The sequence below is a fragment of the Loxodonta africana genome, chromosome 5 (assembly GCF_030014295.1).
Source record: "Loxodonta africana isolate mLoxAfr1 chromosome 5, mLoxAfr1.hap2, whole genome shotgun sequence".
Lineage (NCBI taxonomy): Eukaryota > Metazoa > Chordata > Mammalia > Proboscidea > Elephantidae > Loxodonta > Loxodonta africana.
The window spans coordinates 4,145,030-4,217,118 of NC_087346.1; the positions used below are offsets into that span (position 1 = coordinate 4,145,030).

Genomic DNA, 72,089 nt, shown 5'->3' on the forward strand with positions numbered 1-72,089 from the left:
AACACCAGCAGTGTTTTTGAAGTGCTTATGTCCATATCCTCTGAAGCTATACAAAATGAGCCCTACATAGAAATCACAAGGTCATTGGTGTTTAAAAAGGAAACAAAAGAAGAGAAATCCAGTCAACCTCTTTCTTGCTCCATTCTGAGAAGCAGAAACTATCTAGGAATAGAGTATAGAGGAGGATATGTGTTAGATACATATTTTTGCTATACAAGGGGCAGAAAAACTTGTGGCACAAGAATGTCCACCTTCATTATGTGTCCTGGTGGTACAGTGGTTAAGATCTATGGCTGCTAACCAACAGGTCAGCAGTTCGAATTCACCAGCTGCTTCTTGGAAACCCTGTGAGGCAGTTCTATTCTATAGGGTCGCTATAAGCTGGAATCGACTAGATGGCAACAGGTTATGTATCCTCACTATTTGAGAAAATAACCACTGCCTTGCCCCCAACACACATGTACACACTACCAGTTGTTTTATTTTATTTCTCTTCTTATTGCAAGATTTTTGAGCCAACTACTTTCTGTTTCTGCAAACTGGGCTAGGGTAAATGTTTTGGGAAGCCTTGTTAGCAGAAATGCCTACAGGGCCCAAAGCTTTGGTCAGATGAAAACATGGTTGCTTGTATTCAATATCCCAACTTCCTGCTGCAACTCTAGCTCTAGTTTACTAGCTCTCTCCAAGCAAAGGAAAGCACAAGTTGGAAGAGGGCCAGATTTGGGTCCTAAGCAAAAACAGCTGAAAATAGAGGACCAATTGCATAAAATAATTCTAAGTATCAATGATAAATATGGATAGATGTGAAAATAGCATTGGGTGGTGTCTGACCTGCTCTAACTTCAACTCCCATGGGAAGGAAAATCAAGATTAATAGCCTAAGGCTGATTCCTGTGAGGCAGAGGTCAGGCATTCCTCTTCTCTCCGCCATCTTTACCAATTCTGACACCAACTGGCCCCCCCCTTCTCTACTTCCCTGTTGAGCTCAGTAATTCATTGCAAAGGCCACACAGAAGTTACAGACAATACTTACGATTATGGGGTTTATTAGAGAAGTAGTAGCTTCAGGAACACTCAGAATACAGTTCTTCCATCAGGACAGCCTCTTCTCAGCCGTCCCCACAGGCACACCTCACTCTGGCCCCTCGGCCTCTGCCCAGATTCAGCAAATGTTACAAAATTCTTTTATCTCTCCCAATAAATGCCCAGAGGAACCCTACTCTACCAGTAAGCCTTGTCCAGAAGGTGCTAAGCTCTGGCTCTGTGGGTTGACAAACTTAGCTCCACCAAGTGTCCAAAGGCACCCTACTCTGCCAGCAAGCCTCCTGCCTGAAGTCACTTAGCTTTCTCGCTCAGGGGGCTGGGAAGCCCACCACATTGTCTCCTGCCAGTCTCTCCTGCTGCTGTTTCTCTGCCACTGCTTTTTGCTGTCTTCAGTGTTACAGCTCTCTCTCTCTCTCAGTCCACTACTGGCTCTTCTTCCTTGGTGGTGGTGAAATCCTCTCTCTGCTCTGGAGTTGGATCTCTTTTAAGCCAATGGCAAAACTGACCTATCCCCTTGGTGGGCTGCACATATTTGCACAGTCTCACCCAATCACTTGGGTGGGAGTTATAAGAATGTGGTGAGAAAGACCACACAAAAGCAATCTATTGCACCACAGGTGTGGAGGAGTAGGGTGACTTCAGAGAAGAGGGAAATAAGAAATGAAGGAGAGATGAAGAACTTAAGATTTTAAACAATTCTGGGACTAGCAAAGTGACCTTAACTAGGTGGATTCATCTGTAATTTGGTGTGATTAACCTCAGACTTTTTCAAATAATGGAATCATTTAGGATCCATTGAGATAATGGAGATAATAGATGTAGGACCATTTCATAAATATTCAAGTACTATACGAATGTGAAGTTTTAGTTGTAAGTTATTACAGCTATTTCACCAAGAGAAATGACTAAGGACATAGAAAAGTTTTAAATTAATAGGATGTTAGTTATTCTGTAGCTCAGTTATTTCAAATCCTTTTGTCTGTCATTCAAAAAAAAAGAGAGGAAAATGTCTGAAGTGTAGATGTTGAAAACTCCATTTACCCTAAGATCTCACAAACCTCTTAATCTTTTAGGTGGCTCAGTAGCTGCTTCAGTACCTCATCCATCAAGTCTTACAAACTCTACATTACTGCCGTTGCCTGAAGATTCTGCAGATCAGTGGTAATTGAGTTTTGACATGCAGACTGTAAGATCCACCAAGCTATATTCATCCAGTTAAAAAATCTTTCAGCTTCCTGGCCTGAAGTCAGACAGTTCCTCAGTCTTTTCTCTCTAGTGGGATGTTATGCTGGCCATGGCTGGTTTTATGCTTCACCTCTTCCTACAGGCGTATCCTTTGCCTTGTGACTTTATAGTTCCTCCTACTCTTAAAGCGATAGAGTATATTTCCTTTCCCTTAACTATGGATCTGGCTATGTAACTTGCTTTGCCAAATAAAATGTTGTATAAATAGTGGTGTGCCAGCTCTGATTTCATGCCTCAAGAGAACTTGCAAGTTTCAATTTGCTCCCCTGATCCTCTACCATCTCCATAGCCACCTCGTCCAAGGAAGATGACAGACACGTGGAGCAGAGCTGCCCCAGAGGAGCTCAGCCAACCGCAAGATGTTCCATAGGTGCATGAGCCAAATCAATGCCTATTCTGTGCGCTGCTGAGAATCTGTGGCTGTGTGTTATGCAGGATTATTGCTGTTGTTATTGCTGTTAGGTGCTGCTGAGTCAGTTCCAGCTCATAGAGACCCCTACGCACAACAGGATGAAACACTGCTCCGTCCTGTGCCATCCTCACAACTGTTACTGGGATGGGATGGTATAGGAGTAATTAAACTACACTCTTGGATGAACATGGAGGTATCTTTGATCAGAACTGAGCTAATGAACCTAAATCCAAACCAAACCCACTGCTGTCTAGACGATTCCATCTCAGAGTGACCCTATTGTGAAACTAGTCACCAACTAACTGTGTAAGCTTGGGAAAACTAAGTAAGGTTTCCGAGTGTCTCTGTCTTCCTTTGCAAAAACGGGGATACTATGTGTTTTCTCAGCTTATTAGGAAAGTTAAATGAGAAAAATATTTGAGAGCATTTGACATGTTATTAGTAATCTGTAAATGCCAACTTTTCTTTTTCTTTTTTCTAACCAAAGGTACATATTCCATAGATTCTCCGTCCTTAGTGCTGTTAATTGTTTTCAAGTCAGCGCTACTCATGGTGATCTTACGTATAACGGAATGAAACATTGCCCAGTTCTTTGCCATCTTCATGATTGTAAGTTTGAGTACCTAGTTATAGCTGTTGTGTAAGTTCATCTCATTGCAGGTTTACCTAATTTTCAATTGAGACTTTATATCTGTTTCCATAAGTGACATTGTATTTCATTGTCACTATGACTTCTAAATACTAAAATTTACTATAAATAATAAAGAATTTTTTATTATTTCAGATAAAACTTTGTGAAGTTCAGTGTACGGAGCCTAAGGTGTAAATATAGATATACACGCATTTTTAGGAGCCCTGGTTGTGCGGTGGTTAAGCGCTCGGCTGCTAACCAACATGTCGGTAGTTGGAGCTCACCAGCTGCTCCACAGGAGAAAGATGTGGCCGTCTGCTTCTGTGAAGATTTACAGCCTTGGAACCCCATGGGGCGGTTCTACTCTGTGCTACAGGGTGGCTTCAAGTCGGAATAGACTCTACGGCAGTGGGCTAAAGTTTATATATTTTTCCCTTATGTTCTTCATGTGCGTATTAAAAGAATAAACTTCCTGGGTTTTACTCAGATTTTGAGTTCAAATGAACCTGAAAATTCTAAACAATACTCAGAAGAAAGTGGTGAGTTTAATTTTTCTAGTTGTGACATAATATCCTGATTCTTCCCTAAACTCTTGGAGGATGGCTGAGAAGTTGATACTGTTTTTTTTTTTTTTTGGTCCATCTTCTCTTAAAACGTCATAATCCTCAGTCAGCCTGAGGGCACAAAGATGGACCTTTTTTTCCTATGAAAATTCAAATTGGTGCGATAATTTTGGGTATACATTGTGAGCAAACAAAAATTATGTCAACTTGATTATATAAAAAACTAAAGAAATAAGTAATAAAATATTTTAAAATAATAAAATAATTCTTGTTCTAATAATTTAAGAAGTAAAAGATGCTATGGGTTACTTTTTTTTTTCTATTAGAGCTTATTTTCCAGTAAACTTATAAACCATGAATAACTATATTTCAAGATTTTCTCTTCAACATAATGCTCCCTGAGATGTTTTCAGACACTGAAGAATTTTTCAAAGATTAACCTTTGGAAAAAGTTACCTTTTTTAGAAAACAGCAAACAAAGGGAGAAAGAAAAGTATATGAAATTTCCCAGAGAAGTTCCCTCTAATTTACACTAATGGGTATTCAGGTCATATGGAAGATTAAACACCAAAATCTAAATTTTCAGAACAAGAGAGTTTATGCACACAAATCCTATTACCAGCTAATGGGATTTGTGTGGTTCCCCAGTGACCTGTTTAGAATAATTACCCCTGCTGTTCAAGATGAATATATCTTGTGAACTAAACCAGAATACATAGTCCTACTGTTGGCTTTTCCCAAGGCTGTTAAGTGATCCATCTATGATTTCTAAAAAATGTGGGCAACCATATCAGCTTCCATATCTCGATAACTCAGTGCAAAATGACATCTATATTTTTGTTTGAAGACTTCCAAAGCTTCATTTTTTTTTAAGTTCCTCTCTCTTTCCCTTTTTGTCTCTCTCTCTCTCCCTCAATTTCATATTCTCTCCCTTCCTTTTCTTTCTCCATCCTCCATTTCTCCATCTTTGCCTCCTTCCTTGCTTTTTTCATTCCTTCTTTCCTTCCTCCTCCTCTTCCTCCTTTTATTTCTTGAATAGAAGAAACAAAACAAGCATTAAAACCTTAATGTTCTCTTTTTGTTTGACTCTGCCGAATGGGCGTTGAAGTGTCTCATGACACAGCTGAAGACTACATTACTGCGACAGTTTCCAACCTTCTGTCTGTCATACGCCCACAAATATTTGAAGAATTATTTGTATTTATAAGTCAAGCCTATTAGGCACTGGGACTCCAAATTACAGGGGTAACCAGGAATGTGATCAGGTTTGTTCTGGGAGACTTTGCAGTCCTGTTTGTGCAAGCGTCCTTTTTCTGAGCACCTGTTGTCTCTGGGCCATAAGCATTAACTACTCATTGTGATCACACTCCATTGTGTGAAGTATGTGATTGTGTGAGTGATATCCATGAGACCAAGTGATACTTTACAATCAAATAATATTCTTTATATAAGCTATTCTTCACTTAATGCCCAAATGTTAGATTACTTTTTCTTCAGCAATTGGACCTTTTTTTTTAAATTGTGCTGTAAGTGAAAGTTTACAAGTCAAGTCAGCACCTCATACAAAAATTCATATACACCTTGCTAGGTACTGTTGCTCTCCCCATAATGAGACAGGACACTCCTTCTCTCAACAGTTGGACATTTTAAAGCATACTTACATCACAAATTAGTTTGTGTACATACAGTTGATTATCACCTTTCTAGTTTACATATTTCATGTGGAAATTGATATCTTCTCCAAAATTTCAGGACATCCTTGCAGGTAGCTACACAATCTTTTATAGTTTCACCTCTTTTGGTATATGTATTTAAGAGATCCATTAGCTTCATTCCTTTAATCCTCCATATTATATTAGGGGTAATTGGCCCAATTTTTTTTTTTTAAGCATTTTGTAAGGATTAATATTTCATGAATCTTATTCTTTCTTAAAGTTCTTATGAAGATTCAAGAGAAAGCTTATAGATTTTTAAAAAGAGAATAAAATTCATTTTATCTTGTATGGGTCCATTGGATACTTTCTAAAAAAAGATTTGTTATGAGATCATAATGATATTTTATATACCTTGAAACATTCTCTTATTTTATAACCCTATGAATTATTTCATCTTTACTCTTCATTACTCATCAATTATTCTTAAGTATGCTTAAAAAAAAAACTAAACTATTGAGAATAAAGAATAATGTAATCTCCTAGAAGGACAATGGAAAGGTGGAAGAAATTGTTATCCTTCGGCTTTCTTATTTTGTTATTCGAAGTTTCACATCATCTTCCAAGAAGGTATGAAAGAAATCTGCAAATGCTATCTTTGTAGTTTGCATTTAGGTTTCATTGAACACAGTAAAAGTTATGAATTTTTATTTTTATGTTTGAGAAATGTATGTATGAGAAAATTGACAGAGGAAGGCATTTCATAATTATTTGACAAATTAAAGATGAACGCACAGAGACATGTGACAGTAAAATTCACCAAATATGTAAAGTCTCAGTTGGGTCTTTGGACTGAGGATATTTTATAGGAATTTTCTCAAAGTCAAAATTGATATGCAGATAATATGTTTCTAAGAACAAAAAGGTAATATGATTTTCTCATTCATCTGATCAACAGGAACAGAGATGTCATATCATATTATTTTGCAAGAAAAACATAGATGATCCCATTTTTCTAGAAGGATTATGATAATATCCTTTTATATTTTATGATGTTTTGTGCCAAAATTTACATGATACAAAGAAGTTTGATATGATTACATTTTTAATAAATAATTAGCTAAATTTTTAAATTAAACTTTCTTATAAAAAAGACATAAAAATATTTAAAATACTAAACAAAAAGTGCACATTAGGCCCAGATGATCAATGGTTATGACTTATTTTCCTGGCAAATTGAGGGTTAAGCTACATATATTCAAATGAGAGAGTTTATGTGTTCTTATGAATTAAAATATTCTGGCAAATCTAATAAAAATACACCTCCTCTTTTTGCATTCTAATGTTGGCTAAGGGAGGAAAAGACTCACAGGTTTATCACTACTGTCCGTGGACCTGTAGAATACAAAAAAGGTAGGGCAAACAGCCAAAAGAATTTGACAAAGATCTTGGAACAACCTAAATTTTTCTCTAAATGTATTTGTGTTTCATTACAACTTTACATATTTATTTCATATGGAACATGTAACTGTTGAGTTTGGCATTTGAAAGATGAAAACAAACTGTCGATCATATTACCAGCTATGTTGGTTTCAGAACTGTCCACCAAAACTCTTCAGGCTTAATCCCCAGTTCATCCCAGGGCAGCAACATCAGCACTCATGACAGCAAGAGAGTAATATACAAGAATCATCTGTTGTTCCACGAGTACGCGCCAAGCCAAAATTCCCGTTGTGCACCTACATAACCAGTTATCAAAACCACCATGTCAGTTCAAATACTGTGCACATATATTTTCCCTTATTTGTAGAGTTGTAATTACTTGCATTGAGATCATGCTTTTATCTTAGAAAACATCCGTAAAAACTCTTATTGGTTGTACACTCAAGAGTAGGCCTCGTTTAAGCTGTTGAACAAGATGTATCAATCCAACTAAATTAACTCTAAAGCCGTAGTGAGTGGCAGGGGTCTAGATGCACTAGTTCTTTTGATTACGTGGTGGCTAAACACATCCACCAGGTCCCCAATCCTACTCAAGCATATCAAGGAGATTCAGACAGCTCAGTTAAATCTCATCTACTTGCTCACTGTTCATTAAGCTCTCCCCACTTCTGAACCATTAGTAGCAGGAATCCAAATTCAAAGTTGTTGTCCTATACTGCCTCTAGCTTAGCCCAATCTCTTTCTTCCTGTTGTAAAATTCTAACCTTACCCTTCATGTGTCCCATGATATTTACAGCTATTAGTTTCCTGTTGCTTTCTTAAGGAAGGAAAACTAAGAGCCTAGCCCTAAAGCCGTGCTCTTTACTTCTCTCCAGTTTGTTTAGTTAGGTGTTAAAATTGTAATTTGATTTTTAAGTTTATTATCCAGTGATTCTTCTATAGAAGAAAGGATATACGGAATAAAACACATTATATAGGTAGCTGCGCTATAGCAAATAATACAGATATAACATGATTTTTGTAATTTAAGAAATATTTTAGATTACTATGCATTTGGGCATTGGTGGTTCAAGGGTAGAATTCTCGCCTTCCATGAGGAAGACCTGGTTTGATTCCTGCCAGTGCATCTCATGGACAACCAGCAGCTATCTGCTAGTGGAGGTTCGAGTGTTGTTATGATGCTGAACGGGTTTCAGTGGAACTTTCAGACTAAGGTAGATTGGGAAGAAAGGCCTGGAAATTTATTTCTAAAAATCAGCCAGTGGAAATCCTATGGATCACAACAGTCCAGTATGTAACTGATCATGGGGATGGCACAGGACTGGAGAGCATTTGTTCCATTTTGTATAGAGTCGCCATGAGTCAGGGGTCAACAGGACAGCAGCTAACAACAGTAACACTCTGTACTAGGTTCTATGCTAGCCTCCTGTGAAAGAGAAAAAAAAAATAATAAAATAAATAATCAAAATAATGTCATAAATGTCACGATAGAAATTTATAGCAGGCGTTAGCATTCAAAGAGGTCAAGAAGGAGGAAGTATCGAGCTTTCATGGGCAGTTCACAAGGTAAGTAAGGTACTACTGTTCCTGTATCTATCGAGTTGGTCAATTTGCTCTTTCTCCCAGTCATAAGAGATAATCCTTTCTTTCTAGGCTCCTGATATTTCTCTTTGTTTTCAGACCAGAGCTTTCCTCTGTGAAATCACTCTAATAATTATGTCATTCCTTGGTACAATATTATTATTTCTTTGCAGGTCTCCTCTACTGAGTCTCATACTTCCTTTCTTGGGAGGAGAAAAAAAAAAGTATCTGTAATTTTGGAACCTTTCCTGACTAATTTGTTCTTGTTCAGTAATTGATACTCACTGCAACCCCTCTGTCCCTTGAAGAAATCCACATGTCATTTCATTCTCACTTCCTGTCAATCGTCTCTTTCCTATTCATATGAGGCCCTGTTCCATGCAACAACATAAGGTGGCTGACAATTTATCAGTATCTAAACATTTTAAACCCATTTTTACATTTGATAACTTTTACAGCACAAAAGCATAATCCTCAATAAACTCATATGGGAGACAATTGCTACTCCTGTATGTTTTAGGGTTTATTCAAAAAATTCTAGTACATATTTTTTTAAACTTTTATATCCTTGATAGGCAAGCTGAATGCATGTTAAATGCACAATCATTTATGTTTGTATGTGTGTGTGGTGTATGTATTTCAGTTTTCAATGAACCATGAGTGTTATAGGTAGAAAAGAAATCTACAAAAGCCAATGTAGTTAGTAAGAAACAACCCAGAGGGAAAAAATACCCTAGTGGTAGATGTCAACCTAAAGAAGCAATATCATTTTACTTTAAAATCCCAGAGCATTCCTTCCTTTTTCTGAGGATCTCAGAATATTTATATCAGGGTCAAGAGGGGCAAATACTCTGAAGGTGTATAGAAATCCATGTAGCCAAAGAAAAGTGTTCTTTGGGAAGACCAAACCCAAACAACCACATTGGCATGAGACTTGCACTTTTTAATGAGACCAACTGTGCCCAACAAAAAGATGTCTTAGTGAGACAGAACCACAGAAGGAAAGATACATTAACAGAAAGTTTGCTTTTGAGTCTGCTGAAGTTTATTATTTTCATAGAAAGGGTTCCCTGTTATATTTTCTACTGGTATCATGGAAGGGGATTGGTGGTTCAATGGCAGAATTCTCACCTTCATTGAGAGACTTGGGTTCAATTTCTAGCCAATACAGCTCAAGTACAGCCACCACTGGTCTGTCAGTAGAGGCCTGAATGTTGCCATGATGTTGAAGAGATTTCAGCAGAGCTTTTAGACTAATCTGGACTAGGAAGAAAGGCCTGGCAATATACTTCTGAAAACTAGCTGGTGAAAACACTGTGAATCACAAATGTCTGATTCACAACTGATTATGCGAATGGCGCAGAACTAGACAGTGATTCATCCTGTTGTGCATGGGTTTGCCATCAGTCAAGCGCCAACACAATGGCAGCTAACAACAATGACAACACTAGTATCAGTTGAATGCTGAGTAATTAAAAAGTAATTACAAATAGAAAAGTAAAAATAATTTGAACTGTTAACAGTGGATAGTTGCCTTTTGAATACTTTATCAAAAAAATCAAACAAAAACATACATGTAAGTATGGACAATGTGTACTTTTTTTAGCACATATTTTTTTTTTACTTTGTCATACTGTGGTGGCTTGCATGCTGCTGTGATGCTGAAAACTATGCCACCAGTTATTTCAAATACCAACAGAGTCACCTATGGTGGACAGTTTTCAGCAGAACTTCCCGACTAAGGCAGACAAGGAGGAAGGACCTTGTGATCCACTTCTAAAAGAACCTGGCCAGCGAAAACCTTATGAATAGCAGTGGATCGCTGCCTGATGTAGTGCTGGAAAATGAGCCCCTCAGGTTGGAAGTCACTGAAAATACAACTAGAGAAGACCTTTCTCCTCAAAGTAGAGCTGACCTTAAAAATGTGGACAGAGTCAAACTTTTGGGATATTTACTTGCTGATGTGCCCCAACTCAAAATGAGAAGAAATAGGTACAACCATCCATTAATAATCAGAAAGTGGAAAATACAAAGTATGAATGGAACACATAACGATTTATATCCTAGGCATTAGTGAACTGAAATGGACTGGTATCAACCATTTTGAATCAAACAATTATATGGTCTACTATGCTGGCAATGACAAATTGAAAAGAAATGGCATTGCATTCATTGACCAAAAGAACATTTCAAAATCTATCCTGAAGTACAATGCTATCAATGATAGGATAATATCCATGCACCTATAAGGAAGACCAGTTAATAGGACTATTATTCAAACTTACATGCCAACCACTAACTCCAAAGATGAAGAAATTGAAGATTTTTACCAGTATCCACAGTCTGAAATCAATTATATATGTAATCAAGATGCATCCATAATTACAGGCTATTGGAATGAAAAAGTTGGAAACCAGAAGGATTGAACCCATTGCTGTCAAGTGGATTCCAGCTGATAACGACCCTATAGGACAGAACAGAACTGCCTCATAGGGTTTCCAAGGAGTGCCTGGTGAATCATGAACTGCCCACCTTTGGATTAGCAGCCATAGCTGTTAACCACTACACTACTGGGGTTTCCAAAGAAGGATCAGTAGTTGAAAAATATGGCCTTGGTGATAGACACGATGCCAGAGATCTCATGACAGAATTCTGCAAGACCAATGACTTATTTGTGGCAAATACCTTTTTTCAACAACTTAAACAGTGATTATACACATGGACTTTGCCAGATGGAATACACAGGATTCAAATCGACTACATCTGCAGAAGGACACAATGGAGAATCTCAGTATCATCAGTCAGAACAAGGCCAGGGGTGGGCTATGAAACAGATCACCAATTGCTTACATGGAAGTTCAAGGTGAAGCTGAAGCAAATTCAAACAAATGCTCAAGACCCAAATTATGGCCTTGAGTATACTCCACCTGAATTTAGAGATCATCTCGAGAATAGATTTGATGCACTGAACATGAGTGGCAGAAGACCAGACGAGTTGTGGGATATATCAAGGACATCAGGTATGAAGAAAGAAAATAGTCATTAAAAAGACATGAAAGAAAGAAAAGACCAAAGTGTATGTCAGTAGATACCCTGAAACTTGCCCTTGAACATACAGTAGCTAAAGCGAATGGAAGAAATGAGGAAACAAAAGAGCTGAACAGAAAATTTCACATGGTGGCTGGAGAAGAAAATTATAACGAAATGTGCAAAGACGTGGAGTTAGAAAATCAAAAGGAAAGAACACGCTTGGCATTTCCCAAGCTGAAAGAACTGAAGAAAAAATTCAATCCTAGAGTTGCAATACTAAAGGATCCTATGGGCAAAATATTAAATGATACAGGAAGCATCAAAAGAAGATGGGAAGAATACACAAAGTCACTGTACCAAAAAGAATTGGTTGACGTCCAGCCATTTCAGGAGGCAGCATTGGATCAAGAACCAATAGTACTGATGGAAGAAGTCCAAGCTACACTGAAAACATGGGCAAAAAACAAGGCTCAGGAATTAACAGAATACCAATTGAGATGTATCAACAAACAGATTCTAGGCTGGAAGCTCTTATTCCTCTATGCCAAGAAATTTGGCCAACCAACTGAAAGAGATTCATATTTGTGCCCATTCCAAAGAAAGTGATCCAACAGCATGATGAAATCATCAAACGTTATCATTAACATCGCTAGCAAGTAAAATTTTGCTGAAGATAATTGAAAAACAATTGCAGAAGTATGTATATCTACATCAAACTGCCAGTAATTCAAACTGGATTCAGAAGAAGACATGGAGTTTTCTGGATATGTATGTAGCGCAGTGGTTAAGACCTTGGCTGCTAACCAAGAGGCCGACAGTTCAAATCCTCCAGCTGCTCCTTGGAAACCCTATGGGGCAGTTCTACTCCGTCCTATAGGTTGCTGTGAGTCGGAATTGACTCGACAGCAATGGTATATATATATAATTTTTTATAGTATATATATATATTGCTCTTGTAAAATCTGCTTTTGAATGGGATCAAAATAACAATTCTCCTGTTCTACTTTTTAAGTATGATTTAACTGTTTGAAGTTATGTACTTAGCAAAATTAAAAATTTCCTCTTGTTTTCCATGTACTTCTACTATATAACACTAAGTACATTCTGTTGTAAGAATTTTAAATGTCAATTTGACATAACTGCCATACCAAATGGATCATTGTAGTTGAAAGACATGATGTTATATACATATTCGTATATTCGACCTAACATAATTCCTTGTGATGTTTGTGTAGGTGTTTAAGGAATGAGCTGACATGGCTCTGGATTTAAAAGTCATGTTAGGGTTGTATATAGGCTGTCTAATAAAAAAGAAAACTAATACTGCCCCCAAAACACCACTTCCCTTGACAAATTTTGAAGTTTTACTTTGCTTAGTTGTTTGGATGCATCACAGAGGCAACACTGACTTGATTTATATGATGCCACAACTTCCTGACTACATTAGCAATGAAATACATCAAAGAAGATTTGTAATGCTTTCAACATTATAATATATAAAGTATAAATAGTTTTAAAACAATTTGAAATGTGTATCAGACAGTGGAGTTTTTAAATGCTTTAGTATTTTCCCCTACTTGTAACTATTTTTTTCAAAGATTGATTTAATTTACAATGTAAAAATGTGAAGAGGAAAAGATAAGCTAAAATCAAGATCAGCTGAACCAAAAACCAACCCTGGTTTAATTAGTTAGCTTCCCCACTCCCTTAAAAAAAGATGCCTACAGAAATAGTAGCATTTCCATAAGAAACTATAGACCTCAAAATGAAACCATGTGTCCTGCTGAGGTCAGTCCTTAAGCTCAGGAAATACCAATTATCTTTGTTGTTGTTTTTATCTTTTAACTTCTAAAAATTTACACATGGTTTTGAATTCCAGTTTGGCAACTATATACATTCCCCCCCACACGTCTCCCTTTTTCTGCCTTTTATCTTTTTTTAACATTATGTTTGACGTTTCCTGAAATAATTTTTTATTTTTCGGAATGAAAGAAAAAATGTCTATTTAGCTTACAGTTAAGTTTTGTATCTTTTTTCACACACTCCAGCTGACCATGAGGCAAGATTGGAAATATCTTCTATATTATGGCTGCTGAAGACTGACCTTCCATTTTCAATTTTACCAGCATATTCTGCAGGAGAGTGTGCTATCTCTTGAATATCAATTCACCACAAATGATTTATATTTTGTGAGATCTGATTAATAATAAAAATAATTCAAAATAAAGAAATATATCACATAGCTGCTTTCGACTGGGAGACATCTCTAAAGTTCTTTTCTTTGATAAAATTTCCTACCTGTGATTTCTAAAGTTATTAAGTTCTGACTTCTCCCTGGCTTTTTTTATTTCCTAGGCCATAGCTGTTCATTCAGAGAATACTTGTTGGCTAAAACACGGCATGAGGAGTATGCTGGCGCAGCATCTATATAAACAGGCTTCCTTGACTGTGTGCTAGTGTTACCGGGAGTAAAGGGAGTTTTTTTTGTTTTTTTTTTAAGTTTTGTCTAAACCAAGAGGAGACAAGCGGCATACTTTCAGAATTTCTTTGATAAGCTCTCTTCTCCTGTTGCTATTACTGGATTTCAGAGTTTAGTTTTCAAACATTTCAAAGTTGGATTTGTCCATTTGAAATCAGCTGCTTAACCATTTAGAAACAATCAAAGGTAATGGCAGAGACAGATATTGGCAGAGTGCTATATAATTTACCATTTGGTCTTCACAGGTAGTAGCTGATTTAAATATCACTGCACTTGTGGTCGACGGTTAACTAGAGTATCTCCTTGCCACACCTGAGTTAATACACATACACAAGTTAGCACATACAAGACAAGGTCACCTAGTTAGAAAGCGGTAGAATCGGGAATAAACCCGGTACCTCTGACTTGTGACTCTATTACCTAAGTGTCTTGTCTTGATTTTCTTTTTGCCTTTTTTTTTTTTTATTGTTCTTTAGATGAAGGTTTAGAGAACAAACTAGCTTTTTATTGAACTCTTAGTACACATATTGTTTTATGACATTGGTTAACAACCCCACAGCATGTCAACACTCTCCCTTCTCAACCTTGGGTTCCCTTGTCTTGATTTTCTTCTCTGTTTCTGCAATTACTTATTACATTGAAACAATCCAGTAAAATTTAAAAGAGCAGGGAAAAGTAAATTTGATGTCTATCTTTATATAAGTATGTTTAAAAGGTAAATCATTTAGACTTCAATTGTTTTAACATTTAAATGAGTGCAATAATTTTCAACATAATGTCTTTCATACCTCATTCAGCATGGATCTGATCATGAATCATAGAATTTTAAAAACAAAGAAGATTGGAGTTTATCCGACCCATAACTAATTCTTAAAATAAAAGTGTATAAAGCAATATATACACAATTCAGAAGGTGGTAATCTGGCTTTTAAGTCAATACAAAAACAAACTACGTTTTGATGGTGTGGAGGGGCTCCATTGCTTTTTCTGTGGACTTAGTTTTTCTTTTATTAAATAGTGATAGTAATACCTGTCCTACCCTCCTTAGGGTTTTTCTGGTTTTTGTTTTTTTTGGAGATCTGATGAGATAACATGTGTAAAACCACTTTACAAAATGTAAAGTATATTGAAAATGTAATATGTTATAAAGTATTCATATAGTGAGTTCTCTGCAATATTTTATCTCAGATAGCAAGTTCATTTCTTAAAATTTCACTAGCAGGGGATTTTTTTAAATACGATTTTTGTGTCATACCAAAGGTGGCAAACCAACATTTAGTAATGAGCAGAACTAGGAAAATAGCATAGTTTGCTAGCCTCCAAAAGAAACAGATCGTGTTTGTTAAGTTTACTTTAAAAATAAATGAGAGGACTGGAGTTTATAGTCATCCCCTCATTAGAACCCCAACTGGATAGACTATAAAATAGGACCAACTGCTATCTCTAAGCCTGTTTTTCAGATTTTTGTTTCACAAAACAGATTTGAATCCCTAGCTCTTCAGGGGGAAAAAAAAAAGTCTTCCAAGCAGCCAGCCGCTCAGAGCTGTGTATAATAAAATGGAGGTGGGAGGACAAAACCTTTCAAGACCAGGCAGAGGCCATGTAAACAGATGTGGGTGCAGTGAATAGAAAAGGCTGAATAGTTGCTTTGTTTCTTACTTTCTGTTTGTACCACAGAGGGTCCTCTCTATATAAGTATTTCTGGCAGATGATGGTGTACCACATAACTCTTACTGCCTGTAGAAACATACAGAGCCTGATATTTGCTAAATGTAGGCACCATCAGCTCTTGGCTCTGTATTTATTTTAGTTCTTTAATGAGTGTTTCATGTCAGACCAAGTATTTACGTTCATTTCAAAAGAGAATTTACAAAGAACTTAACCGAAAAGCCAGTGCCATTTTTTTTTTTTAATCTTTTGACAGATAACCATCCCTTTCAGACTGCATAGTCCAACGAGAGGTGCTATATATGGATTTTTTGAAAGTTGTATGCATTATTCACAGATATTAAATGACGTTATTGCTGAAAAAAGAGAAGGAAGGGTTCTTTGTTGTAAAAGATGTTTCTGAAAAGAAGTTCTGTGATGAATGCAGATAAGGTGTTGAATTGAGCTACATAACCTCCACTCTATTCTTCAAGATTTAGGTAGAAAAGTACACGGCATTGTTGAAGTGTTCTACACATGTTCATTGATTTATTGCACAAGGAACTGTAATTGTTGCTTACTTGTGAAAGGTCAGAGACATCAGAATTTGGAAGCCTGCCCAGGTTTCTTTAAATAACCTCAGGGGCCTGGTGTTTTGTGATCCAGAATGCCTCGATGGGTGGGTGAGTGGGTGGGTGGGTGGTAGGTGGATGGGTGGTTGAGAGAGGTGGAGGATACCTGCTCTACCATTTATTATACTCTTATTTTGAGTCAAACAAAATCAACATCAGCCTCTAAGGCCAGTAATAGCCTACAGCAATAAAGTAGAAAATGTTCCTTCATAAATGTAGATAGTTATATTCAACTCTTTCCCTGTAGTAGATGTTTATTTCATATGGAACAGAAAAAATGAGTCTCCTGAAAGCCGGTGGATTCACAGCTTGAATTTACTATTCTTCTAGCATGGTGTTAACTTCACTAATAAAAATGGTGTGTCTGATTTGCAGAATTTCTTCACTGAACAAAATTATGCATGCCCAGGCACAGGAGAGGAACACAATTAAAAAAAAAAAAAGGAAAAACAAGAACTAGGAAAGATGGAAAACAGTGAGAATGTACCCTCCTTATGTGATACAATAAATAATGAAAGGCATAATCTTAAGAACTACAGTTAACTCGTTGTAATCAGAGAGAATTCTCATTGCAATGCCTGCATCCTCCTGTGTTATCCAGGTGCCTTTTTATTCGTGAGTTACCTAAATTTCATGTGATATTATGTTGAACTAAAAAAAAAAAAAGTGGTACAGCTTGCTTGGAAATAAATGTCTAATCCACAAGACAATATGAATTTGTTGATCTTAATTTGTGGCATAGTGGTTAAGCGCTACTGCCGCTAATCAAGAGGTCAGCAATTTGAATCCACCAGGCGCTCCTTGGAAACTCTATGGGGCAGTTCTACTCTGTCCTATAGGGTTGCTATGAGTTGGATTTGACTCTACAGCAGTGGGTTTGTTTTTGTTTTTTTTATACATTAATTCTTCAGAAGAAAAGGAGAAAAGGGGGTACTGTCTTCTTGAAATGGATCTGTTTTCCCCTTCCGTATTTCAATACTGTAATTCTTGATATGCTGTTTGGGGCTAATTAAACGTGTCTGAATAAGGTAGCCTGCTTTAATTTCTTGTGGTGCCACATACTGACTCTGTCATTAATAAGCTAATAAGATTTGGGCACAGAACCAAAAGAAAAGAAAACTGGAGGAAAAGCAAAACCCTGAGAGGAAGAGTTTACATATGAGGCCCAGGCACTCTCTCTTTTCTCTGTCTCTACAGAGTCAGCACTGTCAGCCTTCTCTTTGGTCAGTGACAGGGCTGGAGGCCCTTCTATACATGACTGTGTCTCATGCATTCATGGGCCGCTTCGACACCACAGCCCCTTTTGTTCAGAGCCAGATCATTGCTCTCCCCTTCTCTCAGCTGCCATATGGTGCAGGAGAGACCAACTTACAAAGGCAGAGAGGGAAAGGGAAAGCTTGAAAGAGGAAGAGAAGAAAGAAAATCTAGAGAGAGCAGATGAAACTGATTTACGTTCAGTGTTAAAGGGGCAAGGGAGTAAGGTGGGGCTAAGAAGTGACAGGGTACAAGACGGGGGCAGCAAGGAAGGAATCTGGGGAGCCGGATGTTCTTGGAATATGAAACTTTTCACAGACAGGCAACCAGACCAATTCCTGTGAGAGAAAGGCTCTCCTTATTCTCCAAATATGGTGCTAAGAACTGAAAACGTACACTACAGTTATTTATCTTTAGAACTGAAAATTTACACTACAGCTATTTATCTTTTGTCACCAGTTTTAAAATTAGTCCTATTATTCCTAATGGCCAACGGACTACATTATTTTATTTTGTCACAATGAGTCATAATACAGTCAAATAAACTTGTGTTCCTACATGTATTCTCACGTATCCACACCATGATAATTGTTAGTAATTTATTGAAACTCTCATCGTAAAAAAGCTCATAATGTGATTGTGTTTTTCTCTCTTTAGTAAAGTAGATATAGTTCTATGCACCCATGTTCTATTTTAAGGACGTTTGAGGAGCCTACCTTCTAAGGAGCTTATGTCAAATTCTGTCATGATGCAATTCATACTTTTTTGAGAAAGCACATCAACGTTCCTAACTTACATGTTTGTATATAAGGAATTTCAGGCTATGCCTAAAGACATAATATAAACACGCTTCGGCACATTCAAAAAAGTTTCTGTTAATTATGGTAAAATGTTTGACTTTCCCTTCATTTATGTTCTATACAATACAACATACTGTCATGCTGATCATGTTCCATGAGACAAAGGGGGCAGAGTCTGGCATTTCTGTTTTAAGAATAGGTGGATAATTTTGGTCACTTATTTCACAAACAGCAAGTGGTACAGCTATTGACCAATATTATATATTTAATCCTGATCTGCTAAGCTGTGTTAATAATGGTGTGTCAAAATATTAAACATGAATCACAGACATACAAGGCATATTTAAAAGTCTTTAAGATTACAGGATGAGCTAAGTTACCAAGTGTTTACTTCAGACAGAATGAATTGTCCAACCTATTCTGAAATACACAGACTTGCCTCCTTGAAATTCTGCTTTTCCCTTGGCATCCAAAAAACACACTCTGCTGCTCGCACTGCTGCTCGTTGACAGCTCCTTCTCGGACTACATCGCTGACTTTTCCAAAAGTCCCTATCACCTAAAGTTGGGAGCCCCAGAGCTCCATCTTTGGAACTCACAATTTTCTTGTGTTTTTATCTAATAGGTATCTCAATCTTCACATGGTCAAAACGAAATTACTGATCTTCACCCACTAAATCTGCTTCCCCCACAAACTTGCCCATCTGCATTAACAACAAGTCTCTTCTTCTACTCTCTCAGGCCCAAAATCTTGAACTCATCATTCACCTTTCTCTGTTTCTCACACCACACATCTAAGGCACCAGCAATTTTTGTTGATTTTACTTTTGAAATACGTCCAGTGTCTAACCAATTCCATTGCTACCATTTTACTCCAAGCCACCATTGTTTCTATATTGTATTATTATGATAATCTCATTTGTCTCCCTGGTTCCATTCTTGCCCTTAAGTTATATTCTTAACATAGCATCCACAGTAACACTGTAATACACTTTATGTCATATCTTTTCCTTCAGTACGCAAAAACTTGTGAAAAACCTAGTCACCCACTGCATCTTTAACTTTGTCTTAGCCACGCTGGCTCCCTTCCCATTCTGCAAATACATTAATCACGCTCCTGCCTCAGGACCTTTTTACCAGCTGTTCTGTCAGTCTGGAATGTTTTTTCCTCAGGTTTTCTCACACCCTTCCACCTTCTGCTCATATAACGTCTTCTTGGTGAAATCGTTTATGACTCCACGTCAACCCTCCCCCACCATGCTTTCCTCCTTTCCTTGCTATATATTTCCCACAGGATTTTTCACATTCTAACTTTCAAGTTACAGAAAAAAAAAAAAAATCATTCCTTTGAGAATAGTAACAAGATTTCTGAAGTCTTTGAAAATATATATGTTTTCCTATGAAGCCTAAAGCATAGTTATCATGTCTAGTTACTGTCAGAAATAGATCACCTAGAATGAAATAAGTGGTTTTAATTTCTTTCTGCCTAAATATACAAAGTCTCAGGAGTGGCATATGATCAGGAACTGACGGTACTGAAGGTAGCGGTCCAAGCTGCTCTGAAGGCACCGCCAACACGCGGCTCCAGGGACTGATAGAATACCAGCTGAGGTGTTTCAACGAGGAGATGCAGTGCTGGGAGCGCTCACTAGTCTATGCCACACAAATTTGGAAGAGAATTACCTGCCAACTGATTGGAAGAGATCCATATTTGTGTCCACGCCAAAGAAAGGTGATCCAGTAGAAAGTAGATATCATCAAACAATATCATTAATATCACACACAAATAAAATTTTGCTGAAGATAATTCAAAAACAGTTGCAGCAGTGCAATGACAGGGAACTGCCAGAAACTCAAGCTGGGTTCAGAAGAGGACGTGGAGCGAAGGAAATCATTGCTGATGTCAGACGGATCTGGGCTGAAACGGAGAATACCAGAAAGATGTCTGCCTGCATTTTATTGACCACACAAACCATTTAACTGTGTGGATCAAAACAAATTATAGATAACAGTGCGAAGAACAAGAATTCCAGAATGCTTAATTGCGCTCATGCAGAAACTGTACGTAGACCAAGAGGCAGTCATTCCAACAGAACAAGGGGATACTGTGTAGTTCAAAATAAAGAATGGCATGTGTCAGAGTTGTACCCTTTCACCATATTTATACCATATTTACTCAATGAGTATGCTGAGCATATAATCCAAGAAGCAGGACTATATGAAGAAGAATGCAGTATCAGGATTGGAGGAATACTCACTAACAACTTGCAATATGCAGATGACACAACACTGCTTGTTGAAAGTGAAGAGGATTGGAAGCACTTACTGATGAAGATCAAAGGTGACAGCATTCAGTATGTATTACACCTCAACAAAAATCCTCACAACTGGACCAATAAGCAACATCATGATCAATGGAGAAAAGATTGAAGTGTCAAGGATTTCATTTTACTTGGATCCACAATCAATGCCCGTGAAAGGAGCGGTCAAGAAATCAAACAACATATTGCATTTGGCAAATCTGCTGCAAAAGACCTCTTTAAAGTGTTGAAAAGAAAGATGTCACTTGGAGGACTGTCTTAGTTATCTAGTGCTGCTATTACAGAAATACCATAAGTGGATGACTTTAACAAGCAGAAGTTTGTTCTCTCACAGTTTAAGAAGCTAGAAGTCTGAAATCAGGGTGCCAACTTCAGGGGAAGGCTTTCTTTCTCTGTCAGCTCTGGGGAAAGTCCTTGCCATCAATCTTCTCTTGGTCTAGGAGCTTCTCAGTGCAAGACCCCAGGTCCAAAGGACGTGCTATGCTCCTGACGCTTCTTTCTTGGCGGTATGAGGTCCCCTGTCTCTCTGTTCGCTTCTCTCTTTTGAGGAGATTGGCTCAAGAAAAAACCTAATTATATAGAGTGAATCCTGCCTCATTAACATAACTGCCTCTAATTCTGCCTCATTGACCTAATAGAGGTAGGATTTACAACACATAGAAAAATCATGTCAGATGACAAAATGGTGGACAATCACACAATACTGGGAATCACGGGCTAGCGAAGCTGACACACATTTCAGGGGGACATAATTCAACCCTTAACAAGAACTAAGGTGCCTGACCCAAGCCATGATATTTTCAATCACCGTATATGCATGTGAAAGCTGGACAATGAATAAGAACAAAGAATTGATGCAGTTGAATTGTGGTGTTGGCAAAGAATATTGAATATACCATGGACTGCCAGAAGAATGAACAAGTCTGTTTTGGAGGAAGTACAGCCAGAATGCTCCCTAGAAGCAGGGGTGGTGAGGCTTTGTTTCATATATTTTGGACATGGGATGAGGAGTCCCTTGAAAAGGAAATCATGCTTGATAAAGTAGCTGTCATTGTGGTTAGGTGCCTTCAAGTCTGTTCTGACTCACAGCAACTTTACGAACAAAACAAAACACTGCCCGGCCCTGTGCCATCCTCATAATAATTGTTATGTTTGGTTCCATCGGTGCAGCCACTGTGTCAATCCATCCCATAGAGGCTCTTCCTCTTTTCTGCTGACTCTCTACTTTACCAAGCATGACGAGGGTCAGCGAAAAAGAAGAAGACCCTCAATGAGGTAGACTGATACAGTGACTGCAACAATGGGCTGAAACATGGCGACAATTGCGAGGATGGTACAGGACCAGCAGTATTTCCTTCTGTTGTGCTTAGGGTCCTTATGAGTCAGAGCTGACTCCATGGCACCTAACAACAACAATTATGTTATTCACCAAAATATATTGTACATTTACTACTCTTGTTTTTTCTTATCTCTTTCCAAAAAAGTGAAAAATCAGAAATGCATTAGATGCTCCCCAAGATTACCCAGTGCCATCGAGTCCCCAAGATTACCTAACCTTATTCTCTACAGAGAAAGGAACTGATTATTAGAAAAATAAAAGTAATCTAAATTGGCCTAAATGTTACACCTCAAAATAGGTAACTTAAATAAAAAAACTTAGAAATAAAACACAGGCATCATAATTATAACAAAAGCACTTAGTATATTCTGTTCATTTAGTACGTGGTGATGAAATAATATCTCTCTGTTCAGAAATAATTCAGTGTTCTAACTCGCCTGCTTCTCGTCCCTACCTCTTTTCTTTTTAACAACAGGTTTTGCAAAAACTTATTGGATATATAAGTTCCTCAACTTAGAAAATATTCAAAGCATGCAAAGAAGATCATTTTACACGAACAGAACCCTGGAAAATAATCAGAAGTTACTTTTTTTTACAAACTAAAGTGCTCGGGTCCCAGCATTAGTAGCAGCGGTTCATGTCTATGTTCAGCTGCTTACTTGTATCAAACCCTTAGAGGATACACTTACTCTGAGCCTCCGGTTCCACACCTTTCACACAAGAGTATCTACCTCAGAACATTGTGGTCCTGCTGATTATTAAACGCCTCTAAGACACATTCTGGCACACATAACGTGCTCATAGATAATGCACATATTATCAATAGTAATCTAATAAATATTGAATAATATTTAAAGATAGGAATGTAGGTAGTAGACAGGTGATAGGTAGATAGAGATAGATGATAGACAAATAGACAGACAGACAGACAAATAGACAGATAGGCAGACAGACAGATAGAGGGATAGCTGCTGATGAGTCTACTCCTACTCATGGAGACTCTTTGTACAACAGAGTGAAATGTGGCCTGGTCCTGTGTCGTCCTCATGATTGCTGGCATGTTCAAGCCCACCCTCTTGGGTACTGTGCTAATCCTTCTCCTCAAGGGTCTCCCCTGCTTTCATTGGCCCTCCACTTCACCAAAGAAAGCATTCTCCTGTAGCGGTAGCTCCCTCCTGATGTGTCCAAAGCAAGTGAAGCAGACAATGTTCTATTGTGACTTATAAGGTTGGCACTGGCTAATTTTCAGGAGTAGATTGCCAGGCCTTTCTTTGCCTTAGTCTGGAAGCTCTGCGGAAACTCGATCATCGGGGGTGACCCTGCTGGTATTTAAACAGTGGTGCCATAGCTTCCAGCATCACAGTAACATGGAAGCCACCACTGTTCTACAAATTGACAGACAGGTGGTAGCAGGTAAAATTAGAGAAGTGGAAATCAGTTTAGTCACATTCCTCCTTTTAAAATTTAGAATTTCATGATATTTCAGCTTAGTTTTTATGTATTCTGTTCTTTAGAGTTTTAACTGTTGTTGTTATTGGCTGCTGTCGAGTCTATTGCAAATGGTACAGACCTCATGTGAAAAAGCAGAACTCCCCCATTGGGTTTCCTAGGACTGGGCAGAGGTTTGTTCTGTTGTACATAGGGTTGCTGTGAGTTGGAACAGACTCGACAGCACATAACCATAACAAATCTTTACAAGAGCAGACAGCCAGGTTTTCCTCCCACAGAGATGCTGGGTGGGTTCGAACCATCAGTGTTAAAGTTAGAGCCAAGTGCATAACCGTTGTGCTCCCAGGGCTCCTTAGAGTTTTAACTGGAGCAAAAAAAAAAGAGAGAGAAATCTTGATTAATAGTGTGATACCATGGCACCTTGACCAACACTATATTACATTTCTTTTCAAATGAAAGTGAAAATACAGCGAATCTCTGTTTGGCAGCACATACAGAAGGCAGTGCCTGATAGCAACTTAAGCCTTGTCTAATATCCCCAACTTGGCATCTCTCATTTTTCAAAGATGAGGATAACTATTTCAAAGAAACCAGAATTGGCTTTAGTTGAACTCAGAGACTTGCAGGAGCTTCAGCGCATGTGATGTTGACGGAGAGGCACAGGGATATGGTTATAGATGAGCTCTTTCATTGCTATGTAGCCAAAACCCTGAAATGAATTTAGGAATTGATGTGATTAATACTGGTAAGAACGGTGATGCTGATTTCAGGTTACAGACACCATACTTAGATGGTACATTTCTTTGTATTGCTGTTTATGGTTGTAGCAGTAATCTAGATTTTGTCTAACATGCCTGTGTCTTTTATCTGCTTGTCAAATTACTCTAAGTGCTGCTGATACTCGTCAGCACCCTGAAGCCTCATCACACTGTTTAAAGTAATACAATGCTGGTTTATATGCGGTCCTTCTCTCTCCCTTTATGTCTTAGTTTCAGTTTTGCTCACTGTGTATAAACTGTCTAAGCAGCCAAGATCTATCCTAGGAAAATGACCAGTAATATATGGCAAAGATGGCAGATGGACTAAGTTTAAAGTTGTTGGTGAAGAAACTATCTTCAATGTCAAGTAACATTCACTAAGCTAAGTGCAAAGTATTGTTTGTCGTTGTTGTTGGGTGCCTTTGAGTCGATTTTGACTCATAGCAGCCCAGTATGACAGAACAGAACTACCCCACAGGGTTTTCTTGGCTGTAATCTTATGGAAGCAGATCATCAGGTCTATCTCCTGAGGAGCTGCTGGACAGCTTTGAACTGATAACCTGTAGTTAGCAGCCAAGCACATAACTGTGCCACCAGGGCTGACCTTGTCTCATCAAATATTGTGACAGCTTACAAGATATATATATGTATATATATATATATGTATATATTGCTGCTCCCATTTTGCAGCCAGTGGCACATAGGTCAATAGTGAGTACAACAAATTTTCCCAAATCACACAACTGATATACAAAGGGCGTGAAAGGAACGCAGATATTGTGACTTCAAGTCCAGTTAATTCCATTAGAATGAGCTTAATATGAAATAGGACAAATAGGTGATAAAAACACTAACTTGTCTTGGCAATATCAGATCTCTCAGTCATTTAGATGTTACCAGTAGTTTACAGAACTTAAATATGAAGCTCTTGCTTTCTTTTTGTACACTATCTTCCCAGAGAGCATGGTAGCTTTCTTACTGTATGTTCATTTCAGTTAGTATATTCTTAGACAATGTGTTGTTTAAATAACAAAATGCAACAATAAGCTAATATATAAAATTTTGGTTTAAGAATCTCTGACCGTCTTTAATTTCACTTGATCATCTTTAAATATAATATTTAAAAAAGGCCAGTTAAGCTAAGTCTTAAAAAATACAAGAGATTTTCCAGTGCGGAGGTGATGGTATTATACAACTTATCTGAGGGAAGTGCCCTCTCAATTTCCTCTAGACTCATAGAGAATCTACCTCTGTCTGTTTTGTGCTTGTGTGAAAAATTGGCTTCTATTATTCCTCTGCTGTTATGGATTGAACTGTGCCTCCCAAAAATGTGTATCAATTTGGCTAGGCCATGATTCCCAGCATTGTTTGATTGTCTACCATTTTGTCATTCGATGTGGTTTTTCTATGTGTTGTAAATCCTGCCTTTTGTTAATGAAGTGGGATTATCAGCAGTTATGTTAATGAGGAAGGACTCAATCTACAAGATTAAATTTTGTCTTAAATCAATCTCTTTTGAGACATAAGAGAAGCAAACGGAGAGACAGGGGGACCTCATACTGCCGAGAAACTAGTGCCAGAAGCAGAGAGCATCCTCTTAACCCAGAGTCCCTGTGCTGAGAAGCTCCTAGATTCAGGGGAAGATTGATGATGACGACTTTCCTCCAGAGCTAACACAGAAAGTCTTCCCCTGGAGCTGATGCCCTGAATTTGGACTTCGCCTACTAGACTGTGAGAGAATAAATTTCTCTTTGTTAAAGCCATCCACTTGTGGTATTTCTGTTATAGCAGTACTGGATAACTAAGACAACTGGGGACATATTGCCATATTACCTTTTTGAGCATATACCTCCTTAAGGAATCAAAGGTAGACGGTGAAAAAAGTAGCAAAAAAAATGGGTAAAGAAAAGAGTAGCAGAGCAGAGGAGAGGAGCTTGGTATAAAACAAAGAACTCTGGCTTCGAGGTACAATCTTGATGTTCAAAACCTAGGTCTGACATTTGTTAGTAGTGACCTAGGGCTTCTTGGAATTTTAGAGTCATTGTATTCAGAACAGTATCTTAATAACCTTTACCTCAAAGGATGTTTAGAATGTTCTATTCACATAGTTCATGTGAAAATATGAGTGAAATATATATAATAAGCTCTCAATACACTTTAGTTTCTTTTTTTAATATGAATTTTTTTTTCCCAATGAGAGTGTAAATTTCTTTATATCAAGGACTCTGTTTTTACCTTCTTTATTAAAAAGGGCCTACCATTTTTTTTCCCCCATAGGATTTCCAAGGAGCAGCTGGTGGATTCGAACTGCTGACCTTTTGGTTAGTAGCCAAGCTCTTAACCACTGTGCCATTGGGGGTCCTATAGCTACTTGGTCAGTGATAATTTGAAGACAATTTAGAGAAAGGGTGAAACAACATCGAAGGAGGAGACAAACAGATGGTTAGAGATGGCAAGGGGTTGACTTTCTGGGATACCTTCTGTAACTGGCTCTGAAAATTCTTTCCCTCAGTGCAGACTTGCCTTTGTTAAGTTTTTCATTCAGCAAAATTGTGTAATTTTTTTCTCAGCCTTCCACATAATGAGTCCAGTTCTAAGTTTTTTTTTTCTTTTTTAATTGTATATTTTATTTTTTGATTTAGCTAAAGCCAGCGCTGGGATCATTTGTGCTATTTACTGAGAGTCAAAATTCCCATAAGAAATCATGAGTCAACGCACACACGCACACGCACACACACACACACACACACACTTCAAATTCTCAACATGTTGGTAAATTTATTAAATATATATATATAATTTGAAACCGAAACCTTATTGAGAAAACTCACAAATTAACTGAGGTGAAATAATTGCTTTCATTTCACTCTGTTTTTCTAAGAGGGCTGACACATGCTGAGATGAGGAAATATGACCTCCTACATGTGTTTTCCATGAGGAATATGGCTGTCCCATAGCCACTGAGTTAAAAGCAAGCTGCATTCCCTTGTGCTCAAAGGTAATTTAAAAAATGAGTCAGAGGAATCGGGACTGCAATTTCTCAGTCTGCTTTAACCATTGACAGACTATTTTTATACCGACTCTAGAGCTGTCCAGGTGAGGCTGACTCCCCAGAGAATACTGGGAAAACACTTACTTTCACATGGGTATTATGTTATGCTCACTCACGTATTCTAATAACATAATTCCTGTTTTAAATTTAAACAAACATTTTTTTCTTCAGCTTCCCCTAAGGTACTTGGTTCTACCAAGGAAGCTAAGGCCACGTTGGGGTGAGGTCCTCACTTTGTCTAGAAACTAGTGTTGTGCCCGGCTCCTGCCAGCCCAGCACTCTGGCACCATGGCCTCCATCTCTGAGCTAACCCGTATCTACTCCGCCCTCATCCTCCACAACGATGAGGTAACTATCATGGAGCTTAAGATCAATGCCCTCATTAAAGCAGCCGTTGAAAATGTTAACCTTTCTGGCATGGCTGGTTTGCAAAGGCCCTAGCCAAGGCAGCCTCATCTGCAGTGGGCAGCCACACTGCACCAGTGGGAAGACCTGCCCCCTCTGCTGTTGCCCAAGCTGAGGAGAAAAGTAGAAGCAAAGAAAGAAGTATCTTTAAGAGTCAGATGATGACATGGACTTTGGTCTTTTTGACTCAACTCCTTTTGTAACACGTTCAATAAAAAGCTGAACCACTTAATTTCAATTAAGATGACACTATCTCTATTTTGGAAACCCTGGTGATGTAATGGTAAAGTGCTACCGCAGCTAACCAAAAACTGAGCAGTTGGAATCCACCAGGTGCTTCCTGGAAACTCTATGGGCCAGTTCTGCCCTGTCCTACAGGGTGGCTAGGAATTGAAATCGACTCAACGGCAACAGGTTTGGTTTGGTTTTTTGGTATCTCTATTTTGTGTTCTGATGAACTCACTTAGGCATCACTTTCTCTGAAAAATACCAAGGTATCTAAATGAGGTCAACATCATTACTTGTTTAATTATTTTTCTTGTCTAGAATTCACATACTTGGATGTTTTTTGATATGGAGTAAAGATTATCTTTGTATAACTCCACAATTGAAGAAGTTAAAGATTTTATTTTCTTTTTTTCATGAATTCATTGTAAAATCATAGCTAATGATCAAAACTGAGAATGAGTAATGTTATCTTTATGTTTTGAAAGAATACATTTACTTTTTTTTACTATAACTCACCTTTCCTTTTTTCAGATATTCTAATAGTTTGATCCAAAGACCAGGTGGGATGTAATTTATTAGCCATAATAGCTCTTTGAGCTTTGCTTTACTAAAAGCTGTTCCTAAAATTACTGAGCATTTAGTGTTTGGGAAAGAGACCTTTAGATTTAAAGATATTACCACTGAATGTGAGAATATAGACTTTATTACGAATAGAAGAGAAAAAGTCTTCTGGTACTTATTTTATTTTTTTCCTTTTTTAAAAATTTTTATTGTGCTTTAATTTTTTAAGTGAAAGTTTACAAATCAAGTCAGTCTCTCATACAAAAATTTATATCAGCCTTGCTATATACTCCTAATTGCTCTCCCCCGAATAAGACAGCCCGCTCCTTCCCTCCACTCTTTCTTTTCCTGTCTATTCCGCCAGCCTCTAACCCCCTCTGCCCTCTCATCTTCCCTCCAGATAGGAGATGCCAACATAGTCTCATGCGTCAACTTGATCCAAGAAGCTCATTCTTCACCAGCATCTTATTCTATTTCATTATCCAGTCCAATCCCTGTCTGAAGAGTTGGCTTTGGGAATGGTTCCTGTCCTGGGCCAACAGAAGCTCTGGGGGCCATGACCACCGGGGTCATTCTAGTCTCAGTCAGACCATTAAGTCTGGTCTTTTTACAAGTATTTGGAGTCTGCATCCCACTGCTCTCCTGCTCCCTCAGGGGTTCTCTCTTGTGTCCCGTCAGGGCAGTCATCAGTTGTAGCTGGGGACCATCTAGTTCTTCTGGTCTAAGTCTGATGTAGTCTCTGCTTTATGTGGCCCTTTCTGTCTCTTGGGCTCATAATTACCTTGTGTCCTTGGTGTTCTTCATTCTCCTTTGCTCCAGGTGGGTTGAGACCAATTGATGCATCTTAGATGGCCGCTTGCTAGCGTTTAAGACCCCAGACACTGTTCTCTAAAGTGGGATGCAGAATGTTCTCTTAATAGATTTTATTATTACAGTTGACTTAGATGTCCCCTGAAACCACGGTCCTAAACCCCCGCCCCTGCTATGCTTGCCTTCGAAGCATTCAGTTTATTCAGGAAACTTCTTTGCTTTTGCTTTAGTCCAGTTGTGCTGACCTCGCCTGTACTGTGTATTGCCTTTCCCTTCACCTAAAATAGTTCTTATCTACTACTGAATTAGTGAATACCGCTCTCTCTCCCTCCCTCCCTCCCTGCCTCATAACCATCAAATTATATTTTCTTCTCAGTTTTAACTATTTCTGAAGTTCTTATAATAGTGGTCTTATACAATATTTCTCCTTTTGCAACTAATTTCACTCAGCATACTGCCTTCCAGATTCCTCCATGTTATGAAATGTTTCACAGATTCATCACTGTTCTTTACCTACGCTTAGTTTTGCATCCTGTGAATATACCATAATTTATTTATCCATTCATTCACTGATGGGCACCTTGGTTGCTTCCACCTTTTTGCTATTGTAAGCAGTGCTGCAATAAACATGGGTGTGCATATATCTGTTCGTGTAAAGGCTCTTACTTCTCTAGGAAATATTCCAAGGAGTGGGATTGCTGAATCGTATGATAGTTCTATTTCTACTTTTTTAAGGAAGTGCCAAACCGATTTTCAAAGTGATTGTACCATTTTACATTCCCACCAGCAGTCTATAAGTGTTCCAGTCTCTCCACAACCTTTCCAACATTTCTTAGTGTTTTTTGGATTAATGCCAGCCTTGTTGGATGGAGATGGCATCTCATTGTAGTTTTGATTTGCATGATCTTGAGCATTTCCTCATGTATCTGTTAGCTACCTGAATCTTCTTTTAAGTGAAGTGACTGTTCATATCTTTTGCCGATTTTTTGATTGGGTTACTTGTCTTTTTGTAGTTGAGTTTTTGCAGTAAGATGTAGATTTTAGAGATCAGGTGCTGATCAGAAATGTCACAGCTAAAAACTTTTTCCCAGTCTGTAGGTAATCTTTTTACTCTTTTGGTAAAGTCTTTGCATGAGCATAGGTGTTTGATTTTTAGGAGCTCCCAGTTATCTAATTTTTCTTCTGCACTGTTAGTAATGTTTTGTATACTGTTCATGGCATGTATTAGGGCTCCTAACGTTGTCCCTATTTTTTCTTCCAAGGTCTTTATCGTTTTAGATTTTATGTTTTGGTCTTTGATCCATTTTGAGTTAGTTTTTGTGCATGGTGTGAGGTATGGGTCCTGTTTCATTTTTTTTACTAATGGATATCCAGTTATGCCAGCAATATTTGTTAAAAAGACTGTCTTTTCCCCCATTTACCTGATTTGGGTTCTTTGTCAAATATGGATTTATGTCTGGATTCTCAATTCTGTTCCATTTGTCTATGTATCTGTTGTTGTACCAGTACCAGGCTGTTTTAACTACTATGGCAGTATAATAGGTTCTAAAATCAGATAGAGTGAGGCCTCGCACATTGTTCTTCTTTTTCAGTAATGCTTTACTTCTCCGGGGCCTCTTTCCTTTCCATATGAAGTTGGGGATTTGTTTCTCCATCTCATTAAAAAAATGTCATTGGAATTTGGATCGGAATTGCATGAAATCTATGGATGACTTTTGGTAGAATAGGCATTTTTACAATGTTAAGTCTTCCTATCCATGAGCAAAGTATGTTTTTCCCCTTATGTAGGTCTCTTTTGGTTTCTTGCAGAAGTGTATTGTAGTTTTCTTTGTATAAGTCTTTTACATCTCTGGTAAGATTTATTCCTAAGTATTTTATCTTCTTTCCACCCCATTTTATCTTCTTGGGGGCTACTGTAAATGGTATTGATTTGGGGGTTTCCTCTTTGATGTGCTTTTTTGTTGGTGTAGAGGAATCTAACTGATTTTTGTATGTTTAGCTTGTACCCTGATCTCTGCCGAACTCTTCTATTAGTTTCAGTAGTTTTCTTGAGGATTCCTTAGGGTTTTCTGTGTATAAGATCATGTCATCTGAAAACACAGATACTTTTGTTTCTTCCTTGCCAATCTGGATGCCCTTTGTTTCTTTATCTAGCCTAATTGCTCTGGCTAGGACCTCCAGCACAGTGTTGAATAAGAGCAGTGATAAAGGGCATCCTTGTCTCGTTCCCAATCTTGAGGGGAGTACTTTCAGATTCTCTCCATTTAGGATGATGTTGGCTATTGGCTTTGTATATGCCCTTTATTACGTTGAGGAATTTTCCTTCTATTCCTATTTTGCTGAGAGTTTTTTTTATCATGAATGGGTGTTGAACTTTGTCAAATGCCTTTTCTGCAGCAATTGATAAGATCATGTGATTCTTGTTTTTTATTTATATGATGGCTTACATAAATTATTTTTCTAATGTTGAACCATCCCTGCATACATGATATGAATCCCACTTGGTCATGGTAAATTACTTTTTTGATATGCTGTTGAATTCTATTGGCTAGAATTTTGTTGAGGATTTTTGCATCTAAGTTCATGAGGGATATAGGTCTGTAATTCTCTTGTTTTGTGGTGTCTTTACCTGGCACTGGTTTTTTTTTTTTTTTAACCTGGTTTTGGTATCAGGGATGTGTTGGCTTCATAGAATGAGTTTGGGAGTATTCTGTCCTTTTCTATGCTCTGAAATACCTTTAGTAGTAACGGTGTTAACTCTTCTCTGAAAGTTTGGTAGAACTCTGCAGTGAAGCCGTCTGGGCCAGGGCTTTTTTTTTTTTTTTTTGGTTGGGAGTTTTTTGATTACCTTTTCAATCTCTTCTTTTGTTATGGGTCTATTTACTTGTTCTACCTTGGTTTGGGTTAGTTTGGATAGGTAGTGTGTTTCTAGGAATTCATCCATTTCTTCTAGATTTTCAAAATTGTTACAGTATAATTTTTCATAGTAATCTGATATGATTCTTTTAATTTCAGTTGGGTCTGTTGCAATATCACCCATCTCATTTCTTATTTGGGTTATTTGCTTCCTCTCCTGTTTTTCTTTTGCCACTTTGGCCAGTGGTTTATCAATTTTGTTGATTTTTTTCAAAGAACCAGCTTTTGGTCTTGCTAATTCTTTCCATTGTTTTTCTGTTTTCTATTTCATTTAGTTCAGCTCTAATTTTTATTATTTGTTTTCTTCTGGCACCTGAGGGTTTCTTTTGTTGCTCTCTTTCTATTTGTTCAAGTTGTAGGGATAATTCTTTGATTTTGGCTCTTTCTTCTTTTTGGATGTGTGCATTTATTGATATAAATTGACCTCTGAACACTGCTTTCGCTATGTCCCAAATGTTCTGATAGGAAGTGTTTTTAATTCTCATTGGATTCTATGACTTTCTTAATTCCATCCTTAATGTCTTCTATACTCCAGTCTTTTTTTGAGCAGGGTATTGTTCAGTTTCCAAGTGTTCGATTTCTTTTCCCTGCTTTTTCTGTTACTGATTCGTACTTTTATGGCCTTATGGTCAGAGAAGATGCTTTGTAATATTTCAGTGTTTTGGATTCTGCTAAGGCTTGCTTTATGACCTAATATGTGGTCTCTTCTAGAGAACGTTCCATGTGCACTAGAAAGGAAAGTATACTTGGCTGCCGTTGGGTGGAGTGTTCTGTATATGTCTGTGAGGTCAAGTTGGTTGATTGTGGGATTTAGATCTTCCGTGTCTTTACTGAGCCTCTTTCTGAATGTCCTGTCCTTCACCAAAAGTGGTGTGTTGAAGTCTCCTACTATTATTGTGGAGCTGCCTATCTCACTTTTCAATGCTGATAGAGTTTATGTATGTTGAAGCCTTGCCATTGGGTGCGTAAATATTTAATATGGTTATATCCTCCTATATGTTGTCCTTTTAATCATTATTTAGTTTCCTTTCTTATCCTTTTTGATGGTTTTAACTTTAAAATCTATTTTGTCAGAAATTAATATTGCCACACCTGTTCTTTTTTGAATGTTTTCTTGATGTATTTTTTTCCATCCTTTGAGTTTTAGTTTGTTTGTGTCTCTAAGTTATGTCTCTTGTAGGCAGCATATAGACGGATCGTGTTTTTTAATCCATTCTGCCACTCTCTGTCTCTTTATTGGTGCATTTAGTCCATTTACATTCAGCATAATTAAGGATAGGTATGAATTTCGTGCTGTAATTTTGATGTATTTTTTTGTGTGTCGTTGACAATTTCTTTTTCCCACTAAATTTTTTTGTGCTGAGTAGATTATCTTTATAAATTGTCTTTTCCTCATATTTGTTGTTTTTGATTTTGTTTCTGCTGAGTCTCTATTTTTTTCTTGTATTTTCTCATGATGTGTAGGATAGTTTGTCTCCTTTGTGTTTACCTTATTATTTACTCCTATTTTTCTAAATTTAAACCTATCTTTAGTTTCTTTGTATCATCTTGTCTTCCTCTCCATATGGAAGGTGTATTGTTACATTTCTTAGTCCCTCTTTATTGTTGTCTTCTTTTACGTAATAACATCGCTGTTTCCCTGTTTTGAGCGTTTTTTTTCTTGATTTATTTTTGTGATCTCCCTGTCTGGTTTGACATCTGATTGCTCTGCCCAGTGTTCCAGTCTTGGGTTGATACCTGATATTATTGATTTTATAAACAAAGAACTCCCTTTAGTATTTCTTGTAGTTTTGGTTTGGTTTTTACGAGTTTCCTAAACTTCTGTTTATCTGGAAACGTCCTAATTTCACCGTCATATTTGAGAGACAATTTTGCTGGATATACGATTCTTGGTCACCAATTTTTTCATTCAATTTTTTATATAAGTCATCCCATTGCCTTCTTGCTGGCATGGTTTTTGCCATGTAGTCCGAGCTTATTCTTACTGACTTTCCTTTGTAGGTGACTTTTCATTTATCCCTAGCTGCTTTTAAAATTCTCTCTTTATCTTTGGTTTGGTAAGTTTGATTATAATATGTCTTGGTGACTTTTGATGGAGTTTGATGAGCATCTTGGATAGATATCTTCTCATCTTTCACGATATCAGGGAGTTTTCTGCCAACAAATCTTCAACAATTCTCTCTGTATTTTCTGTTTTCCTTTCCTGTTCTGGTACTCCAATCATTCGTAGGTTATTTCTCTTGATAGAGTCCCACGTGATTCTTAAGGTTTCTTTCTTTTTTTTTTTTAATTCTTTTATCTGATTTTTCTTCAAATATATTGGTGCCAAGTTCCTTATCTTCAGGTTCACAAATTCTGCCTTCCACTTGCTCAATTCAGCTCCTCTGACTTTCTATCGAGTTGCCTAATTCTGGATTTTTGTTAATCTTCTGAATTTTTGATTGCTGTTTATGGATTTCTCCAGCTTATTCAATTTTTCATTGTGTTCCTGAATAATCTTTCTAATTTCTTCAATTGCTTTATCTGTGCGTCACTTGGCTTGTTCTGCGTATTGCCTCATTTCCTTCCTGATGTTTTGAGGGGTTTGGTATATTAATCTTTTGTGTTCTGCCTCTGGTAATTCCAGGAAGGCACTTTCACCTAGAAGATTTGAGAGCTTGTTGAGGCGACCACAGCCTGTTTCTTTGTGTGACTTGATATTGACTGGTTTCCCTGAGCCGTCTATAAGTTATTGTATTAGTTTATTTTTTGTTTGCTTACTCTGTCATAGCTTCTTGCTTTGTTTTGTTTTGATAAGCCCAAATGGGTTGCTTGAGTGAGCTAGCCTGATCATTTTCACCTTTGGAGCTCTGATGTCCTGTCCCCAGATGGCTAGAGCTGTTTTCAGGTATATCAGTCTAGGAGTCCATTCACTTTTCTTATATGAATTCAGCTCAGGTGTCCAGGTAGCTGATCATCAAGTGTGTGGTACAGGCTCTGTCCTACAGTCTTAGAGGGCAGGGGTGATTGGTGTAGGTACTGGTATCTGGTTGCAGCAGGAGTCATGCTCTGAACAAGGCAGAGGGCTGAGATTCTTCCCCCAAATATCTCTGAAGAAAACATGTCCCTGTTCCCTAGAGCATACAGGTGGTTGGTTTCTGCAGATGGACCATGGGCACCCAATATCTTTGGTTGTAAAAACTGGGAGGCACCGGTTGTCCTTGGATCCCTGTCATGGGTGACTGTGTGACCTGAGTGGAGCTACCAGCCCTTAGGCCCCTGATGTTGGTAGGTGAGGACTCTGTTTCATAAGCAAATCAATGTTAAACACCAAACACCCACCTCTCCACCACACAGCTGAAACAGGTGTAGTTTGCCAACAAGGGCCTATTTTCCTGAAATAGGCCCACACAGGTCCATGCAGAAGGGAAAGGTACTCAAAGTCCATGGACTGTTTATGCCTGGACAGGAGCTGCTTCTGTCCTGAGCTCCCCCAGTTAGTGGAGCTGGCAAATTACCTTTTCCCTGAGTTGCAAATTTACTCCATCTCCAGGGCCTGGAGGTTGGCTCTAGGTGCTCAACAGGGCCTATCTTAGGCTCAGGGATATCAACAGCCACTGAAGTCAGCTTGTGGGTGGGGGGCACAGTAAAATACATGCAAGTACTTAGGTTTTGCTGAGAGCACCATTCTTCTCTGGTTCTGGTGGTGTGAGTAGGCTGTGTGCCTGTCTGTTTCTCCCTGAGGAAACTGTGGCCGAACGCTAGTAGCAACCCACCGCAGCTGCTCCTGGGAATGGTGCCTGTGGGCTCCCGGCAATAGGGGTCTGGTAATTCCTCTCAGCTTCTTAACCATTTTTTCCTTCCCTTGTCCCTTGTCCCTCAGTTTGTTTTCTAACCTTGTGTTTGATGTTTAGGGCTCCTAGATTGTCATAAATATACTCATTTCTCTTGTTTTTTGGGTGTCTTTGTTGTAAGAGGGCTCGCTGGAAGCATCTATCCTGCCATCTTGGCCCTGCCTCCTGGCTTCTGGTATTTAAATGGAAGCCCCGGGGGTGTAGTGGTTAACCGCTGTAGCTGCTCCCCAAATGGTCAGCAGATCAAATCCAGTAGGTGCTCCTTGGAAACCCTACAGGGCAATTCTACTCAGTCCCGTGGGATTGCTGTGAGTCAGAATAGACTCGATGGCAGTGGGGCGGGGGGTGTTCAAATACCTTTATTTATCTACCCTTTATCCTCTTTGGTTATGTATTTTTCAAGAAGATTTTAAATAGCTTAAATACAAAGGGAAGAACAAACATTTTCTTTAAAAAGGATGTTAATGCTTCCTTGAGTAGGTACTTTCCCTTATGAACACACGGATAGACATTTAGGCAGCTCTGTGTCAACTCTCTGAAATTTAAACTCTATTTTATTGAACGGGTAACATCAGTTCTGTTAAGTGTAAAAATAAAGGTACTTTTCATGATAAAAGTCACAGTGAGTTTGTGCAACTTTTACAAGTACACATTTCCACTCTTAACTAACGTTCATAGTGTGAGATGCATTTGAGGATAAAATAAAAGAGATATTTTTCCTCCCTCTCCCTTTTTTTCTAAGACTGTCCACCCTTTGGGATATTTCTAATATAATTCAACTTAATTTGCTTAGCAATAGCAGTTGCTGCCTAGGTCTCATGCTAGTGACTTGTTGGTTTATGTCATTGCAAATACTACTACTAGAAATAAAACACCTACTTCGTTGATTCTTAACACCAAAGCCTCTTGTATCTATGTATGCCTTAAAGATGATTCTCATTAATGAAAGAGAGATCAGTAGTATGTGTCTGAGTATGTGTATTATCTGTATGAACATGTATAGTTCAATCTCGTCTTTAATCCATTAGTGCTAACCTAAACTCTGCACTGACATACGTTTAATGTGTCAGTAACTGAAAGATCATTATGCCTACTAGCCAAAAATTATTGTTTTCTGTTATTGAGATAAGAAATAGACCAACTTCTTCAGAGAACTGAAATTATCGGATCATTTAGATTCATCCAAATTCTACCCAAGCAGCAGCCATTCTTGGCTAATAACTTCCTCCCCACTCTGCAGCCCCTTCCCAGCAACTCTTAACTAAAAACAGATTTTAAAATATAAGACAATGCATTAGAATGAGATTCATTTCTCATACAATGCAAATCCTCTAGAAATGCTGGCTTATGAGAAGTAGAATTGTTTTTCATTGGCTTATAACTTTTAATGTTGGGACTGAAACAGCAATTACATTCCTCATAAAACTACAATTTAGTGACTTCTGACCTTTTCCTCATCCGGTCCCCAAGTATTTCTCATTCCAATGGTAATAGCGTACAGAGAGAGAGAGGGAAAAAAAAAGATCCACATTTACAAGAATTTAGCTTCTGGCAAGCATCGTTTTAAAGAATTCACTTCCTGGCTCACGGTTTACATGACCTGTCTTCTCTTGCTTTTTTCTTTCCCTCCACCCTTCCCCCTCTTCTCTTCATGGCAAGCTACATGTTAACTATTACACTCACTGCTGCTTCCTGCCTCCTTTGCTTTCTATTTTCATATCCATGGGAATGGAATCCGCCCAAAGCTATCGGGTCAATCAACACCAGGCCCCTCACTGTTGCTCCTCTACCAGCCATCCTTGACTTAGGGCAGAGTTAACGTAATTAAAAAAAACCAAACCTGGTGCTGTCGAGTCAATTCCGACTCGTAGCGACCCTACAGGACAGAGTAGAACTGCCCCATAGAGTTTCCAAAGAGCACCTGGTGGATTCGGACTGCCAACCCTTTGGTTGACAGCCGTAGCACTTAACCACTACGCCACCACATTATTAAATATTAGCTGAGTTAGCCCCTATATTGTACCATTCGACATGCCTTGTTTTTTTTAAGCTATTATTAAAAAAAAAAAAAAAAAAAAAGATACATGTTAAGGCCTTATTTTCCTTTTGGGATGAAAAACATTTGGCCCTATTCTTCATTGAGGAAATATCTTATTATTTGTGATACTAGTTTGTGTATCTTGTACTCTATTATTTTAATGACCTAAAAAATTCTCACTTGGAGGTCATATGTATAAAGAACTAAAACCAAATCTGTTGCCCTCGAGTCGATTCCGACTCATAGCGACCACATAGAACAGAGTAGAACTGCCCCATAGGGTTTCTAAGGAGCGCCTGGTGGATTCGAACTGCCGACCTTTTTGGTTAGCAGCTGTAGTTCTTAACCACTAAGCCACCAGGGTTTCCATAAAAAACTAGATTTCCATTATTTGCTCCATTAGGACGTAGAAGAATGAATTTTGTAGTAAAAATTAAGGAGAAAATTTAATTTAGTTCAAGTAAACTTCAGTTTATAAAACCAAAGCATCCTTGAAAATTTAGAGACAAAACACAAGAGAATCAATCATGCTGGTAAAAATGGAGTACATTTTCAGTTGTTTTATTTTTAGGTCAATAGGAATCCTAAGTAATTTCTCCAGTTTGAGAAGATTTCTATTTAAATTTAAAATTACATATCTTCTCCTTAAAAAATATTTATCTTGAAAAGAAAAGAACAACAATTTAACCCTACAATTCTATTCATTATATTTTTTATATATCAACATCAATTTTTTTCAAACAAAAATTAAGTTTAGAAACATCTGTTTTCAACACGATCAGTGAGTAGAATTAACTCTTAATTTTTTGAAACTAGGTGAAAGGAAATTAACTCCTTCATACTAACTTTCAGTTGATAACTTGGCCATCCTATTCTCTTGGTCTCTGCTTCTTAGTATTTTTTTTTTCTATTATGGCTACTCTGTGGTTAGTTATTTCCACATTTTTCCATTCAAATTCTGGAGAAGAGAATATACAATTAACTCAGCATATTACCATTTTCCCTATTTGGCAGTTTTCTGTGCAAGTCATTACCAGATTTGCAGACCTAGGTTCTTCTCACTGGTAAAATCAGTGGTCACTCTTTGTTCAAGGAATCCCCTCGGTTCTTCAGTAGATGTTTTGAGCAGGGTAGTTTCCCTTAGAAAAGTTGGATGGACAGAGTGAGCACTGAAATCAAAATACAGTGAAACTTGTGAGAGCCAGAACTCGAGGTGATTGCCTTGTTTTTCTGGGTCTAGCAAGTTTTCTGTCTTTGACAGGGTGCAGTCTTAACACTTTCCTATCTCTCTCTATTAGTGGAAAATATTTCTGTTAATTTTTCTGCTCTGACAGATTTTCTCCTTACACAGGTTCCAGCTTTTGCAGGTTTTACTGTATATTGAACAGTGGGGAAGGCTGTGGAATAAACTGCACAAATTTTTCTGAGCTGAAGAAAAAATTGCCACAGAGAAGGTATATGGCAGACGTGAAGCCACAAGAGACCTTGTGAAAGGCCTTGAAAGGGGTCAATAGCCAGGATATACAATCTGACAGTGATCCTAAACACTGTGGGAAAGCTGCTCTGATTATCTCACATTTGCATTTTAAAACCCGAGATTCATACAGGTTAAGTGAATTTCCTGAATTCTGAATTTCATGCATTGAGTAAGTAAGTGTCAGAATCAGGACAAAAAGTCCAATTCTGTTTCTATCATTTCATAATTTTGTCAGTTGTGCATTTAAAAAAAAAAAAAAAATTGCCATCATGTTGATTCCTCATAGCAACCCTGTAGGACAGAGTAGAACTGCCCCATAGAGTTTCCAAGGAGCGCCTGGTGGATTCGAACTGCTGAGCTTTTGGTTAGCAGCGATAGCTCTTAACTACTACGCCACCGGGGTTTGCCGGTTCTGCATAAACTGCAAAATCTACCAATGCAAAGTCCCTTACCTCAATAGTTCTTTTCTGTGCTTACTTTAAAGAGACTTCATTGTTTAGATGGGTGATTTGATATTTTAATTTATTGCCATTTAATAATTGTCCTTATTCTTGCACTTTATTCATTCATTCATTCTTTGCTTATAATTACTTTTACTTTACTTGCTTGACCTTTTCTGAATTTATTTAGAAGGATATCTTTTTTTCTTCCCCCTTGTTTACTTTGAAATTCTGTATTCTATTTCTATTCTACTCTATTCACCAACATGTAAAATTTTTAATTCCTATCATTGTTTAGAAAATCCTATCAATGTATCAGACACTAAAAGATAAGAATGTAATCAAGGATCATATGAATACTCCCTGTCTTAGGCTGAGTTTTCTAGAGAAGCAAAACCAGTGCAGCATCTAAATATTTAGAGAAAGATTTATCTAACAGAAATGGCTTATGCAGTTGTAGAAGCTGGAAAGTCCCAAGTCCATGGGTCAAAATGGAGGCTTCTCCTGACTCACGTAGGCACAGGTGCTGGTGAATTCAAGATCAGAAGGTCAGATAGCAGGCTCACAGGCTGTGGAGGGCAACGAATTTCAAGATCAGCAGACAAGACAGCTGGCAAACTGCTACCTTAAGTCCTGAGAACCAAATGGAGGTCAGATGAACAGGATCCAGCTGCAGGATCTAGAGCTAGCAAAACCAGCTAGCCTTGTCAGAAAATCTGCCTATACTGGATGCAGGCCACACTCTCAAGGAATTTCCTTTTGAACGGATTGGCTGCTTGAAACAGATCCCGTTATGGAGGTGATCACATTATATCAGATCTCATTATGGAAGTAATTACATCATTATACAACTGCCAAACTACATTGTAACTGACAAACCACTGAGAATCATGACCCAGCCAAGGTGATACACAACTTTAATGATCATACTGCCTAACTGCGTTATGCTGAAATCATCTAAAATTTTAAAAAATATTTTCTTTAATTTCAATAACATTTTCTTAATTTATTCCATTAAAGTACAGAGCCATATTATAGATAAGAGTTCATAAATTATGTACTTTAATGCTGTTTAGTAATAGATTTGTGATAACTAGATCATAAGTATATACCTATGATATATATATTAGTTTCAATAAATATCATAAATTTTTTTTAAAAAGTAGTTATACATGTGCAATATATGTGATTTCTCATGTTTTCCAGTATTGTCATTTTTTTCTTTTTCTTGAAGTGTGCTTAAGAGAGTAAGGAAACCCTGGTGGCATAGTGGTTAAGAGCTACAGCTACTAACTAAAAGGCTGGCAATTCGAATCCCCCAGGGGCTCCTTGGAAACTCTATGGGGCAGTGCTACTCTGTTCTATAGGGTCTCTATGTGTCAGAATCAACTCAATGGCAATGGGTTTAAAGAGAGTAAGATTATTTTTTTTTTTATTTTTTTTCCATTTTTCTGATTGATAAGAAATCTTCTCGCAGGGTTATTAACCATTCTTACTTTTTTCTTGTTTGAATTGCCTAATCATAGTCTATAAAACGTTTTCTATTGTGTCCTCTTTCATGCCGAGATATTATCTTTTTTTAGTTTTGTGTTGCAGTTCGTTCTTCCAGTCTATAGCCTTACCCTTTTATCGTGTCATTTGTAATATATTTATGTTAATAGCAATGTGATCATAATAATATAACCCTGTTTGTCTGCTTTATCTTTATGTTTATTGTCATGTTCTAAAAGTATCATTCTCTACTTTGATAGCAAAAAGATAATTCTCCTATATTCTTCCCTTTAAAGAGGTTTATTTTAAAATTTGTTTTGAATGTATATTTTTTAAAATTTATATTTTGTTACCCTGGTGAGGAAGTGGTTAAGCATTCAGCTGCTAACCAAAAGGTTGTTGGTTTGAATCTACCAGGCACTCCTTGGAAACCCTATGAGGCAGTTCTACTCTGTCCTATAGGGTCAATTTGAGTTGCAATCAACTTGACGGCAATGGGTTTGGTTTTGCTTTTCTTGACATGCATTGTAGTGTTTAATAGAAATACTTAGGTTTTCACTATACCTGGTAAATTTTCAGCCATTGTCTCTACCACATCTTTATTCTCTCTATTCTCCTTTCTCAAACTCCTCTTAGAAATATATTAGACTTTCCCTATCGCTTGACATCTGATTTGTGTTTCTTATTTCTTTATCTCCCTTTGTAGCTTCTAGATTGTTTCCTCAGTTCTACATTCTAGTTCATTACTGCTCTATTCCTGTGTATCTAATCAGCAATTTAGTCTGTCTGTATAGTGTGTGCTTTTCTTATTTCTTTATCTCCCTTTGTAGCTTCTAGATTGTTTCCTCAGTTCTACATTCTAGTTCATTACTACTCTATTCCTGTGTATCTAATCAGCAATTTAGTCTGTCTGTATACTGTGTACTTTTCCTTTCTGTATTTTTACTTATAATAAATTTACTTGGTTCTTTTTCTTCTTCAAATCTCTCTTTTTCATTCAGAGTTGTTTTACATTATAATTTAGCTTTCTCCTTGTAGCATTTTCACAACTATAATCTTAAACTTTAAAATTATATTTTCTATTATTTCAACTTCTTAGAGAGCTAATTCTGTCACTTGGTATAGAGCTTCTTAGTGTGGCTCACAAGTTTTCACAGAGGTAATATCTTCAGTGGACTCTCCTTTCTTCCTACCAAGTACTATATTGCCCTTGATTGTGAAGTCCATGTAGAGCAGCATTGTGCTTTTTTCTACTAAATAGCTCATGACGACCTCCTTTAGACAACTTTGTATGTTATTGAGTTTGTCATCATGCAAACACTGCGAATTTAGACCTACTACTCCCATGTGGCTGCTAACCAAGAAGGTGGGGAGCTTGACTTCTGGGAAACTCTATGGGGCAGTTCTACTCTGTCCTACAGGGTTGCTATGAGTCAGAATTGACTCCAGGCAATGGGCTCATTTACTCCCATGTGTGAAGTCCTGATGATGCAGTGGTTTAGAGCTTGACTGCTAACCAAAATCTGGCAGTTTGAATCCACCAGCCGCTTCTTGTAAACCCTATGTGGCAGTTCCACTCTGTCCTATATGGTCACTATGAGTCGGAATCGACAAGACAGCATGTGTACTGCAAAGTTTTGGTTTTGATTTTTCATAGGAGACTCTTGTACGAGAAGTCCTGGGTAGAGGCAACTTCTTGTTTTCTAGGGTCAGGTTTTTTTTTTTTTTTCCTTTGTTACAGAAGCTACACCTGTTCCACCATTTTAGCAGGGGTTTCATTTCCAGGGCCATGCCTCCAGTGCTGTTTTAGACCTAAAAACTGCAGGCCTGTGATTCGGGTCCTTATCAGATCAGATAATCCCTGGGCTACTATTTAGTAGGTTCCTTCTTTGTGGTATATAGAGGTTTCTTTCGTTCTTTAGAGCTGACCTCTTTCTCTTCTCTCTCTCTCTTGCTCATTCTCTCTCTCATATTTTGTTTGTTTTTTCTCAGTTCTGAAGGAGGAGTTTAGGGCAATAATGTTGCTGGAAATCACTTAACACTTGAACTGAATTACATTAATATAACCCCAACTTTTGTTTCTGTTTCCAACCTCTGCCTTCTCTAATCCACACATTAGAAATGGTAGTTTTTGTTTGTTATTTTTGCTAATATAATTTGTGTGGCCACACTTGCCGTGGGGATGAGTATATAGTTCAAAGCACCTACAAAAAGTGTTCCAAACACACAGACTATTCCTTCTTAACTATGAAAATAATCATTAAGAGGGCACTGCACTAAACCATATCAGAAGGGAGGATTATTTATAGCTATAACAACTGAGATTCTGCGTCAAAGTAATGATTAGCAATTAGTGCCTCTTTAAAGAGTGCACTGAAATTTTATGGACTTTCGGGCAGATTATTTGGAGTAGCTCATTGGTGATACATAGACACTGTTTATAAATCTTCAGGAAGTGATGTAGGCTTAACTCTTTGTTATCTATTCTAAAAGAAGGGTAGAGTAACTAAAGCATTTTGGTTTATTATGTATGAAATCAGTTGATCTTTTCTGGCATAAAAGCTCATCAATAATTTACTCAATAGGAATTCATTTAAATGAAAATGGATTTGATTCTCCTCCTTAACATAGGCTCTTTCTCTTAGGGTATAGATCTCTTCCAGGTATTTTTTTTATTCTCTATGGTACGTGTGCTAAAGGCTCATTCATGACTCATCTATAGGATTGTATAGTTGTAGTAGTAAAAATGTAAAATAATTAAATACTACACACATTATATATATATAACATGCTATCCCATTGTTTTACCTATATAATGTAGGCATTGGTGGTTCAGTGGGAGAATTCTCCTCTTCTGTGATGGAGACTCAGGTTCAATTCCCAGCCAATGCACCGCGTGCTCAGCTACCACCCTTCTGTCAGTGGAGGCTTGTGTGTTGCTATGATGCTGAACAGGTTTCAGCAGAGCTTCCAGTGGTGATCTGCTTCCAGAAATCAGCTAACAAAAACTCCATGGATCGCAATGATCTAATGCCTAACCATTCCTGGGGATGGCACAGGACCTGGTAGCGTTTTGTTTTGTTGTGCGTGGGTTTGCCATGAGTTGTGGTGCCAACTCAACTGCCAGTAACAACAACAAACATAGCATGTACAGTTACAAAGTCTTTCTAGTTTGCAATTTAATATTTATAACTCCTAAGAGTAAGGCACAGCTATTGGCATAATTTTAAAAATAAAGTCTTGCTGAGGATCACACAGCCGGTAAGTGATACAGCCAGATTTGACCTGAACCCTTTGCCTCCTGACCCTGTGCACTTGACCACTATGATGTATGTTTCCCAGCTCCAACCAAGCATTCCACTATATGAGTTGATTGCAACTGTTCTGTTGAACTAAATGGTTTAGCCTCCAATTTAGATATAGCTCTAGTCATTTTGAGATATTTTTGATGAACAACTTCCTAGTATGATTAATTGTATCTCTGTTATAGAATTATTTCGTTAGACTCAATAATCTCCAGAAGCATTTTTAAAAATCTATTTTCCAAGCAATCTCTTTATATAGGAAAATTAGGTTGGTACTGATTCACCCTTACCTCATGACACCAGAGAAAAATTGATTAGAAAATTTAGAAATTAACCCAGAACGGTAATTAAAAGAGAAAAGAAATGGTTAATGGTGTTAATGCACATCCCTCTTGGTAATATGCAGATGTTCACAAAGTAATTGAAGAAATAAATTTTATCCCCCAAACTGATGAAATGCACTCACTCCTAGCTGTTCCCCCTGCTGCAGCTCTTCAAGGCTTTTTATTTATCTGACTGTAGAGGATGAGAAAATCAACCAGTATGACAAACTTCTTCAGTTAAATGGAAGAAAACATCTTTTCATAAAGGTTCCAGACTCTAGTAACTGAGCTTCATCATAAACTCAAAAATGGAAAAACAAGTTACAGTTGCCATGTCAAATCTTTGTGTTTAAAATGACCAAGTTCCAATGTTTGAAGACAGGCTGTCATGATCCCATGAACTCAGGTGGCATAAAATATGATTCAGATTCCCTAAGGATGTATTTTATAATGTGGTATGTGTTAGGTTCTTTCATTTCCCAAAAGGTGATTAGAAGACTAGGGACTAGAAAAATGGTGTGCTTGACAAATCTTCGAGTTTCACACCCCCATTACCCCTTTTTACATTTAAACTGATCATTTATTGGCAGCAGATGGGTAATAGGATGAAAGTTTTCAATATGGTGTGGTGGGGATATATATTTCCAGACACAATATGAGAGAGTACAAAGTGGCATTCTTAATGCGATTAACAAAGAGCCATGGAATCTGCTATCAATCTTCCTTGTTCCTGTCACAGTACTTTCCAGGACTGTGAAAGAAACTTTACAATGGCTGAATGCATGTAACACATGCAGATGAGGAAATGCCTCAGGCAGTTTAGTAGAATTTAGTAGGAGTCCACTGTTTGAATTTCTGCTTTCCGAGTCACCACCATCAGTCCAACATTTTCATCTCAGAAACTCTCCTACCTAATGTTGACATGGCAAATCAAGGGTTGGCTGTGCCATCATGCCATAACCATATTTGCTGCATTTGAAAATCTTATCATAGAACATATATTTCACTGAAATTAGAACTAAATTACAAGATACAATTGTTTGTTTTAAACTATTTGGAGGAGAGTTTTTTTTTTTTTTTTTTCCATTCGGGATAGGAAAATCCCTTCCTCAATTTTTCTAACTGTGGAAAGGAAAAAAGGAAACATATTTCAATCATGAGAATTATTGTGAAATGACATTCTAATTGGCTCATTATTTTGATAAAAAGTGTGAACAATTCCTGTGAGCTGCTATTTTCAGATTCTTGTTAATTATAAAAGGCAAGCGCTATGGCATGGGAACACCATTCAAAGTAATATCTAGGCTGAGGGAAGGTTTGTTTGCTTATTTATCTTTTAAGTTATGCCTTAATAAGAAGCTCCTAGCTTTGCATAGGCCTCAATCTGGTTCCAGTCAGAACCAGAATATTAAAGGTCTGATGTTAAATGTCAAAGATGATGATTGAATGATTGGGTTTTCTATAAATTTAAATTATGGACAGTTTTTGTTAGGCTTTTATCAACCCTAAACTAGGGTTCTACTTGGAGTCCCTTGGTGGTGCAAATGCATAAGCACTTGGCTGATAACTGAAAGGCTGGCGTTTCTAGCCTACCCAAAGGCTCTTGGGAAGAAAGGCCTAGCAATCTACCTCTGAAAAACCAGCCACTGAAAACCCCAAGGAACACAGTTCTACTCTGACAAACATGGTGCCTCCATGATTAGGAATTGACTTGAAAGCAACCAAAAGAAAAAAAAGGAAAAAAAACCCAAACCTGTTGCCTTCGAGTTGATTTGGGCTCGTAGTGACCAGTAGGGTCCTATTTAATCCCTTATGGCTTCTATTTCCAATTTAGAGGAGGAAGAAAAAACCAGCCTAAGTGGAGGGTCTGGTGTCCCTCTGGAGAGATAGAAAAGGAAAAGAAATTGTTGATACCCAAGATACATATTTAGGTGAAACAGAGAAACTGAAGGACACCATTTGATTTAACACAATCATCCTTACAGACTAGGAGAATAGATAACATTTAGAACGTGTATGGAGGCTTAGACTAAAGATGGGAAAGCTAGAGTTTGAAAGATAATATTGAAATTGGGCAATCCCAGTGGTATTGGGACTCAGTAGGAAAGAACAAAAAATTTTATTTAGTAGTAATGCAGATGTAAATAAGATTTGATAGCTTGGATTTGTAGGTATCCAATCAACATCTTCTAGCTTTCTTTAACAGGGATCAGTAGATCAGGAAGAGCAGTGAGGGATTAACTTATTACAGTGAGGGATTAAGTTATTACAGAAAGTAAAGACCATGAAAGATTCTGGAGTAGAACAGAACTGTGGAAGGAGCTCAAGTCCCTGGGTGGTTGATAGACAGAGGACAAGATGGAACATAGAAACTAGCATGTAAAGATAAAATTCACCTTATGAGAACGTGAGAGATAGCAGACTAATAATTAGAGTTCAAGAGTTCAGAAAAGGACATTTCTGAAATTATAATGTTATAAATGGAAGAGATTAGGTTAATGATTACGACAAATACGTAGACTGTTTATATCCTAAGTATTGTATCATTATCAAAATCCATAGACACTGAGAAATGAATGAACAATAAGGCTAGAATATGAAGCTGCCATATTTAAATAATATTGGATCCTTATTTTTAAGCAGAGAGTCAGTGAAAATGAGGAAGACCCTCAATATGATGGATTGACACAGTGGCAGCAACAATGGGCTCAAGCGTAACCACAGTTGTGAGAATGGTGCAGGACCAGGCAGTGTTTTATACTGTTATCCACAGAGTTGCTATGAGTCAGAGCCTACTCGACGCAGTTAACAACAATAGCATATGTATTTACCAGAGCCCTGGTGGCTCCGTGGCTAAGAACTCTGCTGCTAACCAGGAGGTCAGCAGTTCCAATTCACCAGTCACTACTCCTTGGAAACCTATGGGGTAGTTCTATGCTGTCCTATATGGTTGCTGTAAGTTGGAATCCACTCAAGGGCAGCGCATTTGGTTTGGTTTGCAGGAGTTCCTAGGTGGTGCAAATGGTTAGGTGCTGGACTACCAGCCAAAAGTTTCATGGTTCAAACCTAGCCAGAGGCATCTTCTTTGAAGTAAGCCCCTGCGACCTGCTTCCAAAATGTCCGCCGCCACTGCCCCCGCCCCCCCGCGTTGCCATAGAGTCAATTCGAACTCACAGCCACTCTACAGGACGGGGTAAAACTGCCTGCGAAGGGTTTCCAAGGCTGTCATCTTTACAGAAGCAAATCGCTACATTTTTCTCCCGCAGAACGGCTGATGGGTTCAAACTGCTGACCTTTTGGTTAGCAGCTGAGAGCTTAACCGCCGAACCACCAGGGCTCTGCCAAATGTCACGGCCTTGCGAGCCCTATGGAGCAGTTCTACTTTGCATGCACGAGGTCACCATGAGTCAAAATTGCCTTGATAGAGACTGAAAACAACAACGTACATATTTACACAGTTTTAGCCTTATCTCCAGTACGTGCTTGAATATTAATTTCATTCAAAGGATAGTATAAGGGCAAAAAAAAAAAAATGTATTTTTAGGAGGTTTTCTTCCAACCAAGGCATTAAACCAATAAGAGCTATTCCCTAAAAGAGAAGTCAGCCTTCTCACATTATGAGGTGCATGGCGATTATTTGCTTTCTTATGTAGAAGAGAGGAGGATTAGAAACTTTTATGATTTTTAATAATAATAATGCTACCCTATCTTTGATTAAGTTGTTTTCATAGTCTGCCCTTCTCCCTCCCTCCCTACTTCCCTGAAAAAAAACTGTAGGCTCTAATGTTTACTTTTTGTGTTCAATTATGATCATTTGGTAATTCTCTTTCTTTTTGCTTTTTTTTTTCCCCCCCTCTGACACTTTAATTCTGCTGACATCTTTCAACGCATAATGAAAAACAGCTCTGCCTTTTCCTGGTTGTCTCGTTTCTGAGTACTATGGCAACGGATGCTAGTTGACTTAGTAAAACTTGAAAATGTCACATTGCTCTCCACTCTTTGGTGAACGCACATTCATGAATACAGCTCGATGCAAAAGCAATTAAAGGCAGCCTTAAAAAGCACTATAACCAAAGTCACCCTCAGATGATATTCCCCAGGTGTTGTATTCAGAGCAAAACATGGGAAGTTAGTCCTTGTATTAAAAAGACAAGCCTTTTTGTCTCAGAGAACAAATAGTAATCACTTTTAGACAGCATTTCTTCTAAAAACAATGATTTCTGTAAATAAATCTTAATTCCAAATCACTGAATTCTCATTGAATGTATTTTCTTTCCTCCAAAACTGCAAGAGTCCATCAAAAACATACAATAAAAAAGAAACAAATTTTTTAACAGACATAGAAATAAAGCACCACTTAAACCTAATTTCATTGACACATAGAAACACATACACCCAGACACACACACTAAATTTAATTTAATAATGTCGACAGGAAGTTGCAACACAAAAACATATTTAAGAATGGTTTGTGGTATAATGACAAATTTCTGCCTGTCAAACAGGAATTGATTCTATTCTTATTTATTAACTACCCCAAAAATGGTATATATAACTATAATAACAATAGTAATATTGCATATTTATTATTTTTACATTCATATAAAAAAACAGTATATTTGAGTATAGGTTTTCCATTGTATATATATTTTCTGATATGGTACTTTTTTTTTTTTTCAATGATCCCATCTTAAATAGCATATTTGTTTTGTTAGCTACCATTCTTTCAGCCCTTGACTCATGGCAACCCCATGCACATTGAAACGAAATGCTGCCCCACCCTGTACCGTTCCCGTGGTCAGTTGTAGGTTGGACTGTTGTGAGCCACAGGGCTTTCATCAACTGATTTTTGGAAGTAGATCGTCAGGCCTTTCTGCCTAGTCCATCTTAGTCTAGTAACCCTGCCAAAATCTGTTCAGCATCGTAACAACATGCACGCCTCCACTGAGACAGGTGATGGTGTACATGAGATACATCGGCCGAGAATTAAAACAGGACTCACACATGAAAAGTGAGAATTTCACTGCTGATTCACCATTGCCCCAGTAAATAACGTGTAAGATATGTATTTGTGTGGAGTGTTGTATAACGAAGTCCGTTTATCAGTCATTACTTTATGTCTTCATTTCTATTCTAGTTCTCACAGAATCTATGCCATGTCACATGACATATTTGATTATTTACATTTCACAGCTGAGGAAACCAAGATTTGAAAGCTTAACAATTGAAATCACGAAACTGTAAAGTGACAAAAATAAAATTTTACCTAAGTCTTCCAACTTTGCATTCAAGGCTCTTTTCTTGTTATAATATGATTTCCATGTGTGTAACTTAATTCAGTGGTCAATATTCCCTTGAAAAATTGAAGCTTTCAAATAAAAAATATTCTAATGCAGACAATGATGAAGACAATCAGTGAATATCAGCCATAAAATTGTGTGACATATTCCCTTGCTGTGCAAAACATAGAAATCTTTGAAGTTAGTGAAAATACCATATCTTAAAGAAGCAGACATAAAGTAATGACAAATATACCCAAGGCTTGCTCACACTTATTAATTAATCACATTTCATTGGATAGAATTATAAAATATGCAGTGAAGTGTTTTTGGGGGGAAGGCTCCATTTCTATAGAAACAATCTGAATGTATCAAAGAATACTGCTATTTAAAGCCAGCATTTATTGTGCCAATACTGGGGAGTTAAAAGAAAATTTCCTTCTGGCAATTCCCAGTGGTCCAAGGAAAGACAAAAGACTTAAAGTGAGCCTAAAACAGAAGCTAGAAACATGGAAATTAGTGCAGTTTTTAAATGCAATCGTTCTCTGCAGGGAAAGGTCATAAATGAGGATCGTGTAAGTGGAGCTTAAAATAAACAGTTCCAGCTTCCAAAAGGGATGCATCTTGGCATACAGCCACATAGAAAACCTACTGGGAAGCTCATTAAAAAGAGTGCCAAGACTCACTCAAGATGCAGTAATAATGAAGGGGCTGAGCATGTGAGTTCAAAGCCCAGCTCTGCCAATTTCTACCATGCAAATGTAGTAAAATGCCTTAACTTCTTGTGTCCTAGTTTCCCCATCTGTAAGTTGGGAATAATATGTTACCTACATCATGGGGTTATCGTGGGAGATAATTATGTTCATAGGGTGAGAGCAAATAGATTGTACACTTGAGTCTCTCAATACAAATGTGTACAGGCTCTGTAATACTCTGGGCATAGTCAGCAACAGTGATTGTTTGAATCTACAGATTGCAAACCTGCAGGTATGGTAGGGACAATGGTACCATAGACTGACAGGAGAAGGAATAAATCTGTCTTGGAAGGAGCACAGCCAGAAAGCTCCTTAGAAGTGAGGCTGTCAAGACTTCATCTCACTTATACATGTTATGAGGAGGAACCAGTCCCTGGAGAAGGACAGCATGCTTGATAAAGTAGAGGGTCAGCAGAAAAGAGGAAGATCCTCAGCAAGATAGACTGACAGAATGGTTGCAACAATGGGCTCAAACATAGCAATGATTGTGAGGATGTTGTAGGACCAGGCAGTGTTTCGTTCAGTTGCACATGGGGTCACTGCCACTCTGAGTCAGAACCGACTCAACAGTACCTAACAACATGTTGTTTTTACAGTCTTTATAATTACAAAAAATAAAATAACATAAAAATTGTTTGAAAAACCCACGGCCATTGAGTCAATTCCAACTCAGAGTGACCCTGTAGAACAGATTAGAACAGACCCACAGGGTTTCCAAAGAGCGCCTGGTGGATTCGAACTGCCGACGTTTTGGTTAGCAGCCGAACTCTTAACCACTATGCCACCATGGTTTCCAAAAGGATTGATCAATTAAATATACATGGTATATTCATTTATATTCATGCAATGAAACATTCAGTCATCCTTTAAAATGATGATGTAAATATGTATTTGGAGCCCTGGTGGTGCAGTGGTTAAGAGCTCAGGCTGCTAATCAAAAGGATAGCAGTTTGAATCCACCAGTTGCTCTTTGGAAACCCTATAGGTTAGTTCTACTCTGTCCTACAGGTTTGCCATGAGTTGGAATCGACTCGACCACAAAGTCTTTTTCTTCCCTCCCCCCCACCTTTGGTTTTAAATACGTACCTATTGTCATAGAAATAAATACATCACTTATTATTACTAAGCATATAAAGCAGGTTATTATCCCATTTTTTAATTGAATAGAAAGAGAAAAATAAAGAGAGAGAGACATGTAACAAGAAAAGAAAGGGAAAGAGAAAATGAGAAATAAAGAGAGGGCGTGGATAAATGGACTCCAAAATTGAACAGATTGGACACACTTATATTTTCTTCTTTATCTTTTTTCGTTTTCAATGATTTTACTGTGTTATTATTTTTTACATATCTAATTAGAAATGTAACTATTTTCATTAAACATGGAATCCCAGGTTCCCTGTTTCCATTCATCCAGTTTTCCTTTCCCTTCCTGCCTTCTCATCTTCGCTTTTGGGCTGGTGTATCTGTTAGTCTTGTATACATGATTGAACTATGAAGTACATCCCTCACATGTTATTCTTGGCCCTATAGACCCGTCTAATCTTCAGCTGAAGGGTGAACCTCAGGATAGACCAAGTTTTTAAACAGGTTTGAATGACAATTTTTCCTATCAAGAGAGAAGTAAAAACCAAACAAACAAACAAAAAATGCTTTTTACAAACTGAATTAAAGTAAAATAAATCATTTTAATGGAAAAGAAAGGCCCCAAAATTGTTTGATTTTGTAGATTATTCCCCCCCCAAGGCTAAAGTAATCTTGTAAGTGATAGCCAACTGCAGCTAAATTAAGTTTGAAAGATGGATGAAAAATTTGATTTTGAGGCATTTGAGTTTTTGATACAGTTTATTTACATATTTAGAAAATACACAATTATTAGTCATCTTCTTCCAGGAAGTGTTTTGACAGGTATTTCCCTGAAACATGAAAATAGATGGGATGACCTGAAAGTGGAAGGAATAATCAGAAAGTATTTCTGTGTGTTATATAACCAATCAAATTTTTATCACAGTAGTTCCTCTGAATAAGTTTCACTTTAAAACCAATTTTATTCATTTTTTAGCCTCTTGGAAGCTTCTGTTACTACAGTAATATACATGATATACTAATGCTGATGCTGGAATATAATATTTTAAGATCCAGTCATAATCATATCTTTGTAACTCCAGCAAATTGTTTCATACACCCACTCCTCACTTATTGACATGAGCTATGTCCAAAGACTGGGCCATTATGTGAAAATTGGCATCATGCAAAAATGGAGGATGACCACATCAAATCACAAAATGGAGGATGACTACATCATTACATAACTACCATACTGCTGGGCATCATGATCCAACCAAGTTGACAGTAACAGCCAGTGTTACTCCCACCTCACCTGTCAGCATTCGTTAACTGTCAGACATACATCGTTAATAGACAAAATAGCTGAATAGGAGATTTTTTACTATTGTCATAAATGCGAAGTGTTGGATAACGAGATAGTCGATAAGTGAGGAGTAGATGTACTAACATCTATGAAGTATTTGTTGGATGATTCAGTAGATAAATATATAAATTACTCTTACGCTTTTTCTTCCCCAAACTCATCTTACTCTCCAACCCTTCTCCACTTCTCCACTTCGATTTCAGCTTTCAGCGGAAGTTACCCAAACTAGCTGCTGTCCAGTAGATTCTGACTCATGGTGACCCTCATGGGTGTCAGAGTAGAAAGTGCTCCATGGGGTTTACATGGCTGATTTTTTGGAAGTAGATCGTCAGAACTTTTTTTCCCTGAAGCACCTCTGGGTGGACACCAAGTGCCAACCTCTCAGTTAGCAGCCAAGAGCAGTAACTGTTTGCACTACCCAGGGACTCTTCAGTGAAAGTTAAATGACCAGATTCGCCCCAGCTTTCTTACTGACTAAAATCAAAATAAGTTGATCCCTTTTACTTTGTAGGATTTTATGTAATTAATCTATAATTGGCAATAATATTAAAATGTGTGTATAAATTTGAGGATTAGTATGAGGCTCTTTCACTAGATGATTTGTTTGTTCTCTGCCATCTTGCGTGCATGTGTGTGTTTTTCCCACACCACAGCAAGTACCGCAAATGAAGTCACTTCGTAAGCATAAGCCCTATTCTTGCAAGTAGCAGGTATTATTCTCTCCACATCCTACTTAGCTTTTTCCCAGTCTTACCCCTTCTCTACCACTTGACTTAAAAATCAAAATGTCCAACTAGCTGAGAGACTTTGAGCAAGTCAATAAATGACTTTAAGTATGTATATCAGTAAAATGGGACTATATTTAGTCTAGATTCCGGAGTTCTTCTGAGTATTAAAATTGAATAATGTACTTTCAAGTATATTTTCTGAATCGTAAAGATCACGGTAAGTTGGCAATATCATTAACATGTTTCCTTCACTTGTTGTTTCTTTATTATTCCAAGACACAAGCGTGATTTTATAGACTTTTCAAAAGCTCTAATTTTGTAACACCTGCCTATTACAAAATTGTTCAAGTTTACTCATGTATGATACTCTGGACAGGATATGACATTTCATTCAGAAGTACCGAGTGAGACAATGCCACCGTTGTCTAGTCCTGGTTTTTCACTTTAGCAAGCAGCTTATTGAGATCAGTTTTACATGAAAAATGATGGGACTTTTATCAGTTATGCTTCCACAAAGAATATTTAAGAAGTAGTCCTTTAAAAAATGATGTGGGTTATGTATAACTTCCTGTATTCCTCTCATCTTAATGGCAGCACAACATATGATATTTTATAACCCCTGTAATTTCCATTATCAGTCTGCAACTCTGCATTTCTTTCTTTGTTGACTCATATATTTGCAAATTATTTATTCATCCCAAGATATATTCATGTAGTTGAAGGAAAAGACTAATGCCAAGGCTGAGCGTGAGTAAAGTGGCTCAGTAAAAGGCACATAAATCTCTTATTCTTTTTTTTCTCATGTCTCAAATTACGATAGTACCAGAGTGACAGGACATTTGAAAATATTGAGAGATTATTTATGTGAATTAAAGGTACATCTTACGTACTAAAATGTCACTTTTTTCCCACCTTGCTAATGTTAACTCCACTTACTGTCTACTCCATGGAGTGTTTAGCTGTGTCGTAATTAAATATTTTTGTCCTTTGTCTTTTATCTTTTTTTTTTTTCCCTGAGATTTCCCATGGAATATGGGATTCTTCTCATTTATGTTTTTATTTATTTTTACAACTTTAGCTTTTCACATGAATTTCTTTTGAAGAGAACATATAAGGATATCTTTATTTTTAAGAAGAATCTTGTTTCTGTAAACATCCTCAGCCTTTATCTTTTTTGTGTCTTAGTACAACAAATGGTTTCACTTGATTATTTTAACTTACTGTCCATGCTGTTGAGGGTCACCATCTTCAAACTTACTTCCTTGAGAACTTTCTAATTTCCCATATGGTACTTACAAGACTTTCTCCAGGTCTTCTTTCTCCCATGGAGACCTGGTGATCTGCTTCCATAAGGATTTCAGTCAAAAAACCCCTTTGGGGCAGCTCTATTCCGTCATATGGGATCACTATGAGTCAGAATCAACTCAACAGCACCTAACAACAGCAATACTTATAAGGCTGTAATATTCTTTCCAAAATTATCTAATACCACTATAACAATCTCCTAGAGTGTTAAAAAATACTGGGTCATAGGATTTTTTTCTGTACTCAAGGTATTCTTTGGCAGCAAGTCTAGATCTGCACACTGACTTTGGGCCAACTCTGGACCACAGAAAAATTAGTTTAGCTCACTGCTTACTCTCTTCATAAAAGAAAGCTATATATTTGCTATCAAGAGCACTTGTATTTGATTATTCTTAGCATTGGCATGAGCTGCTTGCATGAAGCTAACTCGATTTTCCAGTCACGCATCCAGTCTAAGCGTTAATATATCCATGCCTAAATCAAGTCCATTTTCTAATTTGTAACAAACCACCAATATATAGGTGAACAGAGTAAAACAAGAACACATCATTTTGGAATACCAAGTAAAATTAAAAATATTAGGAAACACAATGTACAACATAAACTTCCAGGCAGGGGGATTAAAAAAAGTTCTTAAGGGTTGTGGATTTTAGATGGAATATAAAAGTTGTAAGTGTTGAAGGACAGCACAAAGAAGGAGAACACCTTGATTTGGTTTAGTTTAACTAGCAGTTATTAAAGAGCTACCAGGTGCAAGGCATTTAACTAGAAAATGAAGTGAATGAAAACATAAAGAAGATACTCCTGCTGCTCTCGAGAAACATAGGGGAAGATGCAGTGGTGTGCCAATACACTGGCTTATATGTTGTACTGTAATAAAATCTGAAATGTAAAAAAAAAAAAAAAAAGAGCTATGAAAGCATGGAGAAGGGAAAATTAACTATAAGCCATGGGGATCAGGAAAGGCTGTGTGTAGATGGACAAGTGAAAGTACCACTAGCGTAAGTGGAAGAGAACAATATTCTAGTCAGAGACAAGGGTGTGAACATAAGGGCAGGACTGCAATGTACAGTGTATATTTAGGAACGATGTGAAATCATGTGTGCCTAGAGAATATCACGTGACAGGCAGGCAGTTCAGATCAGATTATAAGGAAACTCTTGAATAAAACTCAGTAACAATATAATTTCAAGAACTTCTATGTGTGATATGGGTTCAAAGATTTTAGAAGAAGAAAGTTAATGGTCAGGATTATGCTTTAAAAGTACCATTCTGGGGGCATATTGGTGGATTGAATGAGAAACGATGGAAAGGGAATTCATTATAAACAGGGGATATTCATTTAACTGCCTCCTTAAACACTCCTGAAATGGTAGTAAATATTTAAAACAAAAAACAAAGAAACAAAAATATCTAAACTAAAAAATTGAAAGACATTGGAAGAGGAGACAGCAGATAATAAGGAATTTTGAAAGATATATAACAGATCAAAGACTAATAACTGTTTTACAGCCAAAAATGTGAATGAAGGACTGGTGAGATAATATTTGTAAGTAAGAATAAAGAAGAGAGATTCCCCCCTAAGCTATGCACAAAATTCATGCCACCGAATTTCTAGTTTAAGGCAATATATTAGGAATTTAATATTAAAAAAAAAAAAACAAAAAAAAAAACTGTTGCTGTCGAGTCAATTTCGACTCATAGCAACCTTATAGGACAGATTAGAACTGCCCCATAGAGTTTCCAAGGAGTGCCTGGTGGACCCAAACTACAGACCTTTTGATTAGCAGCCATAGCTCTTAAACACTGTACCATCAGAGTTTCCAATATAATATTAGACAACATTAAAATGAAAAGGCTTAGAATTAAGAAACATTAGATTTTTTAAGGAGCAATGCTTAGAAGGAGCTCTGGTGGCACAGTGGTTAAGAGTTTGGCTGCTAACCAAAAAGGCTGGCAGTTCAAATCCACCAGCCACTCCTTGGAAACCCTATGGGGCAGCAGGGCTGAGAAAAAAAGGGATTACTTGGAAGACCAGACATATAGTGCAAGTTCAAGGAAATTATCCAGTGAGATCACAGATATCCAAAATAAGTGAAAAGACTTAAATGATTAAGTCAGGAGCTCTAATATCCACATAATTGGGACTTTCAGAAAAAAGTAATCAGAGAAAATAGAGAGAAATTATTAAAGAGATAACACAGGAAAATTTCCCAGAAATGAAGAACATGAGTCTTCATAATAAAACCGCCCATGGGATGTTCAGGCAAAGAAATTATCAACATGAGGGTGCAGGACTGAAATTTTTAGGATAGAAGGAAAAGGGATAAGAGATAAATAAATACTCTGAAAGCTTCCAAAGAAATTAAAACAGGGTACACATAAAATAATTTTTAAAATATCATTGGGTTTCTAAATAACAGTACTGATCTCTAGAAGATAAGTAATGACTTTAAATATATGACTAAAATATTATTTCCAACCTAAAAAAGTTTAGCCAGCTAAACTTAAACACTATATGAGAATATAATAGATTTTTTCAAATACGAAAGGACTAAGAAAATTTAATCTCCCTGATTAGAAAGCCAATTGAAAACAAGCTTCTCATACTCTAAAAAAGGGAGTCAGATTGATTTCATTTAAGGGCCTCTTCAATGGCCTCTCTGTGTCCATGCTCTTTGGTAGTATCCTCCCAGAACTGACTGCTTGGCCATGTGACTTTCTTTGAGCAAAGACGTAGCAATGAAGTTGAAGCAAGTAGGGTTTTGAAAGAGTAATTGCTCATTTCACCTTCATCTCTTGATTCTGTAAATTTTCATGAGACAATGTCGTGAGAACAGAATAATCTGCTAGAATGCTACGAGAGACGTATACGCAGGAGAAAGCCGTGAAGGTAGTCAAATCACCCAGAGTCTTAGTTATCTAATGATGCTATAACAGAAATACCACAAGTGAATGGCTTTAACAAACAAAAGTTTATTCTCTCACAGTCTAGGAGGCTAGAAGTCTGAATCCAGGGTGCCAGCTCCAAGGCTTTCTCTCTGCCAGCTCTGGTGGAAGGTCTTTTTTATCAGTCTTCCCTGGTTGAAGAGCTTCTTGGCCCAGGGAACCTGAGTCCGAAAGGACATGGTATTATCCTGGCTCTTGTTTCTTAGTGGTATGAGGTCCCCTGTCTCTCTGCTTGCTTCTCTCTTTTATATTCTAAAAGAGGTTGATATAAGACACAGTCTAATCTTGTAGTTTAAGTTCTGCCTCGTTACCACAACTGCTTCTAATTCTGCCCCATTAATGTCATAGAGGTGGGATTTACAACACCTAGGAAAATCACATCAGATAACAAAATGACGGACAATCACACAATACTGGGGATAACAGCCTAGCCAAGTTGATGCACATTTTGGGGGGACACAATTCAATCCATAACATCCAGCATGTCCCAGCTAACTAACCAGGTAAAAACATAGCATATGAATGAGCTCAGCTAAGATCAAGTCCTGCCCCATCAGCCCAGCCTACCCATAGCTTTATGAAAAATTTTACAAATTGTTATTTTACACAACTAAATTTTGAAGTGGTTTGTTATATTTCTCTGATGCAATGTCTAAAATGGCATAGTTTTAGATAGATAGATGATAGATAGATGATAGACAGACAGATAGATGATAGATAGATAGATGATAGATAGACAGATAGACAGACAGACAGATAGATGATGGATAGATTGATACATAGGTAGATAAAGAGACAGATAGATATATAGAGAGTAGAACTGCCCCACAGGATTTCCTAGGCTTTTATAGAATCTTTATAGAAGTAACCCTGGTGACTCAGTGGCTAAGCCCTTGGCTGCAAACTGAAAGGTCAGTAGCTCAAACTTGCCAACCTCTCCATGGAAGGAAGAGGCAGCAGTCTCTTTCCATAGAGATCACAACCTTAGAAACCCTACGGGGAAGTTCTTCTCTGGGTCACTATGAGTCAGAATCTACTTGCTGGCAATGGCTTTAATCTTTACTGAAGCAGATCACCAGGTCTTTCTTCCATAGAGCTACTGAGAGTGTTCAAAGTGCCAGCCCTTTGGTTAGCAGTCAAGCATTTAACCATTGCACCACCAGGGCTCCTTGAGTTGGCAGCAGGGATCTATATTTTTACCTTTGACTGAGGATGTAGACATGAATGGTACAGATGAATTTAACTGGTCTCTCTGAATACAACTCTATTTAAAGTATTTTTTGCTGTGTGAACTGCTTGAAAATCCCAATTTTTTTCTGGACCTGGATTTCTGCTAAAATGTCATAAAAAAAGAGTTCATCAAACAATGGCTAATTTTAGTCTGGGCTTTAATTTAAGTATTATAGATACTGAAATACCTGATTCAGAATTAGTAAGCTGGTGTTTGTACATGAATGCATAGATTACAGCTGTTATTCAAAGAAAATGCTTCCTTTAAGACATATGAAAATAGAAGCTTTTGCTTTATCTGAAGAGTATATTAGAAGAAAACACATGATTGGAAATTCAAACATATCATTCAAAAAACAAAGTTAAGTTTCAAAGTCTCGTTTAACTAGAGGATAAAATGTTTAAGTATAGTGTAATGTAAATGTGTCCAAGTAAATCACTGTGCTTTGACAGAGCAAAGATTATCATTTAAAGGAAACTTGCTTCTCCTTCTGTATGAAACAGACATTACAACAAGAGATAAATAAGCTGTTAACAACACAGTCATTAAATGAGGACAAAAAAGTTCAGTGATTCTGTATTTTATGAGAATATATCAGCAATAACTTCAATGGATCCCCCCCGCAAAAAATTTCAATGGATAAGGCCCTCATAATCTCCTTCAGTCTTTCTCAAGCATATAAAGAAGGCTTAAGTCTGAGTGAGCACAGGAAAATACAAGTTTATGACAGATCACCTACTTCCCATTTTCCACATTCCACCCTGTCACCTCACACAGACATTCTTAAATAAAAAGAGTGATTTCTCGGCACATTCAAACCCATTTCCAATCATGTGACACCCTAGGCATACTCAACCACTACTAATCACTTATCATTAATTCATGCATATTTTACAACCCAAATAGTTCAAGTTTATTTTACATAAATTCTTAAAATAACCAATGCTCTTCAAGAAATAACACTTTGGCAATATGGCATCATCTAGTTACACAAAGAGAAACCTAAAGCAGTGTGAGTAGTGTGCTTAGAAGCAAGGATGGTGTCTTACTTTCCTAGTGTTGCTCAAACAGAAACACCAGAAGTGGATGGCTTTAATGAATAGAAGTTTATTTTCTCACAGATAAGAAGGCTAGAAACCCAAATTTAGGGCATTAGATCTAGGGGAAGGCTCTTTCTTTGTCAGCTCTGGGGAGGATCCATGTCTCTTTCTGAGTTCCTCAGTTCTTTGGCAATCTGCGCTTGCCCTGACATCTGTCTTCCCCCTTTTGTGCTTGCTTCACACTGTCTAATCTGCTCTATTTATATCTCAAAAGTGATTAAGTTTAAGAAATATGGCCTCCTTGACATAACAAAAGAAACCCTAGTCCCAAATGATAGTACACACACAAGTATAGGGATTAGGATTCTAACACAAATTGAATCGAATACAATTCAATCCATAACAATGGTGAGACTTTGGTTTGCTTACTTTGGAGACATCTTCATTAAAGTCTAACTGCTAGAAAAGGACATCACATCTGATAGAGGGTGAGCAAAAACTACGGAAACCTTCATGGTGTTGGATTGACACAATAGCCACAACAAGGACTGAAACATACCCGTGAGCATAAAGATGGCGCGGGACAGGGCAACAATTTGTTATGTTATATGTAAGTTCAACTCCATGGCAACCGTCTTAGTCATCTAGTGCCATATGGATGGCTTTAACAAAGAGAAGTGCATTTCCTCACGGTAAAGTAGACTAAAAGTCCGAATTCAGGATGTCAGCTCCAGGAAAAGGCTTTCTCTCTCTGTCAGTTCTGGAGGGAGGTCCTTGTCCTCAATTCTCCGTGGTTGAGGAGCTTCTCAGGCACAGGGACCCCAGGTCCAAAGGACACACTCTGCTCCTGGTACTGCTTTCTTGGTGGTATGAGGTCTCCAGCTCTCTGCTTGCATCCCTTTCCTTTTATCTTTTGTAAGATAAAAGGTGGTGCAGGCCACATCCCAGGGAAACTCCCTTTATATTGGATCAGGGACATGACTTGGGTAAGGGCAGTGTTACAATCCCACCCTAACCCTCCTTAACATAAAATTACAATCGCGAAATAGAGGACAACTGGGAATCATGACTTAACCATGTCAACACATATTTTTGGGGGGGCATAATTTAATCTATGACAGCAAGTAACAATATACCTGCTAGCCTGTGATTTCCTATGAGTTGGAAGAAAATAAGGACGAAAATTTGCTTTCTTAGTTAAGATGCTGAATGAGATTCCCATACTTGTAATTTACAGTGGATGCTACTGATTGAATTCAACTAAAATGTGTTATCACTAATACTGAGATAAAATAAAAGATGATCTCATTTGCTATATGTAATTCTACATACATCAAAGGCAGAATTGAAAATGCTGTTTTTTGTTTATTATATAAATGTTGAAAAATGGTCTTCATAAGTACTCAGCTTGAGATTCAAGAAAAAATCATCTCTAAGTATATATGAAATTGCAGAACAAGTAATTTTGTTTATGAAGTTGGAAGAATTAAAAAGCACCAGCGCCCTCTTGGCTTGACAATTCACGAGCATGAGCTGTATACAGAGAAAATAATTGATTACCCAATCACCTGAACTCTGAGCAGAATTATAAAGGTAAGAAATGACCCATGACACTTTTTCTTGAACAACCACAACTTAAATGAAAAATATGTAAAATTTATTATGGAGGGACTGGCATATATATCATACGAAAAATATTCTAAAGCACTAGTTTAATTATACTGTAATTCACTAGTTTCTATCACACTATTTAAAATATATATACAAATGAGCACTTATATCTGAGAATGTCATCTTACATTTCTATCAGAAATTCCTGACTTCCATTCCTTTGTTCTTCATATCTTTAGATCAAAGGTCTACGAGCTGTGTGAACTACAAAACATCCATATTCACATAGAGTTCAGTGACAGAAGAGGAATTTTTCCGATTCCTCTAGGCTTGAACAACTTAAGGTCAAAGGAAAGAAGCTAAAGGAACTAATTTATGTGGGATTATTTTATTAAAGAGAAGACAAACTAATAAAACTATCCTTGTTTATTCTTTCTGATTGGATGACACCTACCCTTTTTCATTTCTTACAGTAATTTCCAGCTTTCATTTGTTCTGGCTTTTCCCAAGTTGAACATTACCAATACTTATAATAATTAAATCATGCTTAAGATGTGGGGTTTTAAAGCGTACATGATGTATTCCTCTTCTGTTTTGCCTGTATTTCTTTTATATTTTCAAAGATGGGATATTGGTAGGTGAAATTTTAAAAGATTGTATCGTATGTTTCTTTTGTATTAAAGGGGCTGTGTTCAGCTGAAAATTTTAAAAGGGAGAAAAATAAGTAAGCCCATAAAAAAAAGACGATTCTACTAACACAGGCCAGAAAAAGCATTTTACTGATTCATCAGAAATTGCAAACTGTACTTTTTTCGAGGTCTTAAAATTTAACATTCTCCAAAATCAGCTGATTAACTAATTAATAAATTAACTTAGTGAAACTCTGGCAGCAGAACGGTGAAGAGCTACAGCTGCTAACCCAAAGGTCAGCAGTTCAAATCCACCAGATGCTCCTTGGAAACTCTGTGGGACAGTTCTACTCCGTCCTATAGGGTGGCTATGAGTTGCAATCGACGGGACGGCAATGGGGGCTGTGTGTGTGTATACGTAGAGAAGAGGTAAGACTGCTAATCTGAGACTCTGTTTAATTTTTTTTTTTTTAATAAACTTCTTTCTTCTAGCTTGCTTTCAAAACATATTTTTCCTGCCTTAGTTGACTCAAGTTTACCAAATGAAAACTTAATGGAGAGCATGGGGCACAATATGTCTTCACAATAGCAATGTTTACAGAACAAATTTTTCCATTTCTTCAGCTGAAAACAAGAGTTCAGAGTGGTGCTTAACGGCAGGAAACTTCCAAAGTGCAAGCCCTAAAAAAAAAAATGCAGGGTTTTTGTCTAGTAAGTAGTCCTACTTCCCCTACTAATTCCTTTCTATACCGTATGTTTCTAAATACTCTCATAGACTAAAACACATGGAGTTACGTACAGATATGTACATGTGAACATTTAGAATAAAAATCTGACACGATATTAAATGTTAAACAATTAGATAGCTTTTCATAATCCTTTAAATGTTCTTTATAATTAGGATAATACCCAAGTAGTTTTAAAATAACATCAGTAGTAACAGTGTTTTTTATTAATAACACCATTTAGAAAACACAAGCTGTGAAGTGAAAATGATCAATGATATTATTATAAAATTGTCAATATAAACTACTTACCATATTTCAAATATAGTAAATAGATATAAGGTAATGTGACAACTAATATGTTTGCCTAGAGTGCTATGTTAAAAAGGAATGTGAGGATATCTTTTTTTCCCCCTTTTTCTTTTTTCTTAGGGAATGAGCAGTAAGATTGATTAGCAATGTCTGCCATAGGAGAGAAGTAGTAGCACTTCTACTTTGTATTTGTCATTCCTGTGACAAAGTTAAATTTAGAATAATTTATCAATAGAAAGTAAACTCTATCTGATCAGTTTTTATTAAATGGGTTTCTATGTTTGCCTCAATATTTTGAATATCTTCCTTTCACTGGTGCCTTTTCTCTGTGCCTTCAAACATTTGTTATTCAATATTCAAGGGAAAACTTTGTTCATCTATATCCATGGTCCTATCCTGAAACTCTTCATTATTGGGAACTCCCTGCCCTCAGAAAAACTGTAATGTATCCACCTTAACCATTCTCAATAGCTCTCAATCGGTCGCATTTAATACAATTGTTGTTTGACCTCATGGAGACTTCAGGCTTTGGTTACCACATTTTATCCCCCCATAGCAACCCTCTAGCAGGCCTTGGGTAACACCGTCTGTTAAGCACTGGCTGTTAACTAAAGGTTGGTGTTTCAAACCCACACAGTGTCACCTAGGAAGAAAGGTCTGGCGATCTGCTTCCAAAAGGTCACAGTCATGAAAACTTTGGGAAGTAGAGTTCTACTCTGCACACATGGAGTTGCCATGAATCAGAATCAACTTAATGGCAAAAGATTTGGTTTTTTATCAGTCCTGTATGAAATTCATACTTTTTCTTATACAGATTAGATAATATGATCTCTCGTTTTACACATGATTGTATCACAGAAGACAAAGGCTCTCTGGAAGCTCAGCTTCCTTTCCCAATATTCAGTCAATTATGTAAATTTCAACATTTTGCTCATTTACACTCATCCTTACATCCTACTTTTTTGACTCAGAAAACATCCATTTTATTGTTTATAGCCTGTCTATCCAACTATACTTTAGATCCTATCTTCCCCTGCTTCTCCATGATGGTATGGTGTGAATTATCCCATTCTTCCTCGTCTCCATCTCTACAGACATAGTGCCCTTCGCAAATAAACATTCTCAATTGTACCCTATCTTAAAAAATACAACAATTACAGCGATATTTCCCTAGACTATAAATTCTACTCTAGATACAGACCAGTCTCTTTCCCTTCCTTTCAGAGGCAAACTTCTCCCAAAGCACCATACAGATTCCCTGTCGCCACATTGATTCGCAGACGTGGCAGTCCCCTGTGGTCTTGAGAATAATGAGCTTTGGAATCAGTGTGGACTGGAACCCTGTTCAGCCAATCCTTTGCCACTGGGTAAAAGTTACTAAAATTGTCTATGACAGTGTCCTCAACTGTAACAGGAGATAAGACCTGTTCCATATGGTTATGCGAGCTCTAAATTATTTACATTATATGAAGGGTTTTGTATACACCTTTGTTATTGTCCAGCTGATTCTTCTTTAGCAACGTTCTCCATGTATTTTGCCCATTTTCTGTAGTGCCTTAGGTCAGACTTTCACCATTTCTTTTCTAGATTATTCAACAACTTCCTAATTTGTATTAATTATTGACTGCTACCAATTTGTTCTAATCCACGTCTTCACTCAACTACAAGGGAGTTTATTACAGGCAGTCCTGGGTTACGAACAAGATTCTTTCCTAAGTGTGTCTTTAAGTCGAATTTGTAGGTAGATCGGAACAGGTGCATTTATTTAGCCTTATTTGAGTGCAGGAAAAGGCCTGAAGCCTTTTCAATGATTTAGAAACTGCATGTGCAGCAAGGGACAGGGTTGTGAAGAAGAATTTGTTGCAAGTAGGGGTTGGTCCAATCTTTTCAAAGTGACGGCAAATTTACACGACGTCAACAGGCAAGTACGAGTTGTCTGTCAATTGAATGTTCATAACCCAGGGAGCTACTGTATTCTAAAAATGTATCTTTCCTGTTACTTTCTGTTGAGGACTTTTGAGGAGTTCCCGTTATTAAGCAGTCTTTCACAAAGTTTCATCTAATTATTTGCATCAGGATTAGCTGAGATTTTTGCTAAAAATGAATATCCCCAAGCCCTACTTACTGAATTAGGACCTTTAGGTAGTTATTATGTAATCCTCTTAATCTGTATTATACGTTACAGATGGAATTCCCATCTATTTTGCATTAAATATAAAACTCATATTACCTGGCCATCCTTCCCTTGAACGTGATACTGTACCATAATGAACTTCTTTTGAAGTTTCCTAAACATGGAACATTATCTCATAGTCTATAGCCTTTGAATATGACTCTCCAACCCTCTGGAAGATTTCCACCTTCACTTAGTTATGTTTTTAACAAGTTTCCACTGACCATAAATTGTCATCTTTACCTGGGTTCAATGCTCTTTATGTACCTTATGCTTATATTTATCATTATGCTAATCTCACTGTAATATCTTCCTTGTCAAATTGTAATTTTTTTTCGAAGAATTTTAGAAAGAAGAGTTTTTTTTATTTCTGCACCCCTATTTTTTTATTACTTAGCATAGGGCAGTGCTCATAGCAAGGACTGTATACTGATTTATCTTTATGTCTATCTACCTAGTTACTTATCTACCCACGTACCTGTATAGTTTTCTGTTTGATGTCTATTTGTATATTTCTTTGTCTATGGCCTTTTTGGAGCCCTGGTGGTGAAATGGTTAAGAGCTACAGTGAGCTATGGCTGCTAACCAAAAGGTCAGCAGTTCGAATCTACCAGCCACTCCTTGAAAACCCTATAGGATAATTCTACTCTGTCCTAGGGGGTCATTATGAGTCAGAATCGACTTGACAGCAATGGTTTTTTTGGTTTTGTTTAAATGGGCTTTTTTGCAGTAAGCGTCAATAAGCTCATGTACCTTGATAAAAAATGATAAATTATCATCTACGAAAATGAGGTAAACACAGAAAGTGAGACAATTTTATTATGAATACTCAGACGCAACTTTAGTGGTGCCCACCATAATGGCTGACATATTCATTTTATGACAAATGAGATTTGTTCTTTTCACAATATCCATTGTCTATAAGAAAATAATTTTATTAAATTTCTGACTGGGAGTTCTCCTGGACCTCACAAATATTAAATTATATAAAGAACACCATCTTTAGTAACTGTTGCCAAAACCATGCTATGTTTTTACAGAGCTCCAGTTACTCTATATTACACCCCAGGTAGGTAGAACAATTTGCCTATATTCTGACCAATATAATACGGAAGGAAGTGAGGTAAATCCAACCTAGGCATGCCCTCAAAAACCTTCCATGAGATGGCCCACGTTCTCTCCCCTCCCTCTTCTCCAGGGCAGATGCTGAGAATCCACTGAAGGACTGTGAGGCCGTAGGGGATGAGAAAGACACTTGATGGAACGAGCTTGAGTCTCTCAATCACCAAACAGAAAGATGCCCTCAAACACTCAACTAGACTGTGATGAAAGACGTAAGAAAGCATTTATTGCATCAAATAGTTGAACATTGTTTTGTTTTGATTTTAGTCTTATAGCATCTATGCTGACCAATAATACATTGTCACAGGAGATACCTTATTGAGTCCCTTAGTATTTTCTTGTTTTTGTAAATCACTTTTGCCATAAGTTAATGATAAAATAATGTATATATACATTTGGAAATACTCATAATTTTACTAGGTACACAGATTTCTGTTAATCTCAAGGGATCTAAGAACATACTTTAAATTTATAGAGGAGTTGATGGATTAAATATTTGTCATGGATTGAATTGTGCACCCCCCCCCCCAAAAAAAATATGTGTCAACTTGGTTAGGCCATGATTCCCAGTATAGTGAGGTTGTCCTCCATTCTGTGATTGTAATTTTATGTTGAGAGGATTAGGGTGGGATTGTAACATCACCCTTACTCAGGTCACTTCCCTGGTCCAAGGTAAAAGGAGTTTCCCTGGGGTGTGGCCTGCACCACCTTTTATCTCAAGAGATAAAAAGGAAAGGAATGTAAAGCAGAGAGTTGGGGACCTCATACCACTAAGAAAGCAGCACCAGGAGCAGAGCACATCCTTTGGACCCGGGGTTCCTGCGCCTGAGAAGCTCCTCGACCAGGGGAAGATTGAAGACAAGAACCTTCCTCCAGAGCCAACAGAGATGGAAAGCCGTGCCCTGGAGCTGACGCCCTGAATTTGGACTTGTAACCTACTGGACTGTGAGAAAATAAATTTCTCTTTGTTAAAGCCATCCACTTGTGGTATTTCTGTTTTAGCAGCACTAGGTGATCAAGACAATATTTTTAAAGTAATCTTTTCTTATTATATCTCTCATCTTGGCTTTTGATAAATGAGTGACTATTTTATGAAGTAGTAGGTGCTCTCTTAAGTTTATTAAATAAAATTGAATGAATTTAATGCCTCTGAATTTTTTCCCCTTGTGATTATAAGTAAGAGAGTAAAGAAAAAAAAAAAAAGGTAGGGGAAAATAGAATGGAGATGAAAAACCCTCTGCATATGAAGATGAAGCACCTGGCTTAAAATGATTTTAAGAGCATAATTTCAAGAACAGTTTCCCTATACTTTAAAACAGTAGCATTAATCTTTCCCCTAATTCTGATTCCAACTGTATCCTTGGTGTAAGCTCTAAAATGTCCTGAGGATACAGAGTGACATTAAATACAAATCTAGCCAGAGAAGGTGAAAATCAGTTGCCTCTTCTACTAGTAATCCTAACGGTACTATAGTCATTTGAATAATAGGAGAAAAAAATCTTAGAAACAGCAATATCTTTATATTACTTCTTTTCCAAGATAGTTTTACAAGGTGACTTGTGTGTTTTGGAGGGCACTGGTAACTTAAAATTAATATACAGATATAAATAGTTCTCCAATATTCAGCATCATTTTGTCCAATTTAGGAATGAAATCATCAAGAGGTAATCCTTTTAAGGCTTAGTGATTGGGTTCAATCTGAGTGGAGACTAAATTTTGTATTCTTATTCAAAACATTTTCACTCCTTCCACAGAAGTTAATGCTGCAATTTTCTCACAATTCTGATTTTCTCGGGAGATTTTAAGTATTTCATGCTTACAGTTAATTTGGAGTGTGTGACAGGAAAATTTTCCTTTTTTTTCCCTCTTCTCTATCCCCTTCTAGAGAAGTTCAGGAAAGGTGGAGGCATGTGAAAACAAAAACCAATGGGAAAATGAATGCTAATAAATATTTGCTGTATTTTGAGCAAAGGATTAGGTCAAGTTTCAGCTGATTCTATTTAAATCTCACTTGTCCTTAGATGGAGCCCTGGTGGTGCGGTGGCTAAGCATCCAGCTGCTAGTTTGAACCTACCAGTTGCTCCTTAGGAACCCTGTGTTATAGGCTTGCTATGAGTCAGAATCGACTCAAAGGCAATGGGTTTGGTTTTTGTTTTCGTCCTTAGATTAATGACATTCCTCTTTAAGAGTCAAAGCGTTTGTAGGGGATCATAATACACAAAACAATGTTTCATGATAGGATCTGAGATCCTTTTGTCTTTTTTATTTATAAAAATGGGAGAAAAAAATGTTACTGCTTTTTTTTTCTTCAGAAAACAAAACTTATAGCTTCAACTATTTTACTAGGCCATATTTAAGTTGTGTCTGTAAAGTTGTAAAGGCCGCATGAGTGGCACAAATCTGGCTGCTGAGTTCACTGAAAGGCACCTAGGAAAAAGACCTGAAGACCTACTACTGAAAGGTCACTTAACTAAAACCCATTGCCATCGAGTCAATTCCAACTCATAGCAACACTATCAGACAGAGCAGAACTGCCCCCTAGGATTTCCAAGGAGAGGCCGAGGGATTCGAACTGCCGACGTTTTGGTTAGCAGCCGAAAACTCTTGACCGCTATCGCCACAAGAGCAGCCATTGAGAATCCAATGGAGCTTGCTTCTACTCTGAAATACATGGGGTCGTCATGAGTTGAAACTGATTGGACAAAAACTGGTTTAGTTTCTGGTATAAAGTTTTGAAAGCAGTTTCCATAAACCATTCATAGAAAGCACCTCTGCCCTTGTCTAAGGTACGCATAGCGTCACCTCTTGTCTAAGTTCCATGTATGGCCATTTCCTTACTAGTCTTTCCTTATTTGCGTGCACCTTGGCCTCCATTTCATTAAGCTGTCAGTGTCAGGCTGAGAGGAACTTTTCCTTATCTGAGCTGATAGATAGCAGTGACGATTGTTCCCTTGTGTCTGCATCTTTCAGTGAGGAGGCAAGATGGGGAAACAGATTTATAACAATACATGGAGGCACTGAATTAGAAAAGACAGTTTCAGAGCAATGACATGTTTTTTTTTCCTCTCTGATGCACACTCCACCGAGATATGTCAAATACACTGTATTAAATCTTTACAAGTTTTGAAAGCTTTTCCAACCTCCTTTTGTTGTTTTGGTTGCTGTTATCTTTGCACTTTTCCTTGTTTTGTTTTGTTTGTTTTTCTTCTGAATTAAGGGCACCCTTTCAAGATTGCTATCTTAGGAAGAGGCTTATAAATGACAGTTCCCCCTCTTATATTCTATGCCCAATTGTTAAAAGAGGATCAGCCTCTGTATTTCTTAAAGAAAAACCTTATAAAAAAAAGTAAATCTGTCACGTCCGTCAGCGAGCAGCCCACATCCATCAGTGGAGAATGACACTCTCTTCGTGTATCATAAAGAGCCATCTCTGGAATAAAAATGCTTTGGGAATCATGCCAAAAGTGAATTTTTTCACTCACTTGGAGGAAATAAAGATTAATTTAATAGGGCCCAGCTTCATTTTAAATATTCATTTTTTTTTTTTATAGCCATAGTATAGCAGTAACGGGCAGTGGACAAATGACTCATTATCACTAATATTGTTGTTGTTGTTAGCTGCGATCCAGTTGACTTCAGTTCATGACAACCTTATATACAAAAAAACTACCCATTGTTGTGGCTACTGTGCCAATTCATTTTGCCAAGGGTCTCCCTCTCCCTTAAGCAAGTCAGGCAATGTTCTGTTGTGATTCATAAGGTTTTCAGTCACTAATTTTTGGAAGTAGGTTGCCAGGCCTTTCTTCCTAGTCTGTCTTAGTTTGGAAGCTCTGCTTAAACCTACCCCCATGGGTGATTCTGCTGGTATTTGAAATATCGGTGGCATAGCTTATTGCCTCATAGCAACACACAGGCCACTACAGTGTAACCAACTATTATCTGAGCACAAAAGCTCTATCTAAATGTCAGGATTATGAAGTCTTCATGCATAATGAGACAATAAATGCTCTATTTTCAAATTTTATTTACCAGCTGTCATACCTTCCTAAGCAAGAATAAACAAGGTAATACATTTCCACTTGGTGTTTGGGAATTTCCGTGAATCCCACATTGCTTCTATACTATAGTGCTGAATAGGTTTCAGTACAGATTTGAGACTAAAATGGATTAGGAAGAAAGGTGTCTTAGTTATCTAGTGCTGCTATAACAGAAATGCCATAAGCAGATGGCTTTAACGAAGAGAAATTTATTCTCTCACAGCCTAGGAGGCTAGAAGTCCAAATTCAGGGTGCCAGCTCCAGAAGAAGGCTTTCTCTCTGTGAGTTCTGGGGGAAAGACTTTGTCACTATTCTTACCCTGGTCTAGCAGCATCTCAGCATAGGGACCCCAGGTCCGATGGATGCACTCCCCGCCTGGTTCTTCCTTCTTGGGGACATAAGGTCCCCTCCCCACCTCTGTTTACTGCTCTCTTTTACATCTGAAAAGAGATTGCCTGAAGATACAATCTAATCTTATAGATTGAATTCTGCCTCATTAACATAACTGCCTCTAATTCTGCCTCATTAACATCATAGAGGTAGGATTTACAACACATAGGAAAATCACATCAGATGAAAAAATGGTGGACAATCATACAATACTGGA

At 37.5% G+C, this 72,089-nt stretch overlaps 1 pseudogene; it reads left to right on the forward strand.

The window, feature by feature from the left end:
- Window positions 1–27,406: 27,406 nt before the first annotated feature.
- On the forward strand, window positions 27,407–27,959 carry LOC111750782 (large ribosomal subunit protein P1-like; annotated as a pseudogene).
- Window positions 27,960–72,089: the final 44,130 nt, after the last annotated feature.